Source organism: Ursus americanus, chromosome 15 (genome assembly GCF_024610735.1).
Source record: "Ursus americanus isolate L20-20 chromosome 15, mUrsAme1.1.p, whole genome shotgun sequence".
Lineage (NCBI taxonomy): Eukaryota > Metazoa > Chordata > Mammalia > Carnivora > Ursidae > Ursus > Ursus americanus.
The window spans coordinates 13,791,826-13,863,914 of NC_142141.1; the positions used below are offsets into that span (position 1 = coordinate 13,791,826).

Sequence of the window (72,089 nt, forward strand, 5' to 3'; positions counted from 1 at the left end):
TGCGACACACACACACACACACACACACACGCACACACACACAGTAGAATGTTACTCAGCCATCGAAAAGGATGAAATCTTACCATTTACATTGACAGGGATGTAACTAGAGGGTACTAGGTTAAGCAAAATAAGTCAGTCAGAGAAAGACAAATATCATATGATTTCACTCATATGTGGAAATTAAGAAACAAAACAGATGAACATAGGGGAAAAATGAAATAGATGAAATCAGAGGGATTGATAAGAGACTCTATAGGAAGCAAACTGAGGGTTGTTGGAGGGGAGGTGGGGGGATGGGGTAACTGGATAATGGATATTAATGAGGGCACTTGATGTAATGAGCACTGGATGTTTTATGCAACCAATGAATCACTGACCTCTACTTCTGAAAGTAATAATACACCATATGTTAATTAATTGATTTTAAATAATAAAAAATCACACAAAATGTAGACATTCCAAGAAATTCCACTAGAACATATCCATGACATATTCTTTTGGAATTTTTGTCAGAGACTTGGTAGTTAACAGCTAGTTTATTTGTTTTTTTTTCCCCCTACTCATAATTTCTTCTCTTAGTTGGTTAAATTTGAATGCTTAAGCTTGACATTACCTACAAAACTAAATGGGTTTTGATACCGATTTTGCTGTATGTGCCTGTATAGTGAGCTCTACTCTCAGGAGGAGTAGATAAACTTTTCCTGTAAAGGCCCAGATAGTAAAGATTTTTGGCTTTACAGGTCATAAATTTCTGTCACACCTACTTAACTCTGCCTTTGCAGTGCAAAAGCAGTCATAGTATGTAAATGACTGGATGTGCTGCGTTCTAATAAGATTTTATTTGCAGAAACAGGTGATAGATTGGGTTGTCTCTTTGCCGATAGTGTGTTCACACCTGCCTGTAGAAGAGACAGTAAGAACTGAAAACTCTTAATGTAATGCAATTTTTCTAAAATTTTAATTTTTCCAGAACACATGAATTAGAATTACAGGAGCCAGGCAATTCCTAAAGATCAAACATTCAGCTTTGATTTTGAAAATATCTCTTTATTTGTCTTACTGAATGTGCTCTCTCAGTCAGGCTCTATCATAAACAGTTTATATATGCTATTTCTTTAAATCATCTCTCTAGCCCTGTAGATAGGGTATCATCACTATCCTCCAGAGGCTCAGAGAGACTAAGGAAATTGCCCCAGTGTTCATAGCTGGTTAGTGACAAAGTCTAAACTTCTACTTAAGTCTGTTGACCTTAAAGTTCTTTGCATTAGAACATTATTTTTCAAGGTAACATTGAAAAAGTTTGAAATAAGTGCAGAAACCTTATTGTCATCTTAATGATGGCTAGCTTCATGATTTGACAAAAAACAACTCTCAAAAGCAGTGGTAATATCAACATCAACAACTAAAAAGTAAACACCAACTAAAAAGTAAATGAAAACACCAGACTGTAATCTGCTGTAGTGAAAAAATAATAATTTCTGAATGTTCATGAAATATGAACTGGGTATTATCTAGGAGAGTGAACAAAGAAGTTTGCTTCTCTTTCCTTGTGAAAAGGGGAACTACTCTCATTGAGAAATATGAGGTCATTATGAGAGATTCCCTATGAACACTCTCCTTACTCCTGGCTGCTTGTAACATTGATGATGCAGGTTTGAGCTCTGTACCTTCAAAATGTAGAATAGCAAACCAGGAATGCTGCTTTTATTCCCTATGCAGAGCCATTTTAAAAGTTTAATCCGTGCTGACAGCCCCATATCTGTCTTAAATTGAATGTGACTAAGAATTTTTCTTTTATAATTTCTCACTGCTTTTTAGTTTCATTCTGAAAAACAGGAAAATGCCACTTTTTCTTACAAAAATCAGGAATCAAACTCTAGTGTTAAAGATCTTTGTATTTTCGCTTAGCATTATCTCCTCCAGTCCTGTCCATGTTGCAGCAAATGTTGAGAAATCATTCTTTTTGATGGCTGAGTAATATTCCATTGTATATATGGACCACATCTTCTTAATCCAGTCATCTGTTGAAGGGCATCTCGGCTCCTTCCACAGAGAAAGACAATTATCATATGGTTTCACTCGTTTATGGAACATAAGAAGTAGGAAGTTCAGTAGGAAAAGAAAGGGAAGAAGAAAGGCTGGGGGGTAAACAGAAGGGGGAATGAACCATGAGAGTCTATGGACTCTGGGAAACAAACTGAGGGCTTCGGGCTGGGGGGAATGGGATAGGCTGGTGATAGGTAGTAAGGAGGGCACATATTGCATGGTGCACTGGGTGTTATACGCAAGTAATGAATCATGGAACTTTACATCAAAAACTAGGGATGTACTGTATGGTGACTAACATAATATAATAAAAAAATTAAAATAAATATTAGATTTGGAAAAAAAAAAGATCTTTGTAATCTCTCAGACCTGTTAAAGAAGGTCCATTTGTTGCTAAATACCATGATACTCCCCCTGTAACTGAAGCTCGTAAGAATCCTGGGTAAACCAAGGCAAAAACAGAGTTAAGACTGGCTTTCATGGGGCACCTGGGTGGCGCAGTCGTTAAGCGTCTGCCTTCGGCTCAGGGAGTGATCCCAGAGTCCTGGGATCGAGCCCCCACATCGGGTTCCCTGCTGGGAGACTGCTTCTTCCTCTCCCACTCCCCCTGCTTGTGTTCCCTCTCTCGCTGGTTGTCTCTCTCTCTGTCAAATAAAGAAATAAAATCTTAAAAAAATAATAAAAACCTCACAGTTGATCGATTTTTTGGCTAGGACAGAGAGAAAGATGCAAAGTGTGAATATTTAAATTTTCTGACTTTTCTCCTGAGAGTTTCAATTATTCACTCATATTCTTTTTGATGTTAGCACTAGGACCCAGAGATATCCACATTCATGGTTTCATCCATTTATCATCTGCTTTGCATATTATTTAAGTGGAGTGACATGAGATTTGGTGTTCAGTGACCTACATGTGATCTTGATCTTATTATGTCGTGTGTTGTGACTTAGTTTTTTATTCTTTCAAACCTCTTGCTCGTTTATCTCCTTTATTCAGTTCAGTTCCCAAATTTCCTCCCAAATCATGACTTGAAATTGATAGAGGACTGATTGAACCATCCCCTACTGTAAGGGATATGAAGAAATGGTAGAAGTTGTTTTACATTTCTATATGTAATTTTAGTGCATATTATTTGCAAGTGGCATGAATTATGTTTCCAGTCACTTAACTTTTTTTATCTATCTAATCTATCATCTATCTATCTATCAATCATCTATCATCTATCTATCTATCATCTATCTATCATCTAGCATCTATCTAGCATCTTATCTAGCCTCTTATTTATTTTAGTAACTTTATTGAAGTAAAATTTACATACCATAACATTCACTAGTTTAAATATAAAATATAATGGTGTTAGTCAATTTATAGAGTTGTGCCATAATCATCATAATCCAGTTTTAGAACATTTGTATCAACTCTAAAAGATTCCTGTGCCTACTGACAGTCAGTTTCTGCTCCCACTCCCAGCATCAGGTGACCCTTGATCTGCTATTTCTATAATTTTTCTGTTCTGGACATTATATATAAATCGATTTATACAATACATGATCTTTTGCATCTTTTGTGTAATGTTTTTGAGCATATTGTAGCACGGACAAGTAGTTCATTTCTTTTTATTTCAGAATAGCATTCCATTGAGTGGATATAGTACAATTTCTTGATCCATTCTCTAGTTGGTAGGCATTTTTTCTAGTTTTTGACTATCGTTAATAATACTGCCATGAACATTTGTGTATAAGTCTTTATGTGGGTATGTTTTTGTTTCTCTTAGGTAGGAACAAGCTTATTGGGTCATATAGTAAGTTTACTGTTTAACTTTTTAAGAAGCTGACAAATTGTTTTCCAGTGTCTGTGCCATTTTACATTCTCACCAGTGATGCATGAGAATTCTAGTTTCTCCACATACTTGTCAACACTTGTGATTGTCTGCTTTGGAATATACTCATTTTAGTGGGTCTAGAGGGGTATCTTATTGTGTTTTTAATTCACATTTCACAAATGGCTAATAATATTGAACACATTTTCATGTGATTATTAGATATTTGTATGTTGTTAGTGAAATATCTATTCAGATCTTTTGCTCATTTTTAAATTAGTTGTTTGCATTTGAAATTTTGAGTTGTAAGTTTTTCTTTTTTTCTCTTTTAGATACAAGAGGTTCATCAGATACATGATTATTTTCTCCCAATTGGTGCCTTAAAATTTTTTTTTTCTTAATGGAGTCTTTTGAGGTATAAAAGTTTTACGTTTTGATGAAATTAAATTAACCAAATCATGCTTTGGTGTTTAAGAACACTTGGCAGAAACTGATGTCACAATGATCTTCCCTATGCTTTTTTAATTCAAGTTTTATAATTTTAGGTCTTACATTTAATTAATTAATTAATTAATTTTTGAGAGAGAGACGGAGAGCGTGCATGCACAAGGAAGGGCAGAGGTACAGGGAGAGAGAGAATCCCAAGCAAGCTCGATGCTCAGTGTGGAGTCCCATGTGGGGCTCAGTCTCACAACCCTGAGATCATGATTAGGTCTTATGTTTAAATCTCTTATTCACTTTAAATTAATCTTTGTATGGTGTAGAGAAAGGATCTCAATTCATCATTTTACTTATTGGTATCAAATTGTCCCGCTAGTATCCTTTCCTATTCTTGACAACTTTATTGAAAACCATAATGTAAAGATTTGTCTCTGGACTCTCAATTCTGTTCCACTGATCTGTATGTCTCCCCTTATGCCTGTACCATACAGTCTTAATTGCTGCAGTTTTATTGTATGCTTCAAAATTAGAATAAGTAAGTCCTCCCACTCTTTTTTTTTTTTTTTCAAATTGTCTTGGTTATTCTGGATCCTTTGTTTATCTGTATAAATTTTAGGGTCAACCTGTTAAATTCTGCAAGAAATCCTACTGAAATGTTGATAGAGATTGTATTAAAACTAAAGATAAAGGGGGTGCCTGGGTGGCTCAGTCAGTTTAGTGTCTGACTCTTTGATTTTGGCTCAGGTCATGATCTCAGGGTTCTGACATCCAACCTGGCATCAGGCGTCCTGCTTGAAGATTCTCTCTCTCCCTCTCCCTCTGCCCTTCACTCTTCCCCCCATTCTCTTTTTCTTTATTTCTAAAAAACAAAAACAAAAACAAAAACAAAAAAAAAAGCCCTAAAGTTAAGTTTGGGAAAAATTACCATCTAAACACTATTGAACCTTTTAATCCATTAATATAGGTTGTCCCTCCATTTATATAGATAATTTTTCTTAGCTATGTTTTGTAGCTTTCAGGAAACTAGTCTTGCACTTCTTTTGTTAAATTTATTTCCAAGTATTTTATTCTTTTTTGATGCTATTATAGATGGAATTTCTTTCTTATTTGCTTTTCTGATTGCTAATTATTAGTGTATAAAATGCAATGAATTATTAAATATTAATCTTGTATTCTGTGAACTTGCTGATTTTATTTGTTTTAGCAATAATTTTGTAGATTCCTTAGGATTTTCTACAAGATTTTATTGTCTGTAGGTAAAAAAAAGCTTTACAGCTTTATTTCTTCTTTACCTTTCTTTTTATTGTTATAAATATAATAATAATAATTATTTGCTTTATTGCACTGTCCAGAGCCTCCAGTACAATGCTGAATAGAAGTGGTGACAGCAGAGCAGACAGTGACAGTCTTGCTTTGTTCCCAAACTTAGGAAGAAAGCAAAGTCTAGTTTGATGTTAGCTATAGATTTTCTTAAATACTCTATCAAGTTGAAGAAGGTTCCCTTCTTGAGAGTTTAGATAATGAGTATGTTGAATTTTTGTCAGATGCCTTTTCTATGTTTATTAAGATGATCATGTGATTTTTTTTGTCCTTTAGTCTAATAAACATGTTACATTAATTGATCTTGAAATGTTAAACCAAATTTACATTTCTGGGACGAATCCCACTTGGTCATGGTATATAATCATCATCATCAATCATCATCATCATCATCATCATCATCATCATCATCATCATTACTGGATTTGGCTTAGTAGGATTTTGTGGAGGAATTTTTCATCTATATTCATAAGGGATATTGGTCTGCAACTTTTTTTTTGTTTGTGTCTTTGTTTGGCCCTGGTAGTACTGGCCTCATGAAATAAGTTACATGGAAAAGTTAGTAAAAAATACTAATTTTTTTCTAGAGTCAGATTTAGTCATTGAGTCAGTTATTATACATTTCAACTCGAATTTCCAATTAAAAAATTTCTTTTGAAATTCTCTATTTAATATATAATTGTCATAATTTCCTTTAATTTTTTAAAGCATGGTTCTTTTAGTATTTTGAACATATTTATGATAGTTGTTTTGTAGTCTTTTTCTGCCAAGTCCACTATCTGGGAACCCTCAGAAACCGTTCCAATTGTCTGACTTTTTTCTTTCCCCAGTAGGAATCAAACTTTCCTATTTCTTTTCAGAGCTCATTTTTTTTTTTTTTTTTTTTTGGCCTGCTGCTATTTGTTTCTTTGCTTAGTAAGTTGCCTGGACTAGTTCTGTGAAGTATACCTCTCCTTTGATGTGTAGCCACTGATGTCTCCTCAGTGTTTTTGTTGTTTTTTTCTTAATTCTTTTTATTTTAAAATCTGTTTTCCTAGAGGTCATCCTTGAGTCAGCATGACTTGGTGTTCTGCCAGTGATTGGTCAGAGGTTGTGTCTGTAGGGGCGGAAGACAAATTTTTCCTCTGTTCATCTTAGGTTCTTGGCTGGGGTTCTGTAATAAAAGACAGATTAGCAAGACAAAAACAAACAGAAATTTGTTAACCTGCATATATATGAGGAACTCAGGGAAGAGTAACTCAAAGAGGTGGTTTAGAATTCAGGTTTGTATAGCATATTTAACAAAGTACAATAAATTTGTAAGGAAATGACAGGACATGGTGCTCCTGGGTGGCTCTGTCGGGTAAGCATCTGCCTTTAGCTCAGGTCATGATCCCAGGGTCCTGGGATCGAGCCCTACATCGGGCTCTCTGCTCAGCTGAAAGCCTGCTTCTCCTTCTCCCTCTTCTGCTCCCCCTGCTTGTGCTCTCTCTCTCTGTGTGTGTCAAATAAATAAAATCTCATTAAAAAAAAAAAAAACGGAAATGACAGAACAAAGGAAAGCCATTTTAGACTTCTGAGACCAGCAAACTATGGGAAGGTAAAATAGATGAAAAATTACTGGTAGGTGAAGGCTACTAGGCTATTATGATCTATAGTTGTCACCAGTGATTAGCTTTTGTCCTTCCTGGTGGAAAGGGGAGGAGGAACACCTTTGAAATTTTATGTCCTGCTTTCAGACAAATAGGGAGAAGGCAAGTAACTTTTCTTATATCTACTTCTCAAATGCCTTCAGCTTAAAATAATCCTTGTGCTAAAGTAGCATATTTTGGTGTGACATATTTTGATTTCCTTCATGTTCAAAGACTACAAGCCAATAACATTTCCACCCTTTGCCCATGGATATATGTGTGGTTTGGGGAATACATTCAATGTACCATCAGTTTACAAGTCTTCCCTGACTTTACTTGCCCTCTTGTTTCATCTTTACGTAGGTGCATGGCTTCATGATCACCAGGGATTAGGTGAATTGGTCCCTAGTCTCACTTTGTACTAGTGTGCAGCCTCGAAGTTTACCAAAGGGATATGTAATCTCTTATCAAGGCCTCATATGTATGTCTCATTCTCTCAATCTCCTTGTTAAATTTCTAGCTAGTCAGCCAGTTTATTACTAGATCCAACTGTCGTCAACTTAGGCCAGCTGTGACCTTGGTCTTCCCCATTCTCTTAACATCAAGATAGCTACTCTTTCTGACAGTGCCCAGGAGCATGGGCTTTTTCTGACCTTTCCTCCAAAACAAGACATCCCTCTCAGGCAATAAAACTGCTGGTTTTCACAGCTCACCTCACCCCAGTAGAGCTAGGAAACTGGTGGTGCTGGTTGGGGGGGGGTTGAAAGCAGCTCCAGGCTAAAACACCATGGACTCCCAATATTATTACCCAAAATTTAGGATTTTTCTTCTTGAATAAACATTTCTCCATTTGTTGTATGCCTTTGGTCCATTTACAATGAAATTGTATCTTTGGTCCATTTCAGAATTCTGAAATATTAGTTTTTGACAATTTCATTCCATTTTATCATTGCTTTTTGAGAAGGTCTGTTGAGCTCCTTACTCCGGCATTCCAAAAGTCCTGCTCACGTCACTTTTTAGCAGTTGTTCTTCGTCCATAAAGATAAGGTTACAGAGGCTGTTTACTTAAGATTTTTTGAAAATTTTTGTAATTAAACAAAAGTGGTTTGTTCATTTTTCTAGGCATTCGGCACATAGTTGCCTACTAATAATCATCTTCTCCTTGTTTAGAATTTGCTGGCAGTTACTCAAAATAGTTGTAGGGTGTGATGACATTTCATTTAACATTTTCCTTATCAACTGCTAATTGAATAACCTTATATTGGTTAGTAAAGTGAATATTTTCATTGAATTCTAGTATTTAGTTCTCTCTTTGACTTACACCTACCTGATTCTTTGTAGATAGTGATGTGCTGTCTTTGTGAATGTGGAGATTATTGAGTGACAATTCTCTGAGGCTCTCTTTCCCTTTCTGCTCTTCCATTCATCTCTGTGGTTAATGGCTTTCCCGAGTCTCCCTTCTCAAGGACATCTTTTCTGCCAGTTTCAGATCTAGATCATTTGTGTTCAGTCCTGCCTTGTACATCTTTCTTTTTTTTCTTATTTATGGTTGTCTTCCTTTGTGGTGGAGAGACTTAATCCTGCCTTGAACAATAACTTTTAAATCTTTAAAAATCTCTCACTTAAGTGGAATGGCAGAATAGAAGTTCAGGCCTAGAAAATATGGATTTCATTCTGATTCTCCTCATCTGTAAAATGAAGAGGTTGGGCTAGTTCAATTCTAAGCTTACCTCGGTCTCCATTGCTCTGTGATCCTGTGGATTTGAATTCCCATATTAACTGTGAAATATGCCTATTTAATGGATTTGGTCTTATACATTAAAACCCAATTAACATACTTGTGCAACTAATAAGAAAGACAGGTATGTGTTAATTAATTGCTCATTTAATAAAATTGTCCTGGGATGTGAGGTGAAATTTAAAGATTGAAATAAACCTTCTTCCTTTTCATGTCATGTACTCAAACTCAGGCTGTCTTTTGGACGTGATTAGGGCCCAGCAGTTCCCTCTTTTGCATATGAGGAAAGCATTGAGAAGTTAATAGACTGGCAGGCAAGGTCACAGAGGAGGTTAGTGTGAGAGCCAGAAATGAGATTTCAAACTCTAAATAGCCTTCCATCCCCTGCTCATCCATAAGCCTTTGCTGCTGCCTTCTCCTTCTTCTGTTTTTAGAAACACATTTAGCCCATTTTGAGTTGTGCTAATTATTCAGTGTGTATTAAATATCAATGTGAATATTGAGACTGAAAAATTTGCCACATATTTATTACATCTACACACTCTGAGCACACGTTCGATTTGTAAATGAGTCATTGTATTACTTTACCATTTAACAATACATTGATACTTAAATAGTTGCTATTTTATAAGTTCATGCTAATTTTTATTTGAAATAGTTCAAAACAAATATGGTTGTTTATTTACTCCCTGTTAGAGAAAGTACACTTTATTTTTTATCATATCTTTTCAACTCTCTATTTCCTTTTGGTTGAGATTTAGAATTAATCTTGGCTCCTTTACCTCACCTAAGTAATAAAAAATACCTTTTACTGAACATCTACTATCTGACCAGCTCCGTGCTATGTGCTTTACAAAGAGGACATCTAATTCTTGAAATAATCCTGGAAATGAGAACTTACTTCACAGATGGGAAGACTGGCTTAGAGAGATGGCTTAGGCACTCACTGCTAGTAGGTGGTAGGAACAGTTTTCAAAGACAGAACTCTGGCTGCAAAACATGCATCCTTTTCATTACCCCACCTATATCTTCCCTGCCTACCACTGCTATTGGGTCCTTTAAGGCATATTTGTGGATGTTGGCTGTTTTATTTTATTTGTTTTTTGGTCTGTTCTGCATCTGTTTTATGTTTTGTTTTGTTTTGTTTTAGAACTGTCTTTTCCCCCCCATACCCTGCAATCCTGAAAATGTTCTTAATTATATGGCCCTGAGTTTCCTGTCAAAAGCATGGGCATATAACCCAAATTGGGATGACACAATTAAGAAGCTGACATAGACATTCAAAGGCATTCTTTTTGTTGAATTTGAGGTCCACATACATTATCTCTGCCTTTATATAGTGAGGGTTATCTGGGAGAGCAGACATAAGGGAAAGATTGAGAGACATGATAACACTGTGTGAAACCCTCAACCATCTGTGCTTGCCTGAGACCAGTCCATCCCTCTGTAACTTCCAGGTTAAGCGTAACAATATATTCCTGCTGTTGCTTAAACCAGCTTCAGTTGGATTTCTAATACTTGCAACTAAACAATCCTAATTGAGAATTCCTAACACATACTTACTCGACTTGAACAGTATTGTGAAGCTTGTCAGTGATAACTTTATCCCATGCAACACTGAGTATTTGATGGTTACATGCTGTTCCAGGTGACCAGCCCAAGCTCCTCATTCTGGAGCCCCATTGAAGACAACCGTTTGCCTCTTCACTCAGGTATGTAAAATTCATGCTGGCTGGGTAGAGATGCCCACTCATCTTCCACAGTTGGGAAGGGAAGTCTGGGGGGAAAAGATGCAAATGACTTAAAAATGATAAGCTCTTCTTAAGGTTGCATTTAATTTGATGTGCTGAAGCTTCTGTTCTTGGTGCTGAATATTCATGTTTAGTGAGGAGTCCCAGAGGCTTTGCAACAGTGTCATTTTCTACAATTTTAGAGGGAAGAGAAATGTGCCTTTTGCTGATAATGTACCTGAAGAGTGATGAAGGTGAGTTGTGGAATCTTTTTTAACCATTTACATTCTGACAAGTCATTTTATAAAAAGCTCACAATTCAGAAAATATTGAGAGCGCTATGAGAGCTTTTGCTTAATTCCTGGTAAACTTGTTTTTAAAGGAGGATACGTGGAGGGCATAAAGGCATAAGTAACCCATCTTTTAATAAACCTTGGTTAAACTCAGTGTGAGATGCATGCATTATTTCAAAGTTATTAACTTCTTGACTCAGTTTAAATTGCCATAAATTACATCTGCACCAATGACTTAGCCACCCTCTCCCCCCAGTAGTACAAAATGTCATGGGATGATAACGGGGTTAGAAGTAAATTGAAGTCAGAATGAATTCTTAATTCATGCAGGTTGATAGGATTTCTTATCACTACTCACTGTTAAAATGCAAAGACTTGCTGTCTTTTTACTTGCCAGCATTTGCCATCATGCTTTAGGGAGATTTCTTAATAAATACTATTCTGAGGCATTTGCCTTTAGGTAAGCAGAGTTAACAGGAGAAAGTGAAATGTGGTTAGGTTAAAAAAACAGAAGCAGGCTTCTTACCTGAAGCAATTAGGAACAATGGATGATAGATTAATTGAAAAAGTCATTTAGAGAGGGAATCATAAAAAATGAAATGTGCACACTTAAATATTTTATTTTAATGTAAAACATTTTGGTATATATTCATTTGCCGATTTCATCAACATAATCTGAAGCTTTCTTTGAGGGGTGCTCCACTACTTGAAGTTCTGTATCTATTTTCTTGACTAAACTGCATTCATGAGGCTGTATCTCTCATATTCTGTTTCCAGGTTCCATTTCTTTAGAAAGAATCAGAATTTGAAAATATTTATGAGGCTGCCTATTTCCAGATTCCATCTGGATTTTTATGATTTCCCCATTTCATTGACACTAATTCAATAGCAATTTTTGATAGTGGTCCTTTTTTGAACATCTTTTCATAACATTCAACTTGGTTTTCATGGAAAAATACCTTTCATTGTTTTTGAACTCATATTTCAGGGGTTTATGCTAGAACCCATTTTAATTACCTTGATGACTTTAGCTGGTATGAACAGAGTAGGGACAAACACAATTGACTCTTAATAAAGGTACAGCCCAACTGGTGAGCCCATAATTGGGTGGAGGGCTAGGAAGATGCTTCTAAGTTTATCTTGCCCTGAATGTTAGTTCAGTGAGTTTATCAGATGGAAGAACACAGGTCTGTTAATCTAGTGAATAGTTTAGATGAAGGTTAATTAGAGACTTTCTAAAGTGAAATGCTTTCAGAGAAGGAACTAGATGGGACCTTGTACTCAACAGACTTTTTTTTTTTTTTTTTTTTTAGATTGCTGATCTTTGCCTCAATGAACAAGGAAAAAAACCCCACAAGAAACTTGAACCTCATTAAAAGTAGACTTTCTTTCTCTGTGTGTGTGTTTTCAGTGAATAAGCCAATTAGAAGTGAACTCTGGTTTCCAATGTAACCACCAGGAGTGGGATGGAAAGGTGATAGGTGGATCCCTGCTGTGGCTGAAAGAAGTGCGGGTAAGACTATAACCAGACTGGGATTGCTGGGATACACACTTGTTTAAATTCTGCTTTGAGACCTGACTCAATCCCAAAGACAATCTCCAGTGAACTAGTTATCTCACAAATGTCATTGCCTTATTCCCTGTGGCCTTATAGGGAGGAATGTCAAAGTAATAAACTGGAAAGTGTATGCTGCCCTTGACCGGCTGCTGTAAACATGTATCTAGCTTTCCCTTTATCAAAATCCCATAGCACTTGTTTGCAATCATGTTCCATCCCCATATCCTAGCAAGGGAACTTGAAAAATGACAGGATTGTAATTATAAACATTTGGTAGCTTGGGGTAGGCTATAGGTCTTTGATCATAAGTGCCATCTTTTTCCAACTAAACTATGTTGCCTTTAAAATTTATAAAAACCAGTTTGTAATGCATTACTGATTAATGGGGGAACAATACAATTATACCTTTTAATGAAAAATACTGCTGTGTGTGTTTCGGCCTATGAAATTATTGAATATGTCATCTACTGAATATCTATAGGCTATAACCTTATTGGAGCGTAGAGTAAAGGCAAGAGGGAAAGGAATTATGTTCATATTTTGGTAGATACTAAGCAATATCTTGCTCTGACCCTGTATGCCATGTGTGAACAATCACCAGGGCTTTATTGCAATGGATGTTACAAGCTGTTGTCAGTATTCATACCACAAACGGACACTCAAAAGCATTTCCATTTATTCTGCTTTCTGAATGTTGCCTTAATAGGAACATGAATCATAAATAATGAAATCTAAGCCATGCAGTTCTCAAGAGCTGTGGGACTGAGCTCCTCCTAATGGAAAAGGCAGATTCCAGATAAACAGGCCTTGTTCTGATGTGTGATCAATGCTGAGAATTCTGCACCCTCCACCCACTCCCCAACAACAAACAGGGCATGAGTGAAGAAAGAGGGTCTGAACTCAAAAGAAATGTTTCTAGAATTAGTGAAAAGCTTTTGACTTATGCTATTAACTTTGTATAGTATTAGATGACATTATGGGGACAGAACTGTTTTCTATTAATATGGATAAGGAGATGAGGTACTTTTTTTTTTCTTTAACTTTTTTTCAAAGGCTTCTTGACTCATTTCCCTCCTTGCTTTCTTTTGAGTTCCAGCTCTGACTCACCTGTGAAGTTTATAGTTAGGAAAAAAGTGAGAATAGCTAGATTTGGTCCCATAGGTAGAAAACCATGATTAGAAACATTTACGTGGTTATTTTATGATATTTAACATGTGGAATTACATATCAGGTAATTATAGTGGGCATAATTATATTTCCAGTTATTTCTGCTGCAGTCCTTTATGACACAGTTATTTAAAAATGCTAAAATGACCTTTTTTGATATCTTTGGAGATTAATAAAAATAAATTGGTTAATGTCACAAAATCTGCACTGTGTATTTGGTCTTTAGTATCAGAATGTGATTGTGGGTACATATATAAAACAAGACATATTCTTATTTAGGTAAACAGAAGTGTTATTGTAGCCACTAAAAAGACTATTATAAATCTTCTCATGATGCCTTCAGTGAAAAATAAAAATTGTGTCCTAAATAATTGAAGATATATTAATGTTTCATACATGTTAGATCACTTGAAAAGCTCAACTTGTCCTTTAAGGCACCATCTCTACTGATTGCCAGGTGCTTTCATTTTTTCAAATATTTCCTGTGCTTTTCTAATGTCATATACGTTGTGCAGATTTGTGTATTTATTAATGACTCATCAAGTAATGCACAAAAGGTGACAATATTGCATATTACATAATTACATTTCTTTTTTTCAGAGCTAAGTAGTTTATATTCTCAGCTGTAGTGAAGGATAGAAAACTATATGGTGGGTAAAGTTTAGGTTCGATTTATAAGAGTGTTCAATATTTGGAGATTTAACAATTTAATTTTGTACTGCAAAAATGAAAAATTGGTCTGCTTTTAGGGTGACCCTGGGTCTGCTAATTTGGAAAGAGACAGAAGCAATATAACACTTACCTCAGAAGCAGAAGAATGACTGATTTCTAACAACTCATGGGAATAAAGTAATTGTGAGCCTTGGCTTAGACATAATTTTTGGATCCAATGTGAAAAGCTTTTGGTTCTGTATGTAAATATCAGATATTTTCAAATAGAGCAAAGATGTTTTTGCATTTAGAGGTGCTATTATTAAGCTATTGAATATTGAAAATATGTTGCATATACTTGTGATCTATGGAAAAATCAGCTTAAAGTTTAAGACTGTGTAGTTTCATTATTGTTTTTTTGTTAGCTCATCAGAATGAGAAATGTAAACCTCAATTGTTTTCAAGGGCTTAGCGGCCAACCTTGTTCAATTTTTCCTATATCATTGATTTATTTTGGACATTTATCAAGTCTGACCCTGATCTAAGAAGTGATGTTTCAGCATTCCAGGGGCTTTGTCCTGAAGTGGGGTAGTAGGCAAAGCTAATCACCTTTGAATCTCATCCAGATATGAACCCTTTCAGTGTATTATGTTTCCATAGGCTTTTAAAATATCATTTCAATAACAAATTTACCATGACCCAGGGACTCCTCAGTCAAATTGCATTAGAAAGTTGAAAGAAATATGTCATTATTGACTAAGTCAGGCCACAACTGATTGCCTCATCCTGGACAAACTATAGTCAGAATGAAATGATATATTATTGAGTTATGTTGTTATTAATTGTATGGATAACATGAAAAATAGTAAGAGTGGTATACTCAAGTGGAAGAAGGCCTTTAAACTTTGTTCCTTCCTTCCTTCATTATTAGGAAACATTCGGAGGCAATATAGTTTTGATTGACTACATATCTGAATATTACATTTTTTTGTAGTTTCTTTGCGGCTAATTGAGTTAGAATACCTCTGTAAAACTATATTCATTCAGAATTTGAATTCAATTAAAATTATCTAATAAAGGCCATTGGTGGAAGAATAGAATAATGGCCCTCCTTTCTTGTCAAATGAAAGGTGGACTTTGAGGATTTTTGAGGTCTGGTATGGGGTACCATTCAATGCTACCACATGTATGAGCCCAAATACACTGGTACCCACTTATCCTGCCTTTCCTTCTGTTACTATGGAAGACTATCTGTTTTTCTACTTAAGACCAACACTTCCCCCTTGGCCCCATTTTCCTGTGCTTTTTCAAGAATTCTAGCAATTCTCTTTTTCCTATAAGCAATTTTCCCACTATGATTTTTATCAGTATCATGGTATGATAGAATATTATCCACTAAAAAGGAAATCTCTTGTATTTACTTTCTCTTCTAGCTCCCATCCCATTCCTTAGCTTCTCCATAACAAAACTTCCAGAAAAACAATCTATTATCACCTGTGAGCAATCTATTTCCTCTGATTCTTTTCTGGCATTTCTCCCCTCATTCCATCAAAGTTTTGTCAAAGTCATCAATGACTGCTTTTGCTCATCTAATGACCAATCCCTAGTTCCTATCTTACTTATCCTTTCAGATCGTTTGACACAGGTGTTTATTCCCTAATTTTCAATTTAGTTTTGGGAATACCATCCTTCCTTGATTCTTCTACCTCACTGGATATTTTTTATGTCTTCAATAGCTTCTTCTCATCTTCCTAACCTCTTTAGGATACCTCAGGGCTATCTATACCCTTAGACCATGCCTTTTCTTTACCCACAGTCTTTCACTTTGTGATTTCATCAGACCTCATGGCTTTAATACCTTCTGAATATTAACAATTCCAAAATTTCTCTCTAACCTTGACCTTCTTACCTGAACTCTGAACTCATAGATTCAAATGCCTACTTGTCATTTCCACTTCATTGTATTGCAAACTTCCCAAACTTAATAGTATATGTCCCAAACTGCACTCCAATTTCTGCCTTTTGCTCCCTAACATTACTATTTTAATAAAGGGAAACTCCTTTCTTCCAGTTGCTCAGGCAAAAGTTTAAAAAAAGGAAAAAAGAAGCAAAACTAAGGAACAAAAACCAAAACCAGAGTTTTCCTTCGCTCTATTTTTCCCAAACCCCACTTCTAATCTTTCAGGAAATCCTATTGGCTCTACTGTCAACATACATACAGAATTAATCCATTTGTTATGATTTTCATTGTGATCATCTTAGTTCAACCTGCCAAATATTTTGTCCACATTACTGTCTTGGTCATTTAACTGGTCTCCCTACTTCCACACTTGCTTCTCCGATGATTTATACTCAACATATCATTTTTTTGTTGTGTTGGTCTATACTCAACAGAATAATTTTTTTAAAGCATAAATTATATCATGCTCTTCTCTTCAGAATCACCAATTGTCATCCCATTTCAGTCAGAATAAATATCACAGACTTTTCAATGGCCTAATAAGTTTTTCAGTCTTTCACTACTTTTTAAACCTCATTTTCTACTTCTCTTCCTTTGTCTTAACTTCCCTGTCTGGTGTCCTTCCTGTTCCTTAAACATTCCATTTAAGCTTCTGCTCCAGAGCGTTCCCTGATCCCTCTTCTTGGAACATTCTTTCCCCAGATACCCCATGAGTCACTTCCTTCCTTTGTCAGATCTTGCTCAAATGCCATCTTATTAGTGGAACATTCTTGGTTACTGGATATAAAATAACACCACCTGCCCTAAATTTTTATTACCGTGATTTATTTTTCTGTAGAGTATTTATCATTATTTACCATAGTAGGCATTTATTTGTTAATTTGTTTGTTGTCTACATGGAAAATATATGTTCTATGAGGCCAGCATTACTGAACATATGACATAATATCCATGTAACACAGAGTAGTGCTTCCTAAACCTGAAGGATCATTACAGTCATCTGAACAGCCTTTTAAAAATGAAAAATTTCAGATTTTTTTTTGCTTAGTCACTGTAGCATTCAAATGGCTGATAGAACAAATTTTGCTGCATAGCAAATGCTCAATAATTATTTGTCGAATGAATGAAGGACTGCATGTGTGAATAACCACAAAGATTCCCTCCCCACTCTTTAGGGGTGAAATGTGTGATTTTATTTTCCTTTTTACTAATGCATTTCTTACTGTTTAACACTTGGTAAAACGCACCAAAGCCTTTTTTTTTTTTAAGATTTTATTTATTTATTTGAGAGAGAGAGACACAGAGAGACAGAGAGAGCATAAGCAGGGGGAGCAGCAGGCAGAGGGACAGGGAGAAGCAGACTCTCCGCTGAACAGGGAGCCCAATGTGGGACTCAATCCCAGGGCCCCCAGGATCATGACCTGAGCCAAAGTCAGATGCTTAACTGACTGAGTCATTCAGACACCACTAGAAAGATAGATTATATTTCACTTTATTTTGTTTGTTTGTTTTTAGTTAATTAAAGGGATTGCTGTCACGGTTAATAAAATTAAGCCTATGTACCACAGTCTCACAGAGCAATCAATCTTCCTCAGTCTTCAACCATTTGAGTTATACCTACCCCCTTTTTTACATATCATTTTTGCTTAAATTAACATTATATATAATGAGTAGAAGGTATATATAAGTTCTGAGGAATTCTTGGTGTCTGATGGAACAAGATGATTTTCATAGAACTCTTTTTTAAATTTAGTTTTTTGTAGATAATTTTACCCCTACTACTTCTTAAAGGCTGTCTTGAAATTATATTTCAGGTCACATCTTTAAGATAAGTATACCACATTATTCCATTTCATATAATGCTCCACCTAAAATAGTCTCTAGACCTACCACGGACTTGTTCTATGCTTTGAATTATACTGTCTCAGAAGAACAAAGGAAATATACCAGAAAAACTAAGACACATCACCTAAGCCTTAGTTTCTGCCCTCTAGAGGCTTACAAATCTGGTTTATGGGGTTAGATAATGAACATATGAACTAAGAATCAATGTGATATGTACCAGTACTTCCTAAATTTAGAGGATTACCACAGTTATTCTAGTAGTTTGGTAAAAATGCAAATTTCCAGATTTCTTTCAAAGACTGATTTAGTAAGTCTGAAGTAGAAGCTGGGAAGCCAAATGTTTAACAAGTTCCTCAGATGATTCTAATGGGCAATGAACTGTTTGCACCCCTACTTTGGATAATAAAGGAACTAGAATGAGAGAAGGGCTATCTTTCCTTGGAATGAGATTGTCAGGTGTTGAAAATTACATTGGACTTTGAATAATATAGGTTAGGCTCAGGTAGACAAACACAGCTGGAGTGGGGAAGAGCACATTTATGGAACAGTATAGTTAGATGTATAATAGTCACAGTGCTGTCCTCTCTAACAATATACAACTAAAATAATCTGAAATCATAGGGATATTTAACAAGAATTCTGGATATGGGGCAGATTTTAGGATTTGCTAATTTAGCAGGTCAATGATGCCATCAAAGGATGACACTTTTCTAGCCATGAATGAACCACTATTTTTGGTGGTTTGACTTTTCATTGTTAGGATTACTGCTTCATGGTTGCTACATGGCTACTCTATCTCTAGACATTGAGATGTATGCATATGTAAGAGGAAATATGGGGAATTTCTCCTTTCATACCTTTTGGTTAGGAAGGAAAACTATTCCCAAAGCCTCTTAGCCTAATTCCCCAGATGGTGTCACATGCCCAAGTCTGAACGTCAAAGCATCTGATAAGCCGAGTTTCTGATGGTTTCGGCTTTTATAATGCAAGGCAGACTGTGCCAGGAAATAAGGAAACAGGGCTAATTCCTGGTAGATGGGCAACCAGAAGTGCCGGAACAAAAATGGTGAATACCTAGTATAAAAATAGAGGAGTGTGTAATTTTTTTTAAATTTGTAAACACCGTTCTCCCTTTCAACCCTTCTTTCTCTGGATCGCAGGAGTATGGAGGAACATTTTTGTGAGTAAAAGAATAAAGATAAGAATGTGATTTTGAGGAGTAATTGCTTTGGTATCCCTAACCTTAAACGAGTTTTGGTAGTCTTTTTCTTTTATACCTATTTGGAAGTGTTATAGAACTAGGGTTTTTGATGATATATGTAAGATCTTGTTCATGAGTGGTCATTGAAAATATTCATTTGTTTTTTTTTTTTAAGTAGGCTTCATGCCCAGTGTGGAGCCTAATGCAGGGCTCAAACTCACAACCCTGAGATACCTGAACTGAGATCAAGAGTTGATGCTTAACCAACTAAGCCACCCAGGTGCCCCTAATTATTAATATTATTTTTAAAGATTTTATTTATTTGAGAGAGAGAAAGCAAGAGACAGAGCATGAGTTGAGAGGGAGTGGCAGAGGGAGAGGGAGAAGCAGACTCCCTGCCCAGCAGGGACCCTGATGTGGGGCTCTATTGATCTCAGGACCCTGGGATCATGACCTGAGCTGAAAGCAGATGCTTAACCTACTGAGCCACCCAGGCGTTCCTCCCCGGCAACCAAATATTTTTTGAAGTAAGCTTTTAACCTTAGAATAATCAGATTTACAGAATATTTGTGAAAACAGTATGGAGAGTTCCTTATATCCTACACTCAACTTCCTCTGTTATTAATATCTAAGTATCACACATTTGTTGCAATTCATGGATCAATATTGATACATTGGTATTAACTAAAGTCCATACTTTATTCAGATTTTTCTTTGTTTTACCCTAATGTCTTTTTGTTGGCATTGTTCCAGGACCCCACCTAGCATACCACATTAATTTTTATGTCTCCTCAGGTACTTTTGGCCATTAAAGTTTCTTGGACTTTCCTTGTTTTTAGTGTTTTACAGCTTTAAGGAGTACTGGTCAGGTACTTTGTAGAAATCCCTCAGTTGGGATTTGTCTGATGTTTTGCTCATGATTGGCCTGGAGGGTTGTGCTCTTGGGAAAAAGAACACAGAGGAAAAGTTTGATTCTCATCACATCATATCAAGGGAACACTATCAACATGAGTTATCACTGTTTGATATTTACCTTGGTCACCTGGCACAGTCAGTGTTCCTCAGGTTTCTCCAATATAAAATTATCCTTTTTCCCTCTTGTCATACTCTGCTCTTTGGGAAACAGCCACTATGAATAGCTTACAGAGTGGGCAGTTAGTGTTCATCTCCTTGAGGGAGCAATAGCCATATAAACTATGTGGAATTCTGAACAGATTTCTCTCTTCTCCATTTGTTTATTTAATCATTTATTAATATCAGTATGGACTGGTGAATATGCATTTTATACTTTGGGTTATAATCCAGTATTACTTTAGTTTGCTCAGATCTTTCTAGCTTCAGCCACTGGGAGCTCTTTTAGTTGGTCCTGTTCCCTTGGACATACTTCCATTATTGTGTGTGTGTGTGTGTGTGTGTGTGTGTGTGTGTGTGTGTGTGTGTAGCCCTTGCTTTCAGGCACTACAAGGTGCTCCAGGTTCATCTTGTATATTTCCTGCCATATTCTTAGAGTCATGTCATTTCTCTAAGGGGCCCTATTCCTATCATTGAGAATGGTGTTAGAAGCCAAAATCTGCATGCTAGCTACCATGGCCTCCAGGCTCTCTCAGCCAACAGACCAAGGAAATATATATGTGTATATATATACATATCTATAAATATTTCTATATTGTAATAATCTCTTATTAAACTAAACTTGAGTTCATATGGTATCTTCAACTCTATTACTGCATGGATCACGCTAGTCTCTCCTATTGCTTGTCTTTAATATCCCATTCTAACAAGGAAAAACCTGGCTCCTACTATCCACCTTCCATTTACTTAATTTTTCCATTACAGTGTAATTTCAAAATTGTTAGCTTATAGTCCTGTAAGAAGCTACTTTATCAACTGGAGTACAGTGCTTGTGTATAGGTCCCTTCACCTTTTGTATTTCAAATTCCACTCATTTTTAAAGTTCTAAAGTTGGCACTTTTCCCCCAGTCCTTTTCAGTGAGGTTGTTTCATACCTTTGTAATATTGTTGGATTCTTGTGTCGCATACAGTTTCCATCCTGTGATCCCTGACCTCCTAAATGATTTTTCCTAAAGTTTGCATACATTAAGGTTCACACTTGGTGCTACACAGTTCTGTGGGTTTTGACAAATGCACTGAGTCATGTATCTGCCATTACAGTATCATACACAGTAGTTCTACTGCCCTAAAAATCCCATGTGTTCCACCTATTAATCCCTCCTTCCCTCCCTACCCTCCCAGACCTCTGGCAACCACTGTTTTTTATTAAACAACTGATATTTCTTATGATATCTATAGTTTTGCTTTTACCACAATGTCATATAGTTAGCCTCACACAGTCTGGAGCCTTTCCAGACTGGCTTCTTTCACTTAGAAATATGCATATTTTTCCCCCCTTTGGCTTCTTTTAATATTTTCTTTCTGTTTCTACTTTTCTGTGGTTTGAACATGATATGACTAAGTATGGATATTTTATTTTTGTTTTCATTTATTTATTTAGATTTTGGGGAGGGGATAAGGGATATTTATCCTGCTTATTGTTCTCTGAGTTTCCTGGATATGTGGTTTGGTATCTCATTAATTTGGACAGTTCTTGGTCATTATTATTTCAAATATTTCTTCTGTCCTATTATCTCTTTCTTCTCTTCTGGTATCCCAATAATATGTATGTTACATCTTTTGTAGTTGTGCCTCAGTTCTTGGATGTTCTATTGTTTTTCTTCTTCTTCTTTTTTTTTCTTTTTGCAGTATATATTAGGCTGTATTCAAGGTCACTGATTCTTTTGTTGGCTATGTTGAGTCAATCGATGAGACATCAAAGGCATTCTTCATTTCTATTATTGTGTTTTTGACTTCGAGCATTTCTTTTAGATTCTTTCTATTCATTTCTCTGTTTACCCATCTTTTCTTATATGTACTATATTTTTCCATAAAACTTTTTCTTAGGTTTTTCTTGTCGCCAATGAAATCAAGACTGCAAGGCAAACGTGGTTCAAGGGATGAACTTTATTGCAAGCACCCTCAGGTGAGGTTCCACGACTCAGGAAAGAGCGGTGAGTCGGGGAAGTCGCGCTCAGGGCAAGGCAGCGAGGGTTTTTATTGAGTACTGCTGGGGGTGGGGAAAGTCTGTCTTGGAGAGTCACGGCAGGTTTTTATTGGGTACTGCTGGGGGGTGAAGAAAGTCAGTAGGACGGGTTTCGGTTTCCCGCCTAGGTTTTGGTTTAAATCTTGGCGGGAGAGTCGGCCATCTTGGGTGTCTTGGCCCCTTTTTCTCAGCCAGCCCAACATTCCGACCTTTTGTTTTATATAATGGTATCGGGGGCATCGACTCCATTCAGGCTACTTCCTGCTGACGGTCGGGCGTCGTCATAGGGGTAGTCGGAAGTGGGCAGGCGAGAATGGGGCTGTAGGAGCAGTTGGTTGACTGACACCTGAGTTACTTCCCGCAAGTGTTCCTGTATGTACCGAATAAGGCAGGGGGCAACCGAAATTAGCAGGAGGATTAAACAGAGGGGTCCCGCTAAAGGGAGAAGCCACGTTACCCATGTATGGGGGTCTAGGCCCCATATGGAGGTATCTTGGCGCCTTGCTCGGATCCGGTCCTTGAGTTCCTGGATCTTGGAGGTGACTATACCCGACTGGTTGACAAAATAACAGCACTCCTCATTTAGATAGAGGCAGGTTCCTCCCTTTTCGGCAGTCAGGAGGTCCAAGGCACGTCGGTTTTGTAAGGCAATGGCAGCCAAACTGGTGACCTGGGTCTGTAAGGCAGTAAGGGAGTCGGCGATCTGTTCCATGTCATCGTTGAATGCTTGGGAGAGTTTATAGTAGAAATTTATTGATGTCCCAAGTCCAGCGGCTCCAGTCACCACCCCGGTGGTTAAGCCCACCCCTATCAGCAGGGGAAGGAATACAGCCCTTTTTTCTCAGCGCTGGGGGAATAGTATGGACAGGAGTTGGGAATGGGAGTAGATGTTGGTAGATGGGGATAGTAGGATAAATATACAGTCTAGGGAGTCATTAGTAGTCAGGCAGCGATAGATTTCCTTGGGGCACAAGAGGAACACCCCCAAGGGAGTGCAGTAAGGAAGGGAGGAGGTGATGTTGGCGGTGCGAGGGGTGAGGGTGTCTATGGTGGAGGAAAGATTAAGAATTGGTATGGTCCCTCCAATGGGTCCGATGTGGACTGTCTTATTGTTGATGGTGGAACTGGGGTGGGGCCACCGGGTTGGAATGGGTATCCCCACAATGTTAGAGAGAGTAGAGAAGGGGAAACAGATCCAGCAGTCGCGGTCCTGAGAGACATTCCGCCACAGGTTATAGCTGGAGTTTAAAAGGGCCACTGTCAGTTGCTCAGTGGTGGGAACCTTCTGGATGCTGTTGAGATTGATTCCCTTGTAGATGGGATAGGCCTGGGCTTGTAGTTGCTCATGTAACCTCCTGACTATTTGCTGGGTTTGGTTACGGCCGGCCTGGTCCTGGACCCTCCTCCGTCGGAGAGTCCTATCTGGGCCAGATATGTCCAGCAGACCTTCCCCGTCTTGGGGTAAGTGTCGCAAGGGTGACTGTACCTTTCAGTGAGGTCAGACATCCAGAAGGTTCTTCCTGGGGCGTGGACAGATGTGCAAGTATATGGGGACTTTCCTGCATAGCATTTACTAGGCATATAGGTGAATGACTGGAAGTACCTTGTGCGTCCGCTGCCACGCATGCATTCACATTCTGTTGCTTGGGTCAGGGGGCTCAGGAGGACCAGAGGGAGGAGCCCGTACCAAGCGAAGTTTGGTAGGGCCCACCATCTGAGAGGTCGAGTCATTACCTGTAGGCGCCCGTTTGAGGTTGTTGATGTGTACCCACGCCTGGTGCCCTAGCAGTTTTGCTGCGGTTGGGGTGGTAAGGATGACAGTATGAGGCCCTGTCCATCGCGTCTGCAAGGAGCCTGGGTGCAGATTTCTGAGGAGGACCTGGTCCCCCGGGAATAGCCCTTGATGGGGGGCTTCCTTATGGTCATGGCCGTTCGGGGCAGGGATGACAGCATCAGCATGGGCCCTCAGGAGAGCCCGCAGGAGGGTAAGGTAAGGCAGGTAGCACAGGAGAGGTGGGGGAACAGCTGGGAGGTTATGGCTTATAAGGAAGGGTTGGCCGTACAGCAGCTCAAATGGGCTCAACCCCGAGGGTCGGCGAGGGGTTGCCCTAAGCCTGGTGAGGGCCGGGGCAAGAGTGTGGGCCATGAAAGACGGGTTTCTAAGGTCAGTTTGGTGAGCTGTGCCTTGAGGAACCCGTTGGCTTTTTCTACCTTACCCGATGATTGAGGGTGGTAGGGGATGTGGAGTTTCCAGGTGGTGTTGAGACTCTCTGCCACCTGTTGGGTTATACTGGAGATGAAAGCAGGTCCATCGTCTGACTACAGAGTTCAGGGTAGTCTGAATCTCGGAACGATGTGCTCAATGAGAATTGTGGCCACTGTATCCGCCGTCTCTCGGGCCGTGGGATATGCCTCGATCCAGCCTGTGAATGTATCGACCAGAGTTAACAGGTATCGGAAGGTTCTGTGACGGGGCATATGAGTGAAGTCCAGTTGCCAGTCTTCTCCTGGCTGATGGCCACGGAGTTGATGGTTGGGCCCTGGTCTGCGGATTCCGCCCTGTGCATTTACGGCCGAATAGGTTTTACAGGCTCTGTGAACTGTCTCAATTACCCGAGATAGGGAAGGGTGGTGAAAAAGAGGTTGCAGGAACTGGTGGAGGGACTTTGGGCCAATGTGGAGAGACTGGTGAATGTCTGTGATTAGGGTGTGAGCCAGGTTTTCCAGCAGGGCAATTTTATTCTGGATGTAGATCCATCCCTTATCTCCGGGTTTTCCCCCTAGGCCTTGGAGGGTTTGCACCTCCTTTTCAGAGTAAGAAGGCTGGTGGGGGGTGTTGAGGAAGAGGATCGGAGCCAAAGAGGTGTTCAGGGCTGTTTGGCCACTAAGTCCGCCCTGTTATTGCCTTGGGAGACCGGGTCCTTGGAGGTCTGGTGGCCGCGGCAGTGGACTACTGCTACCTCGGTGGGCAAGCTAAGGGCCTCGAGTAATTTGGCAATGAGAGGCCCGTTAACTATAGGAGTGCCCTTGGTGGTTAGGAACCCCCGCTCCTGCCAAAGGACGGAGTGGGTGTGAGTTATGAGATAGGCGTACTTGGAGTCTGTGTATATAGTGACTCACTGTTCCTTAGACAGGTGTAGCGCCCGGGTGAGAGCTATAAGCTCAGCCTTCTGGGAGGTGGTCCCGATAGGAAGGGGAGCTGTTTCTATTACTGCCTCCAAGGTGACTACAGCATAGGCGGCGCGTCTTTGGCAGTCTGAGGCCAGGAGGGAGCTGCCGTCCACGAGGAGCACGCGGTCAGGGTTAGGCAACGGCTGATCAGAGAGCCCTGGGTGAGAGGGAGTGAGGTCCTCCAGGAGTTGCGGGCAAGAATGAGTGGGTTCAGGGGTGAGTGAGGGTGCAGGCAACAAAGTAGCAGGGTTTAAGTGAGGGGAGGCAGAGAGGGAAATTTGCGGATTTTCGACGAATAGCAGATGGTACAGTTGCAGGCGGGAGGGGGTTAACTGGGCCAGGGATCGGTGGCTGAGGAGGTCCATGAGTCGGTGGGGAGAGTAGACTACGAGGGGCTGTCCCAGAGTAAGTTTGAGGGCCTCCTTGGTCAGAGGCGGCGGCCACCAGTGCTTGGAGGCAGGGCTGCCATCCTCGGGTGGTGGTGTCTAACTGTTTAGATAGGTAGGCCACGGCCCTGTATGTGGGCCCCGCTGGTTGGGCTAGGAGGCCAGTGGCTGAGCCGGAGCGCTCATCAGTGAACAGGTGGAAGGGTTTAGAGTGGTCAGGTAGCGCCAGGACTGGTCTGGCGGTGAGGTAGTCCCGCAGCTTGGAGAACAAGTGCCGGACTGAAATTGGGGTCAGTGAGAGGACCCTGGGGGGTCTCCTTGGCCGCTTGGTATAAAGGTTGGGCCAGGATCAAGAAATTTGGAATCCAATGTCTGAAAAAGCCTACAAGCCCAAGAAAGGAGAGAATTTCCTCCGCGGTTCGAGGAGGCTGGAGTTCCCGGAGGAGAATGCAGTCCCCGGTAAGGGACTTAGAGGTGGGAGTCAGGAAGATACCTAGGTATGTGACTGAGGGGGTGCACAGTTGGGCTTTTGAAGGGGTGACCCGGTACCCTTTGCCCCCAGGAAATTGAGTAGGGTAGAGGTGTCTTCCTGGGATAAGGAGAAAGAGGGGCTGCAGAGGAGGAGATCGTCCACATATTGTAGCAGGGTACTGGCCTTAAAGGCGCACTGCTGCAGGTCAGTGGCCAACGCCTGACCAAAAATATGGGGACTGTCTCAGAATCCCCGAGGCAGGACTGTCCAGGTCAGCTGCGCGGAGACATGTGTGTCTGGGTCCTCCGAGGTAAAGGCAAAGAGGAAGTAGGAGTCAGGGTGCAAGGGGATAGTAAAGAAGGCATCCTTTAAATCTAATACAGTAAAGTGAGAAGTGTTAGATGGGACATGAGACAATAGGGTATACGGGTTGGCGACGACTGGATGAAGTAGGACTACAGCCTCATTAAGGAGCTGCAGGTCCTGCACCAGTCAGTAGGCCCCCGAGGGTTTACGGACTGGCAGGATAGGGATGTTACAGGGGGAGCTGATGGGGATCAGGAGCCCCTGCTGTCTCAGCCGGTCTATGATAGGCTTGAGACCCTGATGGTGAGTCAGGGAAATGGGAAACTGTGCTTGGGAGCTGTATTTTAACAGGGGTATGGTGGGATGCAATGATGGGTTTAGAGGTGTCCCAGACCTGGGGATCCACTGCAGGAAGGTTATCTGGGGTGGGGGTTGGATGGGCAGGAAGGAGGGGTAAGACGAGGCATTCTGAGGTCGAGGGGGAGGGAGAGAGATGAATGGTGGCCTGCAGTATTTGGAGGATATCCCTTCCCAGTAGGGGGACCGGACAAGAGTGGGAGAAGGGGAAACCATCCAGGCTGCAAGTAAGGGGAAGGGTCACCCTGGGAGAGGAGGAGGTCCCATCAATCCCCGTGACAGTGACTGGTGAGGTTTGTGTAGGTCCCGAGTAGGATGGCAGAACTGAGTAGGTAGCCCCTGTGTCCAGCAGAAAGGAGATGGACTTACCCGCTACCTGGAGTGTGACCCTGGGCTCGGACTGGGTGAGAGGGGTGTCCGAGTCTGGGCTCCGTCAGTCGTCCTCCAACCCGAGTAGCTGGAAGGCCGGACTTACCGTCTCGGGCCACCCCCCCCCCCCCCCCCCCCGTAGAGGCACCGAGGATCCCCAGAGGTTAGGGCAGTCCGATTTCCAATGCCCCATCATGTGGCATTGAGGACACAGTTGGGTGGGCGCCTTTGGGTTGGGACATTGACAAGCCCAGTGTCCCTCGGCTCCGCATTTGAAGCATGCCCCTGATGGGGTACGGTTGGCTGCCCCCCTCTGCTGGCTCCCACAGCCGGCCGGCCGCAGGGCCGCTACCAAGGCCCGGGTCTGCAGCTGAACCTTCTGCTGGAGCCTGGCCTGCCGTTTAAGCTCAGCCGCCTCCTCTCGGGAATTAAAGACCTTAAATGCCATTTTCACCAGGTCGGAAATGGGGGTCTGGGGGCCCTCCTCGGCCTTTTTAAATTTTTTCCGAATATCTGGTGCCGACTGGGAGCTAAAGTGAGTGGCTAGGACCGTGGCCCCCAACGGAGAGGCCGGATCTAGACAGGTGAATTGGGTCAAGGCCTCGGTTAGCCGGTTAAGGAATACAGTGGGGTTCTCGTCAGGGGTCTGAATGATTTCCCTGATCTTATCATAATTTACAGCTTTATTGGAGGCCGCCCTCATCCGGCGATGAGGCACTGGACCGTGCGGTCGCGGCGTCGGCGGCCATCTTGTCCGTTCTGATAGTCCAGCCTGGTTCCACGGCTGGGACCGCCTGAGCGCCGACCGGCATGGTGGCGTCAGCAAGATGAACCTGGTCGGCATGCTCTCGGGCGGCAGCCTGGATACGTTCCCTCTCCTCAGTGGTGAGGGTGGTGGTCTGGACAACATGTAAGTCGTGCCAGGTAAGGTCCTAGGCCAGGGCCAAATATTGGAATTCTTTGATGAAATTATCTGGGTTGGCTGAAAAAGAGCCCAGGCGCTTTTCGATTTGGGAGAGGTTCTGCAGGGAGAAGGGCGCATGGACTCAGACGACCCCTTCAGCCCCGGGGACCTCCCTCAGGGGACAAACCAGGTCGAGGGAAGGATTCCGGGACTGGGTACGAGCGGAGATGGGAGGGGAAGAGAGAGAGTTGGGGGGTGAGCGGGGCTTGGTGGCGGTCCTGAGGGGTGGAACTTTAGGAGCCGTTGGAGTAGCCGGAGCTGGGGACGGCTCTGGGGTCTGCGGGGAATTAGGGGTTACAGGCGGCTGAGGAACGGGATGGTAAGGGGGGGTGGAGGTACGAGGGGGGTCCTTACAGGGGGGCCCCAAGAGGTTCTCAGGAGGTTCAGAGAGAGGAGAGAGAGAGGGTGGATCAGGGTCCTTGGGAGCAGTAGGCGGAAGGGTTGGAGGGGGAGAGCGGGCGAGGAGGACCTGAGAGGTCGAGCAGCGGGAGCATAGTGAAGGCTGAGAGCGTAAGGCCCAGAAAGCCTGGGCATAGGGGACCTCGGACCATTTGCCTTGGCGTCTACAGAGGTTGTCAAGATCCATGAGCACCTGATAATCGATGGTGCCTTCGGGGGGCCGTTGTGATTGGTTGTCCAATTGATACTGGGGCCAAGCGATAGTACAGTAATGTATGAGGCATCGCCTTCCTAGGTCCTGATCCAATTTTAGGGTTCGAAGATTGGCCAGGAGACAGCCCAGGGGCGTTTTAGGGTCGAATTTGGACTGGGAGGTTCCCATGGCCCCTTCGCCTATCAACCCAGGGCACGGAGAAAGGCGTCCCTTTGTCCTTGTGCTGAGTTGTGGTTCGGAGGGGAGGGTAGTTGCCGGGGAATGGGGACGTCTCCCGATTCCTCGGAACTACGGGGGCCACCAGGTGGCTGGAGGGGGGGCTCGCCCTGACGCGGCCGCGATTAGGACAGGGCGTCCCGGAGGAGGATCGGGGACCAGGGAACACTCACCACAGCAAGTTCCGGGAGTTGTTTGGAGAGGGAGAGAGGGATCCCAGTCCGCTTGAGAGGAGGAGAGAGCTTCCGTGCCGAAGCAGGGGCTCGATCTCCTCCTGGGTTTTGGCACCAAATGTTAGGTTTTTCTCGTCACCAATGAAATCAAGACTGCAAGGCAAACGTGGTTCAAGGGATGAACTTTATTGCAAGCACCCTCGGGCGAGGTTCCATGACTCAGGAAAGAGCGGTGAGTCGGGGAAATCACGCCCGGGGCAAGGCAGCGAGGGTTTTTATTGAGTACTGCTGGGGGTGGGGAAAGTCTGGCTTGGAGAGTCGCAGCAGGTTTTTATTGGGTACTGCTGGGGGGTGAGGAAAGTCAGTAGGACGGGTTTCGGTTTCCCATGTAGGTTTTGGTTTAAATCTTGGCGGGAGAGTCGGCCATCTTGGGTGTCTTGGCCCCTTTTTCTCGGCCAGCCCAACACTTTTAATGTATTAATCATAATTATTTAAAAATTTCTGTCTGATAATTCCAGCAGCTATGTCATATATGAAACTGGCTCAGATGATTGCTTTGTCTCTTCAGGCTGTGTTTTTTCCAGCTTTAAGTATGCTAGTCATATTTGGTTGAAAGCTATTGTATCAAGCAATAGAAACTGAGGTAAATAGGCTTCTAGGATGAGGATTTATAGTGATCTGGCTAGGACTTGGGCTGTATCTAATGATTGCTATAGCTATAGATGCCAGAGATTTCAAATTCCTTTGGGTCTTTGCTTTCATCTCTTCTCTTGATTTTGAGCTTCCTTCAGTGTCTTATGGCTTTCGCAGCTGTAATCCATAGTTTACGCTGGAGACTTTTTGGTGTGGTGGTAGGGTATGGGAGGACGAGGGGCGTTCTATAATCTTCTAATTAAATTTTACTTTCTTAGTGGCCTTGTGTCATGACATCATGACGTTTACAACTGTTTTTCCAGTAATATACCTTTTATCCTCACTGTCCCCTACTTTTTTCTCTGGCTGCAACATTCCCAATTTATTTCCTAGAAGCTTTGAGCCCTGTTGATTGTGATGGTTCCCCCCTTAGGTGGGAGAGTAAGGCTGGAGTGAGAGGAATGCCGTCCTGCAACTAGGTTAAGGCTCCAAAAAAGACTTTTGCTCTGGAGAAAAGGTCTTTGCTATGGAGAAGACTCTGGGTATATTCTATACTGATTACTGTTTCTCTTTCCTGCCAGAACCAAGAGGAGATTTTTCTTAGATCTTCACTATAAGCACCTGGTGGGATTCTTGGAAGTAAAGCCCATAAATGCATCTTTTTGCCTTAAGACTACAGCCTCAGGAGTTTCTTACTCTTATACCTGACCACACTTAGTCTCCTGCCAAAACTGGATTTTGTACTGGATTGAATTGTGTCCCCCCAAAAAGATGAGCTCAGGTCCTTGAGGACCAAAAACTTATGTGTGATTTTTCAGGCCTAACAGTAGGCAGTTTACTTTACCTGCCAAACCTCATGAAGAAAAGCTGTGTTCCCTCCACCAGACTTGGTTCACAGTCAGTGAACTGAAGTCTCTGAAGGAGGCTGCAGTCAAGAATTTAGGCCCTTCTGGCCAACTATTCTCTTGCACATGTCTGAATTCCTAGCCTAGGCACTTGCATTCAAAAGCCTTTTTTTTTTTGGGGGGGGGCGCTCTTCAGGTACATTTGCTAAAACCTCCTTACTCAGGGAAAAGTGCCTTGAAGATACTTTTTCTGTACTCTGTGTCAGTACTCAGTACTTTTCCATTCCTAGCCCTTCCCCTCATCCTTCCTCTGGCCCCCAGGCCAAAAAAGCTGCAGGAACTTCTTGTTGGGGGCTCCCTCAGCAGTGAGAAATCTCCCTATGGCTATGCTGATCCATCTGGCCCTCCACAAATACTATCCCATGGGGAGCAATAGAGCAGAGGGTAGTCAGTGCTTTCTCTGGTGTGGGCTCTTGCTTATACTATGGCAGTAAGAGATTAAGGGCTTGCCTGTTACTTTCATTGGTTTGTTTCAATTGGCTACTCCAAATCCTGGCAGCTCATTTCTTTTCAGCACACCTCAGTTCTTTCCAGTCCTAACCCATGTAGTTGTAAATGAGACAGTATTTGGAAATAAGGTCTTTGTAGATGCAGTCAAGTTACGATGAGATCAAACTGGGTTAGGGTAGGCCATAAATCTAATGACTGGTATCTTTCTAGAGGAAAGAGAAGGAAACTTGAATACAGAGACACAGATACATACAAAAAGGAGCAGCCATGTGAAGACAGAGGCAGAAATTAGAGTGATGCAGCTGCAAGCCAAAAAATGCCAAGAATGTCTGGCAACCACCAAAAGATAGAAAGAGAAAAGGAAGGTATCTTACTCGGAGTATTCAGGGAAAATTTGGCCATGTTGACACCTTGAATTCAGATTTCTTGTCTCCAGAACTGTGACAGAATAACTTTCTGTTGTTTTACATTGCCAGTTTGGGATCTTTTTTTTTTTTTTTTTTTTTTTTTTTTTTTAATGGCAACCCTAAGAATCTAGTGCAGATTTTGGTACTGGCAAGTGGATGCTGCTGTAATACATTAAAAAAAAAAAAAGAAAAAAGAAAAGAAAAAAGAAGTAGAAGTAGATTTGGAATTGGATAATGGTAGAGGCTGAAAGACCTTGAGGCACATGATAGAAAAAGCCTCACTTGCCTTGAAGAGACTTGATGGAAATGTGGAGGTTAAAGGTGTTTCTATTGAGGTCTCAGGTGGAAGTGAAGAGCATATTCCTGCAAACTGGAGGAAAAGTCATCCTTGTTATAAAGTAGCAGGAAACTTGGCTGAATTGTGTTTAACTTTTGGATATAAAATAGAACTTGGAAGCAATGAACTTAGATGTTTAGCTGAGGATATGTACACACAAAATATTGAAGGCATGGCCTGGTTTCTCCTTGCTAATTGGAGTAAAATGTGAGGAAAGAGATGAATTGAGGAGGCAAGTGTTAAGTGAAAAGATCAGAATTTGATGATTTAGAAAAATTTCAGCCTATGTATATTGCAAAATATACTAAAACATGTTCTGGGTAGAGTGACAAGGGTGTATTTGGGCAACCATTTGGGTGGGGGATGCCTACCTTATGCCTGTTGCACTATTGTATTTTGGAAGCAAATAACATAGTTTCATATGTGCATAGGTAGAGAGAAATTTTGCCCTGGGAGGGATTATGCCAAGTCTCAGTCATACCTGATTTAGAGTTTTTAGATGATGAGACTTGGGACTTTCTTTTTTTTTTTTTTCTTTCTTTCTTTCTTTCTTTCTTTCTTTCTTTCTTTCTTTCTTTCTTTCTTTCTTTCTTCTTTCTTTCTTTTTTAAGATTTTATTTATTTGGGAGAGAGAGAGAGAGAGAACATAAGCAGTGGTGGGGAGGCGCAGAGGGAGAAGTAGACTCTGCACTGAGCAGGGAGCCCAATGTGGGGCTCAATGCCAGGACCCTGAGATCATGACCTGAGCCGAAGGCAGACGCTTAACCAACTGAGCCCCCTAGGTGCCCTGAGGCTTGGGACTTTTTAAGTTGATGATATTTAGATGAGATTTTGGACTTATATTTGATGCTGAATAGGGTTAAGACTTTCAGGGGTATTGGGATGGGGTAGATATATTTTGCATGTGGGGAAGCCATAAATTTTGGGGGCCAGAGGGCAGTCTGTACTGGAATGAGTTGTGGCCCCCCCCAAAAAAGATAGGTTTATATCCTAAACCCCATTACCTGTGAAAGTGATGTTATTTGGAAATAGGGTCTTTGCAGATCTAATCATGTTAAGATGAGGTTATGCTGGGTGACTGGCATCTTCATAAGAGAAAAAAAGGGAGATTTTTGATTATAGTAAAATGTGAGAGGAGAGAGATAAATTGAGAAAGAAATTACGAAGCAAAAGAAACCAGAACTTGATGATTTGGAAAAATCTCAGCCTACCTATATTTCACAGAGGCAGTGCACAGAAGGAGAACCTGGAGAAACACCGCCATGTGAAGACGGAGAAAGAGACTGGAGTGATGCAGTCATAAGCCAAAGAATGTCAAGGTTTGCTGGCAACCACCAGAAGGTAGGAAGAGGCAAGAAAGGATTCTTCCCCAGAGGCTGCAAAGGAGAGTGGCCCTGCCCACACCTTGATTTTGGACTTCTAGCTTCCAGAACTGTGAGATAATAAATTTCTGTTGTTTTAAGCCACCAAGTTTGTGATAATATGTTACAGCAGCCTAAGGAGGGCATGTATTGCATGGTGCACTGGGTGTTACATGCAAGTAATGAATCATGGAACTTTACATCGAAAACTAGGGATGTACTGTATGGAGACTAACATAACATAATAAAAATTATTATAAAAAAAAGGAAGTAATATATCATTTAAATTAATGGCTTTAGCAGCTTTTGTCCAGATCCTGGCTTTCTCTTTCTCTGAATGAGCCGGTCTCTTGAGATTTTGGGCTGGTGATTAACCCTGCAAGCTCAGTTTGCTAATAAGTCCAAGAAAAGTAATTGATTTGGTCATGTGTTCAGCTTTTCTCCCCCCCCCCCCCTTTGGAAGGAAATGATGACTTCCAAACTCTTTACATGTCAGAGCTAAACCTGAAGATCTCCCTGTTAAGTTTCTTTTGATCCTCTTTTTTCCCCTCCTGTTTGGCATTTCTTTCTACCTTTACCTAAATGTTCAATGGAAGATGTGAGTTTGTTTACAGTAAGACCTCTATCATCAAATATTCTTTTACCCTTTAAGCTTCTGACAATATTATACTTATGCTTAGTCCTAGATCAGAATGTCAGCCACGCTGTGAAATCTCAGGTGTCCCCTCTTGACTGGTTAGAACAAGTCTTTCACCATGAAGCTCTTGGAATGTTTCTTGGTCATAGTGCTTATCAATTATATTATAGTTATTTATTTATTCAAAAATAAGTGCCCTTAGCATCTTTTTCATATTTGATGCTCTTAATTGTAATTGAACAACTTTTTAAGTTTGTTGTTGAATACTTGTTTTTCACTTTAAAATATTACTTTCATACGTGAAAGAGGTATGTTCTTATTGTTCAACACTAAATCTCCATTTATTGAACAAATATTTTTGAATGTTTTCTCAGTGTTAGGCTATTAGAGAAGGAATTGGGGGATATTAGTAACAAGAAAAATGTATTGTCATCCCTTTTACAGTCTACCAGTAGAGGAAAACCCACATCCTCCCATGATTATATAAATTGTAATAAATACCATTAAGAAAATAAATGGGACATTGGGAATTAAGACTAACTCTCTGTGTTAGGAGCCAGGCAGAATAGACTTCTTTTCAGAGGTGACATTTAGGCGAGATATGAAGGGTAAAAAGGAATGAGACACCAGAGGATAGTAGAATTGTGTCCAGCTTTTCAGTTTGAGAAATCATACTGTATGGCCCTAAAGTAGAAAGGATTTGAATTTTTTTTTACACTGAGAACTCCTGAATCAACAATTATGCCCCATATCTTTATGTTTATAATATATATTATATTATATTATATTATATCCAGTAGGAGGAGAGGTTGCCTTCAAGGCAGAGGGGTTTATGAGTAGGTTGACATGTTAGTTGCCTACTAGCTGTCAAACACTGAGAATGGATCACATGTTATTTAATTTAATTTAATTATTTAATTTAATTTAATTTAATTGTTCAATTTAATTTAATTCTACAACAGCCTTGAAAGGCGTTACCATTTTTTATGTAGAAGAGAAAACAGAGCCTCAGAAGAGCCAGATTTCTAACCCAAGGCCATGGAACTAGTAAGAGGGAGAGAGAAGATATGAACCCAGGAGTTTATGGTAACAAAATGACTATTGAGTAAATGAATAAATTAAGGCTGAAAAACCTGCTAAATATGGACATGTAAATCACTGTTATACTATAGTAATCTTAGAATTTTATCTTAAGTATTTTTGGTTGGGTACTTTAAGTAATCTAAATTTTATGTGGATGTATCATTATATCTCTCTTTTACGATAGTGTGCTTATTGCTGTGACAACAATTTGTAATAAACCACTGTTTACTAGGCCTAAGGTGGTCAGAAGTTCAGGTTTTCAATCTGGATATTTATATCTTAGGAGTGAAAGCATAAACCATTAAACAGTGGGGTTTATAACCTAACCCAATATTGGAATATATAGTGTTCAAATGAATAAAACAAAATGTGTTTTGGGAACAATTTGGAGACATTGTATATTCAATGGATTCTAAAATGTAAGACCCCTTTCACCTATAGCCTCTGCAGCTGATAGCCTTCTGTTCACCAGCATGGAAAAATATGTTTCATATTAAGTGATGTCAGAAGCATCTGTTTCTGTCATTTTGACTGCACATCAACTTTGTTTCACATATGCAGATGATACAAGCTCTTTACAAAGGAGCCCCAGAGTGTAATTGACTTTGTATTAAGGATTGTAAAATTTGTTATTCTCCCAGACCTTGATTTAACCCATGGGGAAACTTTGAGTGCAATTCACGTCCAGAGATATGGAATATCTGATCAATTTAGGAAAGACCAAAGCCAGATTGCAGATGTGTAGAAAGATGGGAAGTATAAGTTTTGGTGTCAAATAGAGGAGATGGTTAATTTAGTGGATAGAGCCCTGGGATAGGGTGAGAAAATATGGTTCCAAATATTGGGCTACCCTGGACAGATGTGTGAACCTGAGCAATATGCTTAGTCTTCGTGGAGTGAGATGTGTGAGGGCTTAACTATTTAGTGAAGGGCATCCCAACATGCCATAGGTTAACTACTGATGATGTATGATGATTTTAAGTAGTCTAATGGCATGGCTTTCAATAATCTTGAATCTCATAAGTAAAAAAGTTAATTTCTTCTTGATTACTTTGATTTACTCAGAAGGACAAAGTCTGAGCTTGGTGTTGGTGTGTATTTATGACCTCTCCAATATCTTATAATCTCCTTTTTTTTTTCTTAACAGAAGGAGGCCCAAACTCAGTCTTTGATAGAATAATAACTAACTAAAATGCCATAATACTATTTTGTTTTCAATATATTCATTTGTCAGATTACCTTCGATTTGTGGCAAATGCTACTGTGAATTGGTTACTTGCATTTTTTTCCATTCAAATTACAGCCATTTAAGTAACAAAGACATTCAATTTTTTTCTCACATATTTATTTATTTAAAAAAATATTTTTTATTTTAATGTTTTATTATTATATTATGTTAGTCACCATACAGTACATCCCCGGTTTCTGATGTAAACTTTGATGATTCATTAGTTGCGTATAACACCCAGTGCACCATGCAATAAGTGCCCTCCTTACTACCCATCACCAGTCTATCCCATTCCCCCAGCCCTTCCCTCTGAAGCCCTCAGTTTGTTTCTCAGAGTCCATAGTCTCCCATGCTTCACTCCTCCTTCTGATTACCCCCCCTTTCTTTATCCCTTTCTTCCCCTACCGATCTTCCTAGTTCTTATGTTCCATAGATGAGAGAAATCATATGATAATTGTCTTTCTCTGCTTGACTTATTTCACTTAGCATTATCTCCTCCAGTGCCATCCATGTTGCAGCAAATGTTGAGAACTTTTTCTTTCTGATAGCTGAGTAATATTCCATTGTATATATGGACCACAGCTTCTTAATTCACTCACCTGTTGAAGAGCATCTTGGTTCCTTCCACGATTTAGCTATTGTGGACAATGCTGCTATGAACATTGGGGTGCATATGGCCCTTCTCTTCACTATGTCTGTATCTTTGGGGTAAATACCCAGTATCTCAGTGGCTGGGTCATAGGGTAGCTCAATTTTTAACTTTTTAAGGGACCTCCACACTGTTTTCCAGAGTGGCTGTACCAACTTGCATTCCCACCAACAATGTAGGAGGGATCCCCTTTCTCCACATCCTCTCCAGCAATTGTTGTTTCTTGCCTTGTCTATTTTCGCCATTCTAACTGGCGTAAGGTGGTATCTCAGTGTGGTTTTGATTTGAATTTCCCTGATGGCTAATGATTTTGAACATTTTTTCATGTGTCTGTTAGCCATTTGTATGTCATCATTGGAAAAGTGTCTATTCATATCTTCTGCCCATTTTTTGATTTGTTTATTTGTTTCTCGCATATTGAGTTTAAGAAGTTCTTTGTAGCTCTTGGATACCAGTCTTTTATCTGTAGCGTCATTTGCAAATATCTTCTCCCATTCCGTGGGCTGCCTCTTAGTTTTTTTGACTGTTTCCTTGGCTGTGCAGAAGCTTTTTATCTTGAGGAAGTCCCACAAGTTCATTTTATCTTTTGTTTCTCTTGCCTTTGGAGATGTGTCATGAAAAAGGTTGCGTTGGCCGATGTCGTAGAGGTTGCTGCCTATGTTCTCCTCTAGGATTTTGATGGATTCCTGTCTCACATCGAGGACTTTCCTCCATTTGGAGTTTATCTTTGTGTATGGCGTGAGAGAGTGGTCAAGTTTCATTCTTTTGCATGTAGCTGTCCAATTTTCCCAGCACCATTTATTGAAGACTGTCTTTTTTCCACCGGATGTTTTTTCTTGCTTTGTCAAAGATTAGTTGCCCAAAGAGCCGAGGGTCCATTTCTGGGTTCTCTATTCTGTTCCATTGGTCTATGTCCCTGTTTTTGTACCAGTACCATGCTGTCTTTGTGATCACAGCTTTGTAGTACAGCTAAAAATCTGGCATTGTGATGCCCCCAGCTTTGTTTTTCCTTTTCAACAGTTCCTTGGCAATTCAGGGCCTTTTCTGGTTCCATACAAATTTAAGGACTATTTGTTCCAGTTCTTTGAAAAACGTCATCGGTTTTTGATCGGGATAGCATTGAAAGTGTAGATTGCTTTGGGTAGCATGGACATTTTAACTATGTTATTCTTTCGATCCATGAACATGGAGTATTTTTCCATCTTTTTGTGTCTTCTTCAATGTCTTTCAAGAGTGATTTATAGTTTCTAGAATATAGATCCTTTGCGTCTCTGGTTAAGTTAATTCCAAGGTAACGTATGGTTTTTGGTGCTATTGTAAATGAGATGGATTCCCTAATTACTCTTTCTTCAGTCTCATGATTCGTGTATAGAAATGCAACTGATTTCTGAGCATTGATTTTGTTTCCCGCCACGTTACTGAATTGCTCTATAACTTCTAATAGTTTGGGAGTGGATTCTTTTGGGTTTTCCATATAGAGTATCATGTCATCTGCGAAGGGAGACATTTTGACTTCTTTGCCGATTTGGATACCTTTTATCCCTTTTTGTTGTCTGATTGCTGTTGCAAGGACTTCTAGTACTATGTTGAATAATAGTGGCGAGAGTGGGCATCCTTGTCGTGTTCCTGATCTTAAGGGAAAGGCTTCCAGCTTTTCCCCACTGAGAATGATATTTGCTCTAGGCTTTTCATAGATGGTTTTTATGAGATTGAGGAATGTACCCTCTATTCCTACACTCTGAAGGGTTTTAATCAGGAAAGGATGCTCTATTTTGTCAAATGCTTTTTCTGCATCTATTGAGAGAATCATATGATTTTTGAATTTTTCTTTCTGGATAAAATCTAAGACACTAATAGATTTGCAAATGTTGAACCACCCTTGCATCCCAGGGATGAATCCCACTTGGTCATGATGGATAATCCTTTTAATGTACTGTTGGATTCGATTAGCTAGGATCTTGTTGAGGATTTTGGCGTCCATATTCAATAGGGAAATCGGTCTGTAATTCTCCTTTTTGATGGGGTCTTTGCCTGGTTTGGGGATCAAGGTAATATTGGCCTCATAGAATGAGTTTGGTAGCTTTCCTTCTGTTTCTATTTTTTGAAATAGCTTTAGGAGAATAGGTATTATTTCTTCTTTGAATGTTTGGTAGATTTCCCCAGGAAAACCATCCGGGCCTGGAGTTTTGTTTTTTGGAAGGTTGTTTATCACTGACTCAATCTCTTCATAATTAATTGTCCTGTTTAAAAAATCAATTTCTTCCTGTTTTAGTCTTGGTAGTTTATAGGTTTCCAGGAAGGCCTCCATCTCTTCCAGATTGCTTAATTTATTGGCATAAAGCTGTTGATAAAAGTTTCTAATAATCCTTCCAATATCATTGGTGTTGGTTGTGACCTCTCCTTTTTCATTCATAATTTTATTAATTTGGGTCCTTTCTCTGTTCTTTTGGATAAGTCTTTCCAATGGTCTGTCAATTTTATTAATTCTCTCAAAGAACCAGCTTCTAGTTCTATTGATCTGCTCTACTGTACTCCTGGTTTCTAATTCATTGATTTCTGCTCTAATCTTGGTCAACTGCTTCCTCGTGCATGGATTAGGTCTGTCCCTCTGTTGCTGTTCCAGCTTCTTGAGGTGAGAATATAAAAACTGCATTTTAGATTTTTCTATTCTTTTGAGTGAGGCTTGGATGGCTATGTATTTCCCCCTTAGGACTGCCTTTGCAGTATCCCGTAGGTTTTGGACCGTTGTGTTTTCATTCTCGTTGGTCTCCATAAATTGTTTAAATTGATTTTTGATTTCCTGGTTTATCGACTCATTCTTGAGCAGGATGGTTCTTGTCTCCAAGTGTTTGAGTTTCTTCCAAATATTTCCTTGTGGTTGAGTTCCAATTTCAGAGCGTTGTGGTCTGAGAATATGCAGGGAATAATTTCAGTCTTTTGGTATCGGTTGAGACCTGTTTTGTGTCCCAGAACATGGTCTATTCTTGAGAATGTTCCATGGGCATTAGAATAGAATGAGTATTCTTTGGTTCTGGGGTGTAGTGTTCTATATATATCTATGAGGTCCAACTCGTCGAGTATGGCATTCAAAGCTCTTGTTTCTTTGCTGATTTCTTGCTTAGGTGTTCTGTCTATTGCTGATAGTGGAGTGTTGAGGTCCCCTATTAGTGTATTTTTATCTATATGTCTCTTTATTGTGGTTAAGAGTTGACTTGTGTATCTTGCTGCTCCCTTGTTGGGGGCATATATATTTATAATTGTCATCTCCACTTGTTGGATACATCCTTTAAGAATAATATAGTGCCCTTCTGTGTCTCTGACTATAGTCTTTAGTTTAAAATCTAATCTGTCTGATATAAGAATTGCTACCCCAGCTTTCTTTTGAGGTCCATTGGCATGAAAGATGGTATTCCATCCCTTTACTTTCAGTCTGAATGCATCTTTGGGTTCAAAATGAGTCTCTTGTAGACAGCAAATGGATGGGTCATGTCTTTTTATCCAATCTGCAACCTTGTGGCATTTATGGGACCATTTAGGCCACTTACATTGAGACTGAATATTAAGAGATATGAATTTAATGATGCCATGTTGCCAGTAAAGTCTTTGTTTCTATAGATTGTGACTTTCTGTTCTTTATCACTCTTGGGGCCTTTTTACCTTTATAGAACCCCCCTTAATATCTCCTGTAGGGCTGGTTTCACAGTTACAAAATTGGTTAATGACTGGCGATTCTGGAATGTCTTTATTTCTCCATCAATTCTGAATGACAGCCTTGCTGGATAAAGGATCCTTGGCTGCATGTTTTTCTCTGAAAGAGCTTTAAAAATGCCCCCCCCAACCCTTTCTCTCATTCCAGGTCTGTGTAGACAGGTCTGACATAATTCTGATACCTTTGCCTTGGTACGTGAGAGATTTCTTTGCCCTGGCCGCTTTCAAAACTGTATCCTTGGATCTAATATTTGCGAAATGCACTATGACATGACGTGGTGTAGGTTTGTCATGGTTGAGCTTGGGAGGGGTCCTCTCTGCCTCTTGGACATGAATGTTTCCCTTGCTAGATTAGGGAAGTTTTCCCTTGCTAGATTAGGGAAGATTAGGGTATGCCGATGATTCTGACATTGGAACGTTTCATTGAGCCAGTAATCTCCCGTAATCTACATTCCTGTGCATGAATTTTTTTGTGTCTAGATCTATTTTAGCTTTTTCTTCTACTAACCCACCCTCCAATTCGCTGATACGTTCTTCTGCCTCATTTACCCTGGCCGTCAGAGCCTCTAGTTTTGACTGCATTTGGCTCATAGAATTTTTAATTTCTGCCAGATTCGCTCTCATTTCCACCCTTAGAGATTCTATATTCTCATTAACATTTTCATTAATACTTTTTTCAAGTCTACACATCATCTTGACCATTGTTACTCTGAATTCCATTTGTGATAATTTGGTTATATCCATATCCATTAGTTCTGTGGCAGAGGCCACAGACTCATTGTCTTTTCTTTGCTGGGGGGGATTTCTCCTTCTCGTCATTCTGATGAGGAGAGGTTGTGGGGTTGTCCAGAGCCCAAGTTATTGACCGGGACTCAGGCCGTGTGCCCTTTTTTTATAGAGATCTTAGGGATGTAGGCTTCTTGATTTTTCATCCTGCCTTTTGGGGGAGGGGCCTGCCGTGCCGATACTCAGGCAACCCTGTTTGGGTAGAGTCTCCCTGTCCCCTGCGAGGGGAGATGGGGATGGGCACGCTGTGAGCTGGTACTTCCAGGCTTTTGTTCTCTGGCGGCTTTCCCTGGCGGTCTGCTTGCCTCTTTTGAGAGTCAGAGCAGCAGCGGCTGAATTTCAGCCTCTGTCACAGAACAGAGGGATTGTGGCCCTTTCTCCACTGATGTTCTGGCCACAATAACTCTGTTTCTGTTAGTGCTGCTCAACCCTGCAGCATCCCGGGATGTGTGCCCCACACCTGACGTCCCAGCCCTCACTTCCAGGGCCGACCTGTCTCTGTCCTTAGTGTTTCTAATACCGCCAGCCACCAGCCGCCAGCCGCCCCGGCGTGCTCCCAGAGCTCCCGGTCTCAGTCTGGTTCCAGTGAACACACCGGAGCTCCTTTTCAGTCTGGTTGTATGTTCCCCGGCTCACGGTCACTGTCTGTTTTCTCGCGGGTGCCGTCCGCGAGCCTGCCTGCTCCCCCGTGCAGGTGGCTACTGCTTCCCGGCGCCCGAATGCGGTAGCTCCCTCCCCCTTCCATTTATCTTCCAATATCTGTGTGCCGGTTTCATGGCTCCCCGCTTTGTACCTCAATACTCGGAGCTGGAGATGTTCATTTGTAGAGATCCAGATGTATCTTCCTGCGTCTCAGGCTGATTCCATGGATGTTCAGTCTGGTCTGGTGCGTATCCAACTCGACTCAGGGGACCGGCTGAAAAAGGGGTCCCCTACTCCTCCACCATCTTAACTCCCTCCACCTTTTTTATTTATTTAAATTCAATTAGAGAAGTTATAGTACATCGTTAGTTTGTGATATAATGTTCAATGATATTAGTGGGGTATAACATCCAGTTCTCATCATATCATGTGCCCTCTTTAATTCAATTTAGATAAAATTTAGTAACCAATAGTAAAAATGGTATATCAACATGGTAATATCATTCATTCATTCAACAAGTATTGAGTATATACTAGTGCCAGTCTCTATTCCAGACATCGGAGGAAATAATGATAAATAAGATAGATATGATCCCCTTTAGCAATTATACAACTTAGAAGGGAAAGAAAATAAGGAAAAAAATGAATGAATATAAAATATTAAATGGTGATTTCAGTGCTCTAGGTGAGGAACAATGGTGGATTGGCTGCAAAGTGCAGTTGTGCAGGTTGAAAATCAAATCAGAGCTGAAATATAGCTAGAGCTATGCTTCTTGAGCTTTGTGTCCTGGCACAGAGTTGTTTTCACTTAGAGGAGGGAAAGCCCTTTTCTAATCTTTGCAAGGTCATCTGCTCTCAAGCCATGTGCACGCAGAAGGGGTGTAGTTTTCTAAATCTCACAGATGCCCCTTTTTTTCATCCAGTTATATGTCTGACCAAAATATGTACCTTTTAAAATGTTACACATTGACAATTTTAGGCCAGTAGCATCCTCACTTCTACTATGGTTGTGATGATGGCCGTGGGAGAAGACAATAGATTCAAGGTAAGTGTCAAGAGCTTAATCGGGGAAACTTGCTAATAAATTAGATGTGTGGGTTGAAGAAAAGAGAGAAGTCAAGAAGGTGTCCCAAGGCTTTTGACTTGAATGACTGGGTGAGAGGTATTATCACTTAGTGAGATTAAAGAGGGTAGATTTTGTTAAAGGGCTTTATTTTGGACATGTTAAAAGTGAGATACCTATTAGACATCTAAGTGGTGATATTTAATAAGAAGTAGAGTTTATTAATCTGAAGTGCAAATGAAAGGTTACAAAGGGGTATATATTTGAGTGTATCTGTAGAGATAACATTTAAAATTGAATGTGTGACTAGTGAATGAATGTAGATTGAAAGAGAAATGAGCTGAGGATTGAGCCCTAGAGCACTGTGACTTTTAGAAATCAGAAGAAGAAACCAACAAGAAGACTGAGAAGGAGCAGCCAGTGAGGTAGGAGAAAAACCCAGGATAGTGTGGTATCATAGAAGCCAGGTTAAGCATGTATTTCAAGAAGGGTAGAGTGATCAACTATGTTAAATGCTGGTAATAGCTTTGGTCAAATGAGAACTGAGAATTGATCATAGGATTTGGCAAAATGGAGATAATTTGTTACCTTGGTAAACATGTCTTACTAGTGTGCAAGAAACAAAAATGGCTGGTTAGAATGTGTTGAGAAAAAACATGGAAATAAAGAAATAGATCTAGAAAGAATAGAAAAATTTTTTAAAATAATTTTAAGTTTTTATTTTAATTCCAGTTAGTTAACAAACAGTATTATATAGGTTTCAGGTATACAATATAGTGATTCAACACTTCCATATATCACCTTGTGCTCATGATGACAAATGCGCTTCTTAATCCCCATCACCAAATTAACACATCCCTCCAGCTGCCTCCCCTCTGGTAACCATCAGTTTGTTCTTTATAATTAAGAGTCCGTTTCTTAATTTCTTTCTCTCTTATTTTGGAAAAAAAATTTTTGAGCAGCCTCACCATAAAGGGAATGAGAAAAATGGAGTGGTAGATGGAAGGTGATGTGGGGTTTGGGTGATGGTGGTATCGCTACTTATCTATATGCTGATGGGAGTGATTCAGTAGGTGAATCATGAAGATGGGAAGTCAGTAAGTTTTGAAGGACCCCCCCCCCAATTTTAATATTCTTATGTTTGTAGATAGGATCTTGCAATTTAGGAGATTAAATGAGTTACCCCAAATCACACTACTAGCTAGTAGACTAAGCTTTCAGATTCCTAGTCCAGAACTACCTTTACCACCTACATTGTTTTAATATGTCTAATCTCTGGGCTAGGGTACTTGGGAAAGCATATAGAAATTACCATAGTCTGTTTTCATATTGTCTTGAAGGAGCTTAAAGACGAGAAAAATTTCAGGATACAATATACCATACCAAAATCTTAAATAACTGAATTTTTGGAACAGGCATTAATTTTTTTTGGCATACGAGGAAGGTATGGTTATGAATGAGTCATTGGTAGAAAGTATTTTGGGTTAAAGAAACACATAAAAGCAGACATTCAAGAATGATTCTGGTATCTTCACAAGGTAGTAAAGTGCACAAATTGGTTAGAATCAGGACAAGGGGTGGGGAGCAACTGCAATGAGGTCGGTAGATAAAATGATTCCAACATGTTGTTAAAGGATGTGAAGGGAAAAATTTCAGCCAATTGTGGTAGAAAATGGGGAGCTACTGAAATTTTCTGAGGGGGGAATCTGGATGACATCACACTAATTTTATTTGTGGAAATGGATGGGTAAATCCCTAAAAATCTGAGTTTTTAAGTCTGAGTAGGCAACTAAGGTGATAGAAACAGAAATTAGTGAAAGAGAAAAAGATTGTAGGAGTTGTTCAGTTCAGTTTGAGTTATGGCCAAATATACACCAATGGTCAAGAGACGTTTGGCATCAAAAGCTTGGAGCTAGGATAAATGGGAGGAATTAAAGGTAGAATTTTCTGAGGCCATCATATAAAGTGGAGTGTTGAATCTGTGATGATGTGGTACAAGAGGAATTTTGGGTAATGGAAGAACAGGGGGTCAAGACAAAGTTATTGCAAATATTCCACTCTGATTTCTTTGAGCTTCCATTTCTCCTACTCTGAACCGTGGTTGATATTATATGCCCCATATCATATTCACAGTGGTTGTGAGGTTTTTGTGAAGTGAGAGATGTGAACATTCTTTGAAAATATGTGGTGTTATTTCAGATGCAGGGTGAAATTGCAATGACAGATGATATAAACACGATCAAATAAGACAGCATTTCAAGTTATCTAAAAATAATGAGAACATGGAAAGGTAAAATTATGTATCAATAACAGTGACTTTAATAGGTTTTGTCAGGACTGGCTGTTGGATTCGTCTGCGCATGAGTTCCAAACTTTCAATTCCAAACTTGAGTTTGAAAATGTAAAACAACTGCTACAGAAGAGCATTTTTTAAAAATTCAAATTGAGAGAAGCGAAGTTGTATAACTGTTGCTTTAAAGAAGCAGCTGGTAGCATATGTCAGGACAATTTGCAGCTATTATCACCTCTTTAAGATACTGAGAAAATGGAATTGCTGACTAATGTAGTTGGGGGTGAAGGTCACCTTTCAAGAACCCAGTGACTGCAGTATGATCCTATTTTAAAAATCCATCTTGCAAAGTTGCATTTGGAAGAGAGCTTTCCTCTTACAACAAGTTATATTTTATTTTAAGATACATCAAGTTTGACTATATATATTTTTATATCTATCTATCTATTTATATATATACATCTACATAGTATATATTTGCATCACGGGAAGAAATGTCCATCCTCCTTACTTTTTCTATCCTTCTTTTGCTATAGAAACCAGTTGTGGGGAAGTAGGATTAAGGGGAGTTTGGATGATGGTAAAAGGGAAAACAGCAAGAGAAATTAACATTTTAAATATGTATTTTTAAGTCATTTTGTATCTAGGGCTGGTGATGTGAGACAGATGTTTATGTTGCTCATGCATGCACTCTTCTCTGTTAGTTTCTGAGGCAAAGATAGAACCTGACTTGGTGTGAACAAGAGAGAAACTGCTCTGCATTAAAATGTAAAATGCTGTCTCCACTGTTGGCAGGAAAAGATTTTGCAGATGAATTTACATTTGGGAAAATACTGTTTTTCCATGGGAGTGTGTTTGCATGTATGTGTGTGTATGTATTATGCTCTCATAGTTGAAAGGGGTATATCTTTACCTTACCACTGGTGGTGATGCTTCAAAATGCATAGTGCCTGGCATATAGTAGGGACATGATAAATACTGTATGGGCTGGTATAACAAATACCATAGACAGGGTGGCTTATCAACAACAGACATTTATTTCTCACGGTTCTAGAGGCCAGAAGTCTGAGATTAGGTCTCCAGCATGGCACATTGCATCCTCACATGGTAGAGAGGAGAGAGAAAGCAAGCTCTCTTGTGTCTGTTTTATAAGGACACTAATCTTATTCTGAAGGCTCCACCCTCACAGCCTAATTACCTCTCAAAGGCCACATCTCCTAATACTATCATACTGGGGGTTAGAATATTTCAATGTGAATTTTGAAGGGGCACAAACATCCAGCCCATAGTATTTGGAGAACTACTGATGAAAAAACCAAATATATTAAAAGCCATCGAGATCAACTAGAGTTGGAGTGTCAAAACTCTCTTTCACTGTGCAGTGTTTTGCCGGAGCCCTCCATCACAGTTTTCTAGAATGAATGAACTTCTCAAAATATACTGGAGTGCTTAATTGTGTTTCACTGCAAGCCTTGACTAGGGGAAGGCAACGGATCCTATGATAAGTTTCAGGATTTCTTCCAAATGGAGATGGGGACTTGTATTTTTTTTAATTTAAAGATTTTTATTTATTTATTTGTCAGAGAAAGAGAAAGAGCGCACAAGCAGGGGCAGTTTCCCTGCTGAGGAAGGAGCCTGATGCGGAACTCGATCCCAGGACCCTGGGATCTTGACCTGAGCTGAAGACGGATGCTTAACCAACTGAGCCACCCAGGCATCCCAGGGTTTGTATTTTGAAGGGACTCATTTCTGAGGATTGAGAAGAGGACAGACTTACAGAGAAATAAAGCTAGAGACTGTAGATCAGTCTAAGAGAGCCCCCTGTAAATAGTTAACTTTTATTTTATAATTTTTTCCCTCAGACGATGAAAAAAATTGTATTTAGTATACAGGTCTAATTTTTTTTTCTTCACTGTAGCTTACTTTATTTTAATTGTGTCCTGAACTTCAGAAAAATCTGACAAAACCACACAGACTTTTGTTAGAGTTTTGGGGGAATTTGCATGTGGTGATGGTAGGGATATAGAGAGAGCCCATGGACAACCTAACATGACTAGTTCAACTACTCTTTTCTTGACTTTTATGTTTTTGAAATAAAATGCAGCCCAGCAGTTAGGAAAAGAAAGTCATGACAAAGTTGTCTGGCAACATTTCAGACAAATTGGCTTTGCTGAAATCTTTTGTGTGTTAGGATTTTGGCTTTGCCGTTAATAAGTTTGGAGACAGAAAGACATTTAATGTCCAATAAGAAGGCAACCCATTTAGACCATTTAGCCGAAGCAATGGATAATTTTTTGTGCCAACCTGACTGGGCCACAGTGTCCCCAAGTATTTGGTCAGACATTATCCTGAGTGTGTCTGTGAGGTGTTTTGGGATGAGATTAACATTTAAATCTGTAGACAGAGTAAAGCGATTGCCCCTCCATGGTGTGAGTGGGACTCATCTAATCAGCAGAAGACCCGAATAGAACAAAACCTCCCTTCCCCGAATAGGAGATAATCCTTCTTGCCTGATGAGCTTTGAAGTAGGGCATTGGTGCTCCTGCTTCTTAGACCTTTGGACTTGGACAGGAACTAAACCATCAGCCCTCTTAGACCTCCAGCTTGCCGATTCACCCTGCATATCATAAATTTGCCAGCCTCCATAATCATAGGAACCAATTCCTTACAATAAATCTCAACCTTCCTCATTCTCTCCTTCTTTCCCTCTCCTATTGGTTTTGTTTCTCTGGAGGATCCTGACTCATAGAGTTGCTGTCTTTAGTTGATCTTTTAATATACTTGCTTCCTTCATTAGTAAGTTCTCCAAAAATACTGTATTTACTATTCCCCTCCTGCATGCCAGGCATTCTGCCAGCTGCTGAACATTCAGTACACAACACTACAGATATTGCCCCTGCTTCTGTTGCAGCTCACAGACTAGAGAGAGATGGACAAAACACAAAAAATGTATGGAGAATCTTATATTTACAGCACAGAAAAAGGAGAGGGAAACTAAGAGACACACTTCACCTGGTCCAGGACATAGAGAACGCTGCTCAGAGACAGTGGCATTTAAGTTAGGTCTTGAGCGGTGAGTAGGAATTACCCTGTGAAGGTGTTTGAGGGTTAGCGTGGAAAAAGAGTGTTTGCAAAGGCTCTGCACTCACATAGGACTTTGCATATTTATGGTATTGTTGTGTCTGGAATGTAAGGAGGGAGAGGAAAAGTTGGAAAAATCCTAACTGAAAGGAATCAGATTACGTTGGGCAATTAGGCTACATGAAGAATTTGAGATTAGATTCTAAGAGCGGAGGTAAACCATGTAAAACCTTTACTTAGAATGTGACACCATCTAGTCTTGTTCCTTGAAAGAAAAAAGAAATCACTCTGAATGAATGCCAACAGGACAAAGGAGGCTGCGGAAGACCATTTGGGCTGACAGAGTTATCTGGGTAAAATAGAACAATTGCTTTGAGTTGGGTGTTGTCAGGGAAAATAGAAGCAAGTAAATAGCATCATTTACAAAGTCAAGGAAAATTGGAGTGAAGCAGACTTTGTGGGATGATCAAGGGTTCTGCACTGGAGGTGATACAGTTAGGAGGCTGAGATGCCCACACTGAAATGGTAAGCACGGAGGTGGAGCTCAGAAGATACACATGTTGGAGTCTTCAGGGTGCATAAATTAATTCATGACATGTGCCAGCAAAAGGTGGTAAAGGGCAGGGGAACTGTAGAAGGGGAAGGAAAGAGGACCCAGGACTGAAACCAACGGATACCTAACATCGTCAATCTAAGAGTGCTGGAGTATATTTTAAACAGGGGCATTTTCTTCATCAAGAGGAGGAGCTTTTCTAGATTTGTAACTTGGAATGCTTTGCAATGGCTGTTTGAAACTCTCACCCAAAGTGACCTTCTCCTCTACTCTTTGTCCTTCATCTAGAAAGTCCTTCTCCATAGCAAGCTCATCTTATTACCCCCTTTTCTGTCCCTAGATCAGAATAAACATTTCTTCTTCAGTCTTCAGGTGGTGTTAGGTTATCTGATGTTAGTCAACCTCTCCCCACTCTGTAATTAAGCACCCACCTTCAGTGTTTGCTGAATTTTATCTAGGACAGGTAAGCCCCTAAAGCATCTTCAGAAACAAGTGGGAAGTATTCAAAGCTCCTAACTAGGATTCAGTTTAGTTGGCTGATTATTGGCCCAGAGTTGAGTCAGGATTCTAAAGGAAAAGAAATGCTAACCCTTTCAGGACTGCAAGTCTTTCCAGTCAGTATCCATGAGCGTGACTTTAAAAGTAGTTTGGTGTATTCTCCCACACTGGAAAAGTACATTTTCAAGGGGAAAAGAATTAAGGCTGTTTCTTACCACAATCAGAGTCCTATTATCAAGGGGAAGCCAATTTTAAAATATAAGGATTTTTAGGTATACTAACCTCTAGAAATTTTTTATTTCAAACCTTTCTGTTCCTCACCCTTCTGGCTTTGAAGATAACCTTCAGAATGTAAATTGATGCAGCAACGGTTGAAGCCCAGAACCAAAAATTCTGATGCAGTATATCAAAGCATGTTGCAGCCTCTTTCTTCTGCTAAGAACACTGTCAGTACTTAAAATGGAATAGCAGTCAGGTTTTGTTAGACATTAACTCAGTACTTGCCTGGAGAGTTTGAGCTCCTCTACCTAGTTATGAAATACCGCATAACCTGTTTTACCATGAACAGCTGCCTCTTTTATTCTGGCATCTGACTGAAGGTTTCAGAGGCCAATATATGTTATGCATTCAACTGCATAAAGCAGAATAGACCTACATAGCTCTGCATTCTAGAAGGAACAATGGGGCAGTGGGAGACTTTAGGTTCGGTTCCACTTACAAGCAATTGTTTAAGACCTAATATGTACCTAGATCTGGATTAAATATGAAAACATAAGACAAAGTCACTACCCCCGAGGGGTATACAATCCAGGGAGGGTGGGAAGGACAGATATAGAAAAATAATTACCACATGTAGTATAAAAACAGTATAAGTTCAGAAGTAGGAATGGGCCTGTGGCTGCTATTATTTATTTATTTATTGAGTTAGAAAGCCTTAGGGTTTTTTTTTTAAATTATTATTATGATATGTTAGTCACCACACAGTACGTCATTAGCTTTTGATGTAGTGTTCCATGATTCATTGTTTGCGTATGCAATACGTGCCCTCCTTTATACCCACCACCGGGCTAGCCCATCCCCCCACACCCCTCCCCTCTAAAACCCTCAGTTTGTTTCCTGGATTCCGGGCTATTATTTTTTTAATAATGCATTCTTTCCCAACAGTGGCCACCATTCACCATTTATTTCGTGTTGGTCCTGTCTTCAGTGCTTTATACACATTATCTCAGTTAATCCACACAACAACCCGTGAGGTCAGTACTCATTTTGTGGTTGAGGAAACAGGCTGAGAGAAGGTAAATTACTTACCTCCCAGATCTCATAAGAGATAAGTGGGGAATGGGGAGCTCAACCTCTAGTCTGTTTAATTTAAACTCCTTACCATAACTAGTTTGCAAAATTGTTTCCTCAGAAGGGTGAATGTTAATAGGGCACCTGGGAGATGTAAATTCCAGAAAGACAATCCCAGAAATCTCAGAGAATTGGAGATGATGCATTTTCTAGACAATTCTTAGGAATTTTTTTTTCTTCATGCACTGGAGATTTCACAGCAACGGGTTTATGACGACCACAACTAATGACACTAAACTGACAAAGTTAAGGAAAGATTTAAGATATAAGTGAGGTATTATTTCCTTGTAGTCTACTGATAGTCTCCCACCCCATGTAGGAACATAAACATCAATATACATAGTCATAAAAACAAACAGAAAACATGTTGCTGTATGATGAATTAAATCAGTTTTGTTTTTTCCCTCTTTTGGAAAGTACTATCGTAAATAGCATTTGACTTTTCTTGGGAAATTGGTTAATTTTAAATGGAATATTGAAAAAGGAGCATATGCCAAAATCACACATTTCTGTGTGGTGATTCAATTTACTCAAATCTAATGGAAAAATGTGTTCATTTCCATTTTTAAAAAATATCAACAAATTCAGAGCAAAAGGGAAATATAGCTAAGGCAATAAAAAACCCCCCTACTTTTGCTGTTAGTGAATCTTTAGAAGCCCAGATTATAATATATATTGTATTGCTGTTTTTGAAATAGCGTTATTTAGATATTCTCTACTAGTTTGGTATTAACACTAACATGAATTTAAAAGATATAGAGATATGAATATATTTTAATGTCAGACATTTTTACATTTGGTGCAGTTAAGAGTTTGTAACTTTCATTATCCCTTGAAACTTCAAATTCTACTTACCTAATACATATATGTTAGTGTGTGTGTGTGTGTGTGTGTGTACAATAACTGTTACTTACCTATTACTTACCTAATACATAAAGTAAAGCATGTTTAGTAAACTTGCTTTCAAACAGATGGATGAAATTCATATCTCACACACAGATCATCTAATTCTTTACTGTTTTTCTTAAATGGAAATTTGTTTTTTTGCCTGACAAATAGAATGGAATTTCCATTATTAGAGACTTATTTTATTTATTTCCTTTTTGTCACTCTTTTGTAGTTGAGATAAAATGCAGAATTAAATTTTGTATCAACTTGCCTAAGAGATGTCTGTCAGTAGTTTCCTCTTTGCCTCCATAGTCACTTTCAAGGGACCTGACCTGACTCTAGCTCCAGCATAGATGTCGTTTGAGCTATGTGACTTTCATCCTCAACCCTCCATTCCTATTCCTCTTTCAGATAACTCATCGAGGGAGCCAGGAGTGGATCCCTGACCTCCCTTGGCCTATCAGGTGTGGATTAGACAGAGACTTTGTGGGCAGCTGAGTTCGAAGTCCCTGTGCATTCTCCCATCCAACTACTAACCAGGCCCAATGATGCTTAGCTTCTGAGATCAGATGAGATCGGGTATGTTTAGGGTGGTATGGCCGTAGACCGTCCCTGCGCATTCTGGTGTTGAGATCTCTATTTCTGGATGGTCTGGATGAGGGAGGTCATTTGTAAACCATGGGATAAATGACTTAAGTGAGAAGCTGGTTTAGAGTGAGAGACACACAAATGCACAAAGACACAGAATATAAGGGAGATATCCTCTCTTCTGCCCTGTAGCCCTCACCCCAACACCTCCCACCCCCCACATGCCTAGCTGCCTGACAGCTTTTTGGTTTTTCTGGAGACCCTCCTGTAATTCTTACAGTGAGACTGGTTGAGAATGAAATAAAACCAGTTTTTCCTTGAAGTATACTGGGTGGGTGTTTGTGCCTTGCAATCAAACGGGCACTGTCTAACACAGGCAAAAAAGATGATTCTTTATCTTCAGTCTTGAATGACAGAGGATGCTGAGTGTTTGATAATGTGCTTAAAGCTAATACGTTCTGTATAGTGGATATATGGTGTTTTCTCCTGTCCACCACCCATCTGCTTCTGATCATTGCCATTCTTTTGATAATTACACCTTGATTTTCCTTTGATCAAGTACCTCTTCTCACTTCTTAACTCGTATAATTTGTACAAAGTTGATCCTTATGTCCAGACTGATTCAGAGATGGATATACTACTCAAGTTAAGTACATGGCACACCATTCTAGGAATGTGCCAATTACCATTGGGAAAGAGAAGTCGAGGGCAGTGTAAGCCTGGGGTTGCTGAGAGCAACCATGTGGAAAGAACCCACCAAATGATAAAGCCAATACAGAGGAAAGCTTTGCAAATTGTGGAAGGATGGACCCTGGCATCATTGTTCGAACCCCTGGATTCAGCTGTATCAGAAAGAAGAATTAACACTGAACCCTTTAGTTTGTGAAGAAAATGACCCCCCCATCCATTTTTCCTCTATGCTAGTTTGAGTTGTTTCGGTCACATGCAGCTCATAATATTGCCAAAATACCCTGTGAATATTACATGGGAAACAGAAGATCTGGAACCTACCCTTAAATAATTTTCTATAATATAAGTAGGATAAAGAAGATTAACAGGCATGTAGTCATTAGAAAACAGTGTCAGATGTGTTATTAAATGTCAGAGTACTGAAATAGTCTCAACATTGTCCCTCGAGATTCTGATAGTAAAGACAGTTTAGAATCTCTATTCATTACATAGAATTGCTATTACATCTTGAATTACATTTGAAAGTGCTGCCCTATCTTCATAGTCAACAGATATAAAGACAAAGTACCTGGAATGTGGCAAGTAAGCACCTGTATTTTGCATCATATCGTAAAGAAATCTGAAGAAAAATCATAAGAAAAGCATTTGCACTAAGAACACGAGAAAAAAAAGCAACTTTCACCAACAACAAAAAATAAAGCAGAAACGAAACCAACCAAACAAAACCAAGAGAGATGTTTTTAAAATTAGTTACGTTAAGGTTTTCATTGATTCTTAATTGCCACTTGGAATTATCTCATCCATTTTATTGTATACCATTGGCAGCCAAGATACTAAATATGTTTCCTTTCTCACAAATGCCAATTTACTTTATCCATTTTTATGTACACAGGTAGGCTGGTAAAGCAGATGTGGAAAACAGAACAGAGCAAGCCTCACTGAGCCCAGGGATTTCTAAAGAGGTCCATGATTGGGCTTCAGGGACATCTGTGCCTCTCCAGATATTGTCAGAATTTGTATAAATGTGCATTTTTTTTCTCACAAGAGAAACTATAATTTTCATCAGTTTCTCAAAGGGATCTATAATCCCAGAAAACAGTATGATGTCCTGTCAATCGAGGGCCATTTATAAGACACTATTTATCATAGCTATGTATTAATATATGCTATCGTTTTAAGATATTTTTGGCATTTTGCAGTAAACTATAGACAATGCTACAGTTCTCAATAAATTTTAGAATTAAATACATTTTTCCTACATAAAATATATCCATGCAAGCTATTACCAAGTAATAATTGTTTCAGGATATTTAGCTTAAAAATATATAGCAATTATTTTCTGTATCAAAATTATATCTTGACTAATTCACATTTATTATCTATTTCTGCTACTTTCTGGATATTACCTTTATTCTGTTTGAGTGCCGTCCTCCATTTTCGAGAAACAAGTCTTCACATTGCTCCTGACCTTTACATTCTTCAGCTTTTTCACTAGGAAAGGTCTATTTCTTTTTAACATTTCCCATTTGAAAAATCTTAGGGAAAATATTTAGTTTCACATACTCACTCCTGTTTCCCCGAGGCTAAGAGAATGGGTACTATGGTTAGCAGATTTTATTAAAACGTGTTTGGATAAAAGCACATACCCCACCCCCTCCCAGGGGCCTATTATTCCCAGGAGATTTGAAGGATGATGGGAAAATAAAATGATAAATATTGGTTAGAGGGAATGTATTCCGGGAAGTAATGTGAAATATGGCACAAATATTTGAAATACCATGAAAATTTGCAAGTTCGACTAGAGTGGTAGCATTCCCTCTGGGTTGTAAAAAGTACAGGTTATAGACGTAGACAAGGGCCAGCTTAGGAAGACTGTGTATGCTGTGATAAGGGATTGAAATTTTATCCCACGTACCAGTGTGTTATAATATTGCATTGGCCTCATAGGACGGAGGGGATTTGTTAAAATGCAGATTTACAAACTCAACATTAGGCACAAAAAGTCCAAATCACTGGAGGCCCGAGAGCCTGCCTTTTAAAAAACACCTCCGGTGATGCTTATTCCACTAAATACTGAAAATCTCTGCTTAGAAGAACAGAAAAATATGAAGAAACTAAATGGCACAAAGGACAACATCTATTAATACGGCTATAGGCCCCAGATTAAGTCGGTTTAGTTCCATCTGGCAATGTGTGGGTTTGTGGCAGGTGAAGGCTGCATGTCCTGTGTATACTTCTCAGAGTGATTTTGTTCTAGCTAAACATTTCAAGGAAAACTCCCCGATGTTAAACTATCCCTGCTTTAACTTACACAAAGGAAGCTTTAAAACCCTAGAAAATTGGGATCCCTCTAAGCACGAAAAGTTCTCTTTCAAAGCAGAAGTGGAGATTCTGAAAGAAACGTTAAGAAAACAGACTGTAACTCGAGATGGCTAACTGATGAGAGGCTGGTAATAAGTGTATTGTCCTTAATCAGGAAAATACAGGGCTTAAATAAGTATCCAGCTTGCCTCAGGTTTCCTGACTACCTTATTATTAGTCACTTTTACTTACCGGCGTCAATGAGGAAAAGGTTTCTGCTACAGTGGATTGTCCTTTGTTATACTGCCCTTTATAAACAGTATTTGGGCTAAACAACAAGTGTCCTAAAGATTTTGCTCATGGGTGCCAGTGTTTGACTCAGGACTTAGGCTGAGGAGACAAGAGATTACATGAAAATCATTGTAGCTTTTTTCTTCTTTGAAAACGAGTGCAAAAATTGAGTTCATTTTTAGCTCAGAATATTCAACCCTTTTGGCCTCAACCCTCCTGTTGAATAGTTGTGTGTTCTTGAGAAACTACTTAACATTTTAAAGTTTTGTCTGTAAAACTGGGTAATCATGCCATCTTGCTCATCCCCACAAGACAATGAGAGTCAAATAAAATGATATAACGGAAAAACTCTATGGAAATATATACTCTTTTATAAAAGCAACGAGCCATTATTATACAAAAGAAAGTGCAGCCAGTTATACAAAATTTATTGTAAAATATATCATTGCCTCTAGGAGTTTAAAATCTAAGACAATACATAGGCAGGAAGAAAAGAGCTCCCTGCAAATACTATTGTAACTGAGAAAAATTGTGAAATCTGGACATAAAATAAATGTCAAGATTCTGGAAATGTGCCCGTTTACAGCAGAGTTGTTGACATCAGGTAGAATGATGATTCCATTTAAATTTCTGACAACTGCTATTACCTGTTTGTTTTGTTTTGTTTGGAGTATTACTTCCTGGCCTTTCTGTTCTTTCATGCTAGGCAGATAGCAAGATCTGAAAGTAGGTGTGTACCTGTGTGAGTCCATAAATGAAATGAAGCCTTCAGAAAGAGATGTACTCCTTCAAAGCCTTTCTTTGGGTTTTTGATGTGACGTGATCTTAATGTTTAGTGTTCGGTCGCAACAAGTCGCCTCTGGTTTCCTGGCCTCTGCAACATAGCCCTCACTCTGCTCTTTGGTCAGTTATCATGTAGTTTCGTGCTGTCATTACATCCATCTTGCTTGGCAGCTCCATTATTCTTACCCTTGAGTCTCACAGCTCCTTTGCATACAAGAATATCTGGATAGAGTTACTGCTACTTTGGTACAGTGATTTGGCCTGCTTTTTCTCAAACCTAGCGAAAAATTAAACAAGTTGAAAGAGTGTCTGTAGTGTAAGGATTCTTTTCAGAAGATTATCAACAGCCTTTGGTGCACAATTCAGTTCATGGCGTTGGCAGAGATGGACAGCATGTGAGTGTGTTTTTTGCTGTTTGTTACAATAGGATCTTCTACATTCATCCATGACAATCGAAGGGGCACTGTTTGTCTAGGTGCCCAACATTTGAGTTCCTTTAAGATAGCCCAAATATTTGTGAGGGAGGAAAAGCCCATTTTCTTAAAACCTCGTAGACATACGGGACTGTTGTCAGCTTGATCGTGTGTGTGTGTGTGTGTGTGCGTGCGTGTGTGTGTGTGTGCGTGTGCGTGTGTATGTGTGCGTGTGTGCGTGTGTGTGTAACTGTGCAGGAGCACCCCTTAGCAGAAGAACTGATAGGAGGCACCCATGCATCTCCTCTCCAGCACGTACACTTAGGCTCAGATCCTCCGATATAGCTGAGATTGGCAGCAGACCTTTAGCAGGATTGGGCAATACTTGGTAAAACACCAGATAATTTTTAAGCCTTTACTTTCTCTCCAAAGCATGGCTTTGGAATCAGACAAGTCTTGGGTTCAAAAGTGAGGGCCATTTGCGGTTGTGTCATCTCCATATGTTACTTAAGCTTTCTGTAAATTAGGGACAGTAGCTTCTCATAGGTTTGTTGTAAGGTTTAAATGTACAGTATATAAAGGCCCAAGATAATACCTGACATATAGAAGGTACTCAGTAAATACTAGTCTTTACTTATCTTATTGTCAGTTATGCTTTTCCACCTTGTGTTTATGTGTTGTAATGGCATGAGATGTATCTGTTCATATTTTCTATTGGCCAATATTTTTCTTTAGAGGATTTTGCAACCTCAATTCCTTGAAAGCCTGACATTTTCATGCATCTTAGGTATGCATCTTGGAGAATCAAAACAGCTTTGATTAGCAAACTTAATAAAAGCATAGCTAAATTAAACCAACCAAACTCTTTGTTCTGTTAATAAATCTCTTTCAATAAGGCTCTGGATTATGGTAAGAGTTACCTGAGGATAAAATATTAATTTGTTTTTAATTCAGTGCACTGCAGTGAAGTATGCTGATGTTATTAAACTCAACTTTTCTCTGACTTGGGGGGTAAAACTAAATCACCATCAAGGAGTAAGGTCACATACCACAGCAATACACCTGCTGAAGGGTTTTGCAAACATCGCAAATTTAGGATAAAGTGTAATCAGCTGGAGCAAAGCTATGTATTTAGTATACATTAACACACCATAGATGAGTGATATTAAATTGTTTACTTTGATTTGAATTATTTAAAGGCGTTCAGCAAAATAGAATAGTTTATCTTCTATGGCTTTCTATGGATTGGCTCTATGATTTAAAAATCTTTTTATAGGGGCGCCTGGGTAGCGCAGTCGTTAAGCCTCTGCCTTCGGCTCAGGGCGTGATCCCGGCATTCCGGGATCGAGTCCCACATCGGGCTCCTCCGCTGGGAGCCTGCTTCTTCCTCTCCCACTCCCCCTGCTGTGTTCCCTCTCTCGCTGGCTGTCTCTCTGTCAAATAAATAAATAAAATCTTAAAAAAAAAAATCTTTTTACAAAAGAAGAGAAAAAGGGGAGGTTGGTAGTAGGAAAGCTGAATTTCAAAGGTCCATTTACATACACTGAAAATTGCATAGGCAACTGTGAGAGATTTTTAAACTATTAAAATGCTGTCTGGCATTAGTAGAGTTTGTTTGGTCTCCCTTCTTTCTTTGCTCACAGTGTTGAACATATAACTAATGCAATCTTATCAGTCTCCTATGAAAACACTTTTGCTATTTTTCCATTACTGAGTGTGGGAGTAAAATATTCATCTGCCTTCCAAGGTCTGACAGGAAACAAATAAGTGAAGTGGACTGGGCAGGGTCTGTGGCTGACTGGATGTGACATGCCAAAGGCCAGTGAACCTCACCTCCATGATTATTGCCACATTTAAGTTTTCAAGAAAAGACAAAAATAGGGATTTTTATGTAAAAGTGTCCCTTTGTGTGATGTATATGAAATTAAAAACATGTCCTACTTCAGGGAGCAAATTGGAGCTGCATGGGTTTGTGACCCTTTACTCAGGCAAAAAAAGCCATACCCAATCTGGATTGATTGATTGATTGATCAATTGGTTAAGAGTATTGAAAAGCTTATCTTAGCTTTAAAAAAGCAGCAAAAGCATAAACAGTGATTCCCTGAATTCAGATTGTATAAATGTGAAAAGGTGTTATATTAATATGAATTTTAACAAAAAGAATATGATAGTTGTGAAAACATTATACATTCATTTGATATTTAGTATACATTTCTTAACATATTCCCCTATGCCTTGCCCCAAGATGTCCTGCCCACAGCTTTTCTTTAACTTTTTAACTTTCTTTTTTGTCTTATTGTTTTACTCTTACCTACCATTACCACCCCAACCCCCACCTTTTACATATACAGAGCACTTGTTATCTTGTTAGGTCAAATTGTTTCTTTTCCAGAGCACGTCAATCACTTTCCTACCCTCCCTGCTCTCTTCCTAGTCCCCTTTCCACACACCAGCTCACGAAATCTCTATATCTTCTTTCAAGTACCAGCACGTGACAAGCCTTCTGAGTTTTCTGTGAGCATCTGATCTGAGGACTGAGATGAATTCATTGCTCACTAATTGCACTTCCATACTTCGTTGCATTATAATTACTTATTTGTATGTCTATTTTATTATTACTCTTCCATCTCTGTTCGCTCCAGTGTTGCAGGGAAGAAAAGCACAATGGTCATAATAGACAAGGTGTACATAGTCAGATTTGGCAATCAGAGAGCCTTCCTGATTTGTTATCAGGTCACAATTACTACCTTTCCTTCTGGAGATAAGGCCACCTCATGGGGATAGGAGCTAGGCTCTCAGGCTGTCCACTTGGACTGCTTCATAGAGTGGATATTTGGAATTTCTGAGTCAAGCTCAATGGGGCAGATGACCCATAGTTCTTTGTTTAATAAGGCTGATTTCGTAATCAGAGTTCAGTCCAAGCCTGGATAATCTTTTCTGCCTCATTCCAGTCTCCCAGCCTTAGAACTCATATAGGGAAGCATTATCAAGGAGGCAAGGGCGGGGGGGGGAGACCGTTCATGATATAACTTTGATAAGTAACTTGATCTATCAAGCATTTATTTTCCATGATCTCTACAAACAGCTCATTCTCAGCCCCTCTTGCTGCTCATCATGTTTGCCCTAGAAGTCAGTTTTTAAAGCTTTCTTATTCTAATCATACTGCAAGCTTTTCATGGGGGCAGGAGCTGTATCTTATTAATCTTTGTATCCTTAGTGCCTAACAAACAAAAGGAGCTCAAACACTTGTTAAGTGAATGGTCTAGAGGGAAGGATGCCTATAAAGAGGGTGTTAAGAGCTTGTTTTTCATTTATAGCTAACATTTTGTGACCTAGGCTGCCAGATGTACCATGGGCTTCTTGACCAATCTCACATTTACTAAACAAATAAAGTGAAGGCTAATAGGACACCATGCTGGCACTTTCTTCACATTTTAGGCAGATGGAGCAAACATAATTTACTGTGGTTTTATTTTATTTTCTCTCAGCCCTTATTGAACTTGGAGTTTACCCAAGGTTTGCTCAGCCCGGTCAGGGACCTTGTCAAGATCAATGGCTGTTCTCCCCACAGTTTCCTTGCCTCATACTTAAAGGTTTTGAAAGAAGATTTAATTTTGTTTAAGATTAAATTTACTAATTTTGAGTAAGTATGAAGCTATCTGTACATATTGTGGTATGTCTTCTCCTAGTTTTGTCTAAAGACACTTACAAAATAAGATACTATATCAAAATGATAATCAAGTTAGTAAAAGTAGCAGTCATTCATTGAACACTTAATATATGCATGGTCTGTACCAAGCACTTAAGAGAAACGGTATGTTTACTTTGCAACTTCCTTGTGAGTTATAGATGAGATCCTACAACTCAAAGATGTTAAGTAAACCACCCAGGTGTGTAAGCTAGTAAATGTTCGTCTGGCTTTCAAGCCTGAACTCTTTCTTTGATACCAAAATCTGAGAGTACAGGTTTACTTCCCTCGTCTTCATAATTCAAAATCCAAAGTATATCATTTTGGTAGTTTCGTAGTTCTCTAAAGTAGGAGCAGTCTGAGGATTGCAGCACCCTCAGAGATAAGAGGGTGAATGCAAGGCCTACTCCCAGGAAATGCATTCTCTGAAAGTCCCCCATTTTATACTTTAACGTCAGTCTTGGTCTTTGTTCGTTTATAGCTGCCTTATGGCCAAATAAAAAGTAAACCTTTTGGTAATTACATCTACTAATTCTGCTTCTCTTGGTGCTCATTAAACTAACATCAGCAATCAAGTGATCTCAGTTTATAACCAGTACCTCACATGTACTGAAAAGCTATGATAAGACTGGTATTGAAAAGTTTTGGAGAGATTACCAATACAATGTTCATTTCAACATTGAGTACAGGAAAAGAGGAGGCATACTTGGCTTGCTTAAGAAGTTGGGATTTAATAACAAACAAAAATAAAGCACCTTCCCAGGCATGAGGGCTCTGGTTATATGTGTGAAAAGTAGGTGAATAAATATCAAGTGTGCCTTCTGGATTGGATATTTTACATGGACTTTTCATTTCTTTAAATGTTTATATTTTTAATCTATACTTTTAACAGTAGAAGATATTTACTTAAAGCTATTTTTTCAATTATGGCATCATAGCTTCTATTAGTTTCTAGGTAGGTATGAATACTTTGCGTATTTTGTGCATATTTAGAATGGGTGTTGGAAGTTAATAGATTGCTTTAATGCTTGAAATTACTTGGATATCTTAATACAGACTAATTTCAGTTTGTTGAATGCTAAAGGAAAAATTTAAATCTCCCTGAGATATTTCAAATTTATATATCATACAATTTTAATTGAATGTTTGGATTTGTTTTGGACTTTAAGTTATTTGAAATGACTTAAAGAAAATAATATACAAACTGGAAAAAAAAAGACAGGATTTGAAATTTCTATCAGGAATATTTATAAGCTGAAATACTGAAACACTTGACTAAGAGTGACTTTTATAAATAGGGGTTTAGTTTCCTTTTTATGACAAGAAATATGGAGGTAGATGGCTTCTGGAATTGGTTTAGTGATTTAGTAATATCAGGGATGGTATCTCTGTAATCCTCTTGGTTTTTTCCATATAGTGATAAGATGGCTGCCACAGCTCTGGGCATCAAATCCACATTCAAAGCAGGAAGACAGGCGAAGGAATCATTAATCAGGAATCTATTTTAATCAGGAAAACAAAAGCTTTCCTAGAAATCCCTTAAACCAACTTCAGCTTATATGTCATTGGCCAGAACTTTGTTTCATGGCCATCTCTTACTATAAGGAATGCTGAAAAATGAATATTTTACTTTTCTAGCCAGTACAGTGGAAGCAGTATGGGAGAAAGGAGAGAGAAATGGCTCTTGGATTTGCCAATTAGTTGTATTCTTTTGTTGAATCATACGGTTGTTGAAGCACGAAATAAAATATCTGGAGATCACTTAGCAGAGAGTCTGACTTAGAGTAAGCAGACATATAGTAGTTATTGTCATTACCAGTAGCAAGAAAATAAGAAGTGCTTACTTGGCAATCTCACCTCTCTTTGTTTATATCCTACACTCTTATGGCATATGATAAGCCCACTGGAAATAAGGAATCCTACCTTTATTTTAAAACTTTATAATTTATCACCTTCTCACATTTAATTTCCATGCATGTCTTTATTTGGGTTGATGACTTTAAGATAAAAACAAATCATTTCTGTTTTCTGATTCATGGTACTCACTACTCTCACAGAAATACGGAGCAAAGAATAGTTATTTGAGGACAGAGTGTTATATTGCCCAAACCTTTGTCTAACAGTATCATTTGATCAGTGATGAAAGGAGAAACAAGATTCTGAGAGGTTGAGCAAATAGCAAATAATTTCACCTTTCGAATGCCCCAGGTTTCTTTTCTATATTAGAAAAATATATTGAAGATTTCCAATCTCCGAATGCAAAGGCATGATGAGCATATTATACTAATGTTGATACAGTACTGTCCTTGGGAAAGGTATGGAAATCTTGGCAAGAAGTGGAGTGTCCCTTTAAAATGACCTTTGATTTGTAAAAACAAGAAATAGATTGATTCTAGTTGTCATCAAGCTGACTTTTTTTGGAAACTTGAAAAGGCAAAATGTAGCAGCAAGGAATTACATACACTCTAAGCAAATTCTTATTTGCTATCTTAGAATAGATTTTATTTCTTTTTTATTTGTTTGTTTCCCCAAAGCTTATGGGATATTTCATTACTCATGTTAAGCCACATCTAATTTACCAGAAGTATTCCTTCAGGTCTTAAGACTACCTTTGGTAAAAGGTATATTGGATACCTACAAAGACTTGACTGAGAAGTTGACAGTAACTTTAGTTAACTGGTATGTCACACCTGAATGTAAGGAATCATAACAAGAGATACTTAAATCTGTAAAGAGACATTTAATTTCAGCTTTCTGTGGGAAAGAGACAAATGGAGAAATTGTGCTCAGCAAGTTAATATATCCAGGTAAAAAAAAAGTGGGTTAATTAAGTTTTCAGATTTTCAGAATATAATAAGGTATGTCAATGATCTCTTGACGTAATAATGCTGTGTAACAAATCACCCCAGAACAAACACATATTTATTATTTCTCAGGAGTCTATGGGCTGCCTGGGTGGTTATGTCGATATAGGCTGGGTTGATATGAGCTGGGCTAGATCGTGCATCTGTGGTCATCTGGCAGGTTAGCAGAAGGCTTCTTGACTATGATGGTTTTAGCTTGAACAGCTTGGCTTTAGTCCATAGGTCTCTCACATGCCTTCATCAGATAAGCCTTGGCATGTTCATCTGATGGTGGAAAGGGTCCAACAATGAGTCAGCCCAGTCATGCAAGAGGGCAAGCAGAAACATACATGTCCTTTTCAAGCCTTTGCTTGCAGCACATTGGCTATTATCCCATTACTGAAAATAAGTCAGATGGCAGAGTCCGTGTGGGAGAGAAGAATGCAGTTGAGGGCAAAGACTAGGGTAAAGGGAGGTATTATTTGAGAGCACTAATGTAACCAAGCTACCACACCAGGCTTGTTTTTGTTTAGAGAGTATAGCAAGAATAAGCCCTCTTCTCTGAGTACTTTGGGTAACTTTGGTTGTATTGTTAGTTACTAATTGGCTGCAGAATTATCAAACTAGTTTCTATGTAAACTAGTTTGCTTGTTTTTTTCATATGGTAATTATGGTATTCTCAGACTTGATACCAATTTTCTTTTTATTTTTTCGAGAAGTTTTATGAATATTGCAGTTAATTGGCTACATCTCCATAATATGAGCCTGTATGTTTCTTCTCAATAGATAGAGGCTTCTATTTCTCTCATATAGCAGTTATTATCTTAGATTAAAGGGAAGCCCTATCCATGAGAGAGAAAAAAAATTTCAAGTATTTCTAGAAATAAATTAGGTTAGACAAGAGCAGAAAAAGTATCTACTGATTGGGATAAATTCTGTATTGGTGTAATGTGCTACATCAAACTATGACACTTGCTTAAAGATTCTTAGATGCAGGATGGTGTATATGTTGCATTCAGCCATTGAGAAACTGTGCCCTATAAGCACCTCAGAGATGTGACTACCATAATGGCTTACATACCTGTTTGCAATTACAAAATGTCACTGTCAGTATTAGAAAAATCTATGTTATTGCCTTCAAATTTTTATGACTTTTTGAAAAATTGCCTTATATAAGCAGATCAGTCTCTGGCAAAGAATCTCACATTTTGCAGTGGAAGAAATGGGTGGAGTGTTTTCCTATGCCTTGCGTTTCTGAGGCATACTTTGAAATTTACATATGCCCCTAATCCACACTTAATTATTATTAACTTAATCTAAATTTGCGACTATATAGTGAAAGAGTCCAGACTAAAATTTCAACATAAAAATTTCAACTTAAATACATAGGGGAATAAAAGTGAAGAACTACAGCAATTATTTTCCAAGATGGAAAGAAAATGCAAATGAGCACTGTTTGTAAGCTTATGAAAGATATATGAAACAGGATAAAGAGGCCATCTGTTAAAATAATTCAAAAGCAAAAATTTGGTTAGTTATTGACTGGTCTTAATAAGCTCGAATGTTGTTAGTTCACCCGCAAAGAATTTCAATCTAAAATCAACTCTTCATTATTTTTGAATCAGCATTCCATGATCTGTGTCAGATCACCGTAGCTCATGCCCGGCAGCAGGTGGACCAGATGCTGAATTAAATTAGGAAAATAACAAGGCAGAATTCTCCTTGCAAGCTCTGAGTCCCTCCTTGTCTTCTTCCCACACACAAAAATTGGAGAAAACCGCCCCCCTTAAACAAAAAAAATGTATGGAGATTATTAGGACAGATTATAATTATATGGCACTGGGTCCTTGTTTTTGTATTTAACCTTGTTTTGTTTATGTATTAGCTTCCTTTATAGCATGGTATGTGGTAAACAGCTGATAGTAGATGTCTCTATTACTTCTCTAAAGGTTATTTATATTTTCTCATGACTAGATCACTTGACAAATAAACCATAACTCAGATGCTGGTGCTTCTGTTTAAAAGGGATAGTTCTGGTCTTTCTTTCTTTTCTTTCTTTTCTTTCTTTCTTTCTTTCTTTCTTTCTTTCTTTCTTTCTTTCTTTCTTTCTTTCTTTCTCCTTTTCTTTTTCTTCCTTCCTTCCTTCCTTCCTTCCTTCCTTCCTTCCTTCCTTCCTTCCTTCCTTCCTTCCTTCCTTCCTTCCAAGTGTGTACAAGTGGTGGGGGGTGCAGGGGGAGCGGGAGAGAGAGAATCTTAGGCAGACTCCATGACTAGTGTAGATCCCTGATCGGGGCTTCATCTCAGGACTCAGAGATCATGACCTGAGTCAAAATCAAGAGTCAGATGTTCAACGGACTGAGCCCCCCAGGCACCCCAGGCTTCTCTTTTCTATTCTGCCTTCTCCATGATATACATATATACAAATATTTCTTTTCAAAATGGCTGTTAGCCTAGTTTCAGACATGGTCAGGAAAGAAAGTTGTTAATTTTTAATGAATGGCAAATAGCTTATATGTACAGATTCTGAGAAGGTAAGTCTTTCACTCCACTTTAGCCATCTTACCTTTAGAAGCTAATCAATCTGATCCTTATGCTAAATGGTTGAAGTTGAGCTACTTTCCCACTGTTAGTGAGTATGCCATGGAAACTAGCAAAAAAGGGGCAGAAACACGTGTGTTATGGTTCTCAGAGCAGCCATAGCTTGTCTGTGTGTATACCATGGAAATAACAAATAGCTTGTTCTAAAGAAAATAAGTTTTCTATATGTCTTATATCACTTAGCAGCAGAGGGATATTGAGTGAGCTAAAATTTTATCTTGACTCTTGACAGAACTCACTAAAGTTACAAGAATAAAAGCAAACTTTTCCCAAGAAGGAGAGTTGTGCATTTATACATTGTATTATATTATTTATGATAAATTATAAGAAAATAAAACATCATAATTGTATTGTGATTGCAATTAATATATTTTATTGCTGCCTTTTGAAACACAAAAACAAATATTTAAAATAGTAACAGTTGAGTGTGTTTTTATTATTACTTTAAATGCTAAATATAGTATTGTTACTAAGAATACATGTCACTATTTTGATTAAAATAAATTTGATTAGTATCTTAAAAATGCAATTATCAGGGGCACCTGGGTGTCCCAGTCAGTTAAGTGTCTGACTCTTGATTTCTGCTTGGGTTACGAGCTCAGGGTTATGGAATGGAGCCCCATGTCGTGTTCCACACTCAGCGGGGAGTCTGCTTGAGATTCTTTCTCTTCTCTCCCTCTGTGACTCCCCCTGACCCCCTCAAATAAATAAGTAAATCTTTTAAAAAAATGCAATAGACGTTGCTGCTATAAGTGGTCATGGAGATTGAGGAAGGAAGACTGAGTTTATAGCACTCTTAAAAAAATGCTACAGTTTCTTGTAATACTGATGGTAACATAGTAGGTGAAAATTCTAGAAAATGAAGCTTTCTAAGATATGGAATATGAGACTACTTAAGAGGGCAGTAAAATATTGACTCCTGTGGAGAATTTTTTTTTTTAAAGATTTATTTATTTGAGAGAAAGAGTGGGCAAGCAGTGGGGGGGAGGGGCAGAGGGAAAGAATCTCAAGCAGACTTCCTGCTGAGCACAGAGACTGATACCAATGCGGGGCTGGATCTCATCACCCTGAGATCAAGACCTGTGCTGAAACCAAGAGCCAGATACTCAACTGACTGAGTCACCCAGGCGCCCCTCCCATGAAGTTTTGGACAGCCCAGGTGAAGACATAATCTGAAGACACTTGTGTTTGGACCAGTGTTTGTGCTTGCAGTGGTGTGCTCCGTTCCCCAGCACAGGGGCTCTGTGGGCTGTATGAGGTCCCCTAACCCTCGAACAAGAAGGAAAGGCTTAGCTGCTGGCTTGTATGGAAAGTGGATGGATTTAGTTTCATGATTATAATGGATAACTTTTTTGCTGTAGGAAAAAGAATATGAATGTAATTGGCAGGAGTGCTATTATGAGAACAATGCTTTTCCAAGCAAAATTCTGAAAACCTTATTGAGTGCATTTCTTGGAAGTTAGTGAGATTCACAAAGACAACTTTATGAGCTCCAAGTGTTCTGTGATGATGTGTTCATTCTCCAGAGCAGGGATCAGCAAACTGTTGCCTACAGGGAAAATCTGGCTTGTTGCCTGTTTTTGTTTTGTTTTAGAGCACTTTTAAGTTTACAGAGAAATTGAACAGAGTTCCCATATACTCTCACCCCCTCCACAGTTTCCATCTTGTGTTATTCACATCTTGTGTTGGTGTGGTTCATTTGTTAAAATTGATTAACCAATATTGGTACATTAGTAGTAAGTAAAGTCTATAGCTTAGATTAGTGTTCACTCTTTGTATTATAAATTCCATGAGTTTTGACAAATGCATAATGTCCTGTATCCACCATTACGTATTATACAGAATAGAGTCACTGCCCTAAAAATCCCCTATGCTCCACTCATTTATCATCCCCCTCCCCATGCTAGGCAGCTACTGATCTTTTTATTGTTTCCATATTTTTCCTTTTCCAGAATGTCACATAGCTGGAATCATACAACATGCATCCTTTGCAGATTGACTTATTTCACTTAGAGATATGCATTTAAAGTTTCTCCTCATTTTGTCATAACTTGATAGCTCATTTTTTAAATTACTGAATAATATTTCATTGTATGGATGTCCCACAGTTTGTTTACTGATTCACCTAATGAAGGACATCTTGGTTGCTTTGAGTTTTTGGCAGTTATGAATAAAGCTGCTATAAATATCCATGTGCAGGTTTTTGTGTACACATAAGTTTTCAACTCCTTTCAGTAAATACCGAGGAACGTAATTGCTAGAATTATGGTAAGAGTACATTTCCTTTTGTTAAGAAACCGCCAAACTGCCATCCAAAGTAGCTGCACCACTTTGCATTCTCACCAGCAATGAGTTAGAGTTCCCGTTGCTTTGCAGTCTTACCCAGTCATTGGCGTTGCCTGCATTTTGGATTTTGACCATTCTGATATGTGTTATTAATTACCTATTTTTGTAAATACAATTTTATGGAACACAGATATGCTCATCCATTTACATATTGTCTCTGGCTGCTTTCATGCTACAACGGCAGAGTTGAGTAGCTATGACAAACACCATATGGCCCACAAAGCCTAAACTATTTACTGTCTGGCTTTTTATGGAAACTTGCTTTAGAATATTTTTTTCTAACACATTCCCTGAAGACCTTTTTAGAATTTATACAGAATTCCTATGAAACGTTTGTGTTTTGTCCATTAGAATAATCATGCACCCACCAAGGCCTTTCACTAGAGTAGTGGAGTAGATCCATCACTAATGCAGTAATTGAACAGGTCCATCCTGCAAAGAACTTGGAAAAATGAGACTTTTGGGTTCTTTTCTTTGGGGGACATGAAATAAATGGAGGTTGCTCAAAAAAATGTCATTACAAGCTGCATAACTACAAATAGAATAATCTTGAAATCGTACATGAACTTTGTAGCATGCATATATGGATGTGTCTATATATGTACATATGTGTAAATATTTACTAGTCAAAATTAATCTTTATGAAGGAAAAATCCTACTTGTGACCAGGATTACTTCTTCCTTCTCAATTTTTAAAAATTATATTCAGCAAAAAAAAAAAAAAAAAAAGGAATGCACTATTGATACATCCAATAACATGGATCATTTTAAGAGATGCTAGACAGAAAAGAATATGTGGAAAAATTTTTAAATAAAAGAAAAGGATATGTGGTTTTCATAAGTGCTTAGTATCAACATTAATATAATTATCTTAAAAGACAGAAATTGGTTGCTGATGAAAGAATGTGGCTTGGAATATATTCAAACCTGTAAGTTATTGTGGTGTGGAAAGATAAAAACTAATTTGTTCTCATGGATTCAGTGTGAACTATCTGTCCTTTGGAACAGTATTTTCCAAATCTGGTTGCCAAGATTTCCAAGGCTAACTTCGGTATACCTGATTTATAATCTGGATTATGGATCACGCAAGGTGATTCTGATAGAGTTGTCCCAAAGACCATCATTTTTGAACTGTACCACATACCTAAGAAATTCTTTGGCAATTGAGAACCAAAGTTCATCATGCCAGTGATGCTTAGGGAATTTAGTTTATTTTGATTTGTAATTTGTCCATTATCATTAAATGAGATTTCCTTAATATCCAGTTTCTTTCAGAAATCTTTTATTCTTTGAAATAGGACTGTGGAATTAGCAGATTACCCTAGATTCAATGTTGCTAAAGAAGTAGACAATACTTCAATTCGCCTCTCATCCTCCTGTGCAGTCACCTAGCGTTTTGTGTTAGCGTTCTGATGACGTAGCCACAGGCTGCGCATGGAGACAATGCCTTTACAAACTGCCACTGCCACCAACAATGTCAACAGCTGTGTGTGATTGAACTGCTGAGTCACTAGAGCCATTTTTGCTTAGCAAAGCATTGCATGCTTCATCTCATACTGCGTTCATCTTTCAGGTTGTAATATGTAGTTCATCCTAAAACATTCTTTAATTCCTGACCAGAAACCTACATGAGACTTATTAGTTCATGTGCTGTGAAGAGGACAACAGATCTGTCTTCTGAGGCAGTAGAATTGTTTTCTGGCACTGATTTTTTCACTTCCTAACATTAAATTTTAAAACAAGAGGCCATTATTGAGGTGGCTTTAATGCTACCATGGCCTATGAAAGCAAACCAAAATCTAAGCCTGTAAATGCCTCAAGGTTCCAAAATCAAAATGCTAAGGACAACCAGTCACCAATAGCCAACTAAGGTTTCTTTAAGCTATAGCCAATCAAATAATTCCTTTTCTTTGCTACCACACATTACCTATATAACTGTTTACTCTGGTTCTTGTCTGATAAGCACTCAACTACTCATGGTTTGGTGCTGCCTACTTACAATAGATTTTTCTCAAAAAAGTCTTAAATTTTTGAATATGCCTCAGTTTATCTTTTAACATTGGATATAGAAAAAAAAAAAAGGTCACAAATTTTCTCTCTTGGCTTCTTCCTTTTAAAAACCCGAATAATAGGATGTCTAAGTGGCTCAGTCAGTTAAGCATCCGACTCTTGATTTCGGCTCAGGTCACGATCTCAGGATCGACGGGTCAAGCCCCTCCATGAGTCCCAGGTTGAGCACTGCACTGAATGTGGAACCTGCTTATGATTCTCTCTCTCCCTCTCCCTCTGCCACCACCCCCTGCTTCTGTGTGCGTGTATACACACTCGCTGTCTTAAAAACAAACAAACAGAAAATAACACCTGAATAATGATAATTATTCTTTTGCTATCACACAACTGTGTATCAATCACGATCATGTCAGTAAAAGCACTAATATGGAGAGACACATCTATGTCTTTTCAACCCACTGTTTTACCTTTCTGTTTGGCTTAGATCATTTGCCTGGGGTCTTATGAAAGGTTCCTTCCTCCTCCCCCTCTGCAGCCAAGCCTCTCTACAGTTCCCTGTGGACTGCTGCTTTGTGAATCTTCCTAAATCATGTACATGATAGCATTTGTTCTCTACTTTTAAAACTTCTTAGTTTCTGGCATGGCAATGTTTACTATCCTTTATTTAACATTTGAAACTCCTTACACCTGGGTCCAATATGAACCTTCTTTAGTTGATCTGAATTTATGGCTGCTACTCTGTGCACAGTAATTTTTGCTCTGGGCCTCTATGTGTGCTATTTCATCTGCCGGTAATGCATTTCTTACCCTCCATTTCCATTTGCTTAGGATGCATTTTTTACCCACTATTTCCATTATAGACTTTTAGTTCTTTTTCTAAAGCTCAGCTGAAATGTTAACATCATATGTATTTTGCTAACCTCTCTGACCGAGTACTAATACTTTTTTCCTTTGTGCTCCTCTAATACCTAGTTATTTCAAAAACCATCTTTGAGACTTATGCTTCCTCTCAGTGTAGAGATTTATATACCTGCTTTTATATATTAAAGTATTCATTTCTTTCAAATTTTCATGTTTCTGAAATTGGGGTTTATCTTAAAAGTTCCGTGTATACTTAATGATTTTCCTTTTCCCCATAAAATTATTACTTTGATTTAACTTAAATTGATGGTGTCTTCTGTTGAATGAATATAGTCTGTGCCCTCTGTCCCTTTGCTGTAATGTAAGTTTCTTGGGTGGTGAGGAACATGTCTTACACAATTTTCTATTTTCCACAGCTCCTTGCACATAATAGATAATCAATGCTTTTAAAAGGAATGGAATACATAAAATGATATAAAAATGAAAGATACGATATACTATTCCTTGGGCTGTGTGTGAAATGAGATCCTGCACTTTGAAGGTTCTCTGGGAGTTCAAATCATAAATCCTCTATTCTTTGTATCATTCATGCCTATTGTACACCTGTCATGATTTACTGGGA

The 72,089-nt window shown here is 39.3% G+C and overlaps 1 protein-coding gene across 1 annotated transcript; it reads right to left on the minus strand.

Annotated features, from left to right (window-relative positions):
* Positions 1–22,696: 22,696 nt before the first annotated feature.
* Positions 22,697–29,285, minus strand: LOC148108845 (natural cytotoxicity triggering receptor 3 ligand 1-like). The gene is made up of 2 exons (XM_087867752.1): positions 28,974–29,285; positions 22,697–22,849 (listed from the first exon to the last, which is right to left on the minus strand). The coding sequence occupies exons 1-2, from the start codon at positions 29,283–29,285 to the stop codon at positions 22,697–22,699; spliced, it is 465 nt and encodes a 154-aa protein (XP_087723878.1).
* Positions 29,286–72,089: the final 42,804 nt, after the last annotated feature.

What these genes read in the sequence shown, in the direction of transcription:
- LOC148108845 (XM_087867752.1), bottom strand. Translation starts at nt 29,285, where the DNA reads ATGGGAACCTCCCAGTCCAAATTCGACCCTAAAACGCCCCTGGGCTGT. An exon ending in CCCGCTGCTCGACCTCTCAG is followed by an intron (nt 22,850 to 28,973) that starts GTCCTCCTCGCC and finishes CGGTACATACAG; the next exon opens with GAACACTTGCGGGAAGTAAC.